Source organism: Orbicella franksi, chromosome 13, assembly GCF_964199315.1.
Source record: "Orbicella franksi chromosome 13, jaOrbFran1.1, whole genome shotgun sequence".
Classification (NCBI taxonomy): Eukaryota; Metazoa; Cnidaria; class Anthozoa; order Scleractinia; family Merulinidae; genus Orbicella; species Orbicella franksi.
In genome coordinates, this window is record NC_138157.1 from 9992445 (window position 1) to 10064533 (window position 72089).

General features: G+C 39.4%; 3 protein-coding genes and 1 non-coding gene across 4 annotated transcripts; 2 read left to right on the forward strand and 2 right to left on the reverse strand.

The window, feature by feature from the left end:
• Positions 1-17846: 17846 nt before the first annotated feature.
• On the forward strand, positions 17847-31985 carry LOC145464841 (uncharacterized). The gene is made up of 15 exons (XM_081448644.1): positions 17847-17882; positions 24516-24664; positions 24910-25161; positions 25413-25577; positions 25967-26080; positions 26331-26456; positions 26653-26749; positions 27198-27416; positions 27824-28200; positions 28741-28908; positions 29276-29386; positions 29652-29771; positions 30101-30191; positions 30293-30667; positions 31252-31985. The coding sequence occupies exons 1-15, from the start codon at positions 17858-17860 to the stop codon at positions 31983-31985; spliced, it is 3123 nt and encodes a 1040-aa protein (XP_081304770.1). The 5' UTR covers positions 17847-17857.
• Positions 24077-24149, reverse strand: Trnaa-ggc (transfer RNA alanine (anticodon GGC)). Its single transcript has one exon. It is a non-coding gene; the product is annotated as a tRNA-Ala (tRNA).
• A 9191-nt stretch (positions 31986-41176) lies between the features above and the next one.
• On the reverse strand, positions 41177-49848 carry LOC145465014 (anoctamin-4-like). The gene is made up of 6 exons (XM_081448828.1): positions 49614-49848; positions 49293-49352; positions 46546-48053; positions 45590-45687; positions 43596-44016; positions 41177-41360 (listed from the first exon to the last, which is right to left on the reverse strand). The coding sequence occupies exons 1-6, from the start codon at positions 49695-49697 to the stop codon at positions 41177-41179; spliced, it is 2355 nt and encodes a 784-aa protein (XP_081304954.1). The 5' UTR covers positions 49698-49848.
• A 10725-nt stretch (positions 49849-60573) lies between these two features.
• LOC145464843 (uncharacterized) lies at positions 60574-70709 on the forward strand. Its single transcript, XM_081448646.1, has 15 exons — positions 60574-60634; positions 62808-62956; positions 63596-63847; positions 63976-64140; positions 64528-64641; positions 64883-65008; positions 65193-65289; positions 65737-65955; positions 66377-66753; positions 67155-67322; positions 67499-67609; positions 67864-67983; positions 68398-68488; positions 68594-68968; positions 69724-70709. Exons 1-15 carry the CDS (start codon positions 60610-60612, stop codon positions 70449-70451), a joined length of 3117 nt encoding a protein of 1038 aa, XP_081304772.1. The 5' UTR covers positions 60574-60609; the 3' UTR covers positions 70452-70709.
• The last annotated feature ends 1380 nt before the right edge of the window (positions 70710-72089 follow it).

Consider the following 72089-nt stretch of genomic DNA (forward strand, 5'->3'; position numbering starts at 1 on the left):
TCATAAACTCAACCAAATTTTGATCAAATACAGTGAGAAAAAGAAATCTGAGCCGATTATTATCAGACATGTTTTCAGTAAGAGTGGTGGTGGTAGTAGTGGTGATGACGATGGGGATACTTCAGTGTGCAGATCACAGGATCATAAATCATAAAAGAATCAAGACTTAACCGAGATTATATGCATAAAATCATAAAAAAAGATCATAACATCGTCACAAATTTTTAGTTATCTTTCGTGGAAGCTTATAGAAATAATCTGTAATGGCTGGATTCTTGTTTTAGTTTGTGAATACAAAATTACCCTCTCAAACAGACAGTAAGCGAAGACAAAAAGCCACCCATTTCTTCATCGACGATAGTCCAGTTCACAAACCTACTTTTTCTTAGAATCGTCGAGCGTGTAAACAAAATAATCCGTTGGATTGAAAGAGCTAGGTTGACGGGTAAATAGCAAGTAAATTTTTTGCCCTCGCTCTGCGGTCGCTCTCGAGTTTCGTTCTTGTTCTTGTTTGCTCAATTAAAATGACAGTTTTGGCAGTTTCATAAACAACGCAATAGTGATAAGCAGGACAAATTAAAAGGGAAGCTTATTCAGTTTCAGTGAATCCTCCTCACGACAAGCTCGTTATTACGATAAGTTTCTTGGCTCAAACAAAAAGTTCAATCATTTTTATTTTCAAGTTATGAATCCCTTGAGTCCTACAAAGCCAGTCATACAACTAAAGTTTGGTGGCCTCGGCTGGGGGTCAGTTGAACAGGAACTATTCTGAACAGTTATTAAATAATTATTGGATGAAGTTTTTGTGATATCCAGAATAATCAAGGTCGAGGTAGGGGTTATCAGCCGAAGCCGAAGGCTGAGGCTGATAACCCTTACCGAGACCTTGATTATTCTGGATATCACAGAAACCGAATCTAATAATTGTTTGATTTCGAAAATTCAATGTATGCTTTCGGCCAATCAGAAAAGAGATAGTGAGTTCAATGTATAATAATAAAGCTAATCGCCTTTACCTGCATGTAAGCATTGTTTTACCTATGGCAGGCCGCTGACGCATGGTTTGGGGGACGTTATCCGCAAAACATAGCAATCAAAATAGTCCACAGTAGTCTTGCACAACACTTTTGTGGCAGGGAGATCTGAATTAAAAACCTTAAAACACAGCTAGTCCATCAGCACCTTTCCAAACACCTCAAAAATTGTCAAAAATACTCCGCTACTAGCGCCGTATTTCAACTGTTTTCTCCGTGGTGACGGCTTCTCTCTAAATTGCTGCTTGATAATTTGCTCTTGTAACGCGACGTCACAGAGATGACTGGCATGGCTGCAAAGCCTCTGGCTAGACTTTCCCGCCTTTGGCGCAGTGGACTTCAAAGCGCAGCGCATCCATACTCTGGCACTCCTTCTCCTACAGCTGTCACATGAGTGCTTCCTCCAGTATCTCTCTGGATACTGTTCACTCCTTCCCAATTCTCGCCATAGCACGGAAATACCTTTCACTGTATTGTAGAATTAGAAGCTGAACTGCTTACCAGAGAGTATCACAGCCTGTGATTGTGTGTACGCCAATTAGGACTTTCATGAAGTAGAGCTTGTCAATGCCTTAGTCAACTTAATTCTCCAAGCTGTTAATAACAGATATATACATCAAAAAACACGAATCCGAACGGCTCGGAGTTTATCGAATTCTTCAATACGGAAAATGTATTGTCAGAAGAAACTGCAAAAATTTGCGAAGGCATTATGTCTATCGATGAATGTAAACGAGCGCTTATGAAGATGGAAAGCAATAAAACACCAGGTACAGATGGCCTCACTTCAGAGTTCTATCGCTTTTTTTGGAACGCTGTTGGTAAATTCATGGTGGAAAGTTTTAATTATGCATTTCAACACGGATCACTTTCTATCTCTCAACGACAAGGTATTATTTCTTTAATCCCAAAAAAGAACAAGAACGCGGAATATCTAACAAATTGGAGACCAGTTTCACTACTTAATGTTGACTACATAATTGCGACCAAAACTATCGCTCTTCGCTTGGAAAAGATCTTGCCAAGCGTAATACATCCTTGTCAGTCCGGCTACGTAAAGGGTAGATTCATTGGAGAAAGTATCAGACTAATAGCAGACACAGTGGACTTCACTAAAATTAAAAATATACCAGGTTTAGCTGTTTTCTTAGATTTCGAGAAAGCTTTTGATTCAATTGAATGGGACTTTATCCAAAAATGTCTTGAATCTTTCAACTTTGGACCAAATCTCCGGCAATGGATCAGCGTGTTCTATAAAGACATCTCTAGTTGTGTCATTAACAATGGCGTTGCCTCTAAACACTTCCACTGAGAACGCGGTGTCCGTCAGGGTTGTCCCCTTTTAGGCATACTCTTTGTTATCGCTATGGAGCTTCTTGCCCAAAGTATAAAACGGTCAAAAGACATCAAGGGCATACATATCCAGGGAAATGAAGAGGTCAAGCTCACACAGTATGCTGACGACACAACTGCCCTTCTTGCTGATGTCCAGTCAGTTTCTAATTTATTTGACTTACTCTCACTGTTTGAAAAGTGCTCTGGCCTAAAAATAAATCAGGCAAAATCAGAAATGCTATGGCTTGGCTCCATGCGCCATAGGAAAGACGCAATTTGCAACCTCCAAATCAGCGATGATCCCGTTTACGCGCTCGGTGTGCATTTTACCTATAATATTGAATTGTCTCATAAGAAAAATTTCTTTGAAAAATTAGGATCCCTAAAGAAAACCTTAAGTGTTTGGTCCCGAAGAGACTGATCTGTATACGGCAGAATAAATATTGTTAAAACGTTAGCCCTCTCCAAACTTGTATTCATCTCCAGTGTTATGGAGACTCCAAAAAACTTTGCAACAGAGGTCAATAAAATAGTGTTTGATTTTATCTGGAAGCAAAAACCCGCCAAAATAAAAAAGACAACCCTCATCAAGAAGAAATCGGATGGCGGTCTTGGCATGAAAGATTTTGTACTTTTCGATAAGGCTTTGAAACTAACTTGGATAAAACGGCTGTGCTCAGACTCAGATGCACCGTGGAAGTATATTCCAAAATCGTTTCTCTCTACTGTCGGCGGTACTGAGATCTTTCAATGTAATTATGACTACAACTTTCTTGATCTTAATGGCCATCTTCCTGAATTTTACAAACAAATTATTCATCATTGGCAAGAAATCGTGTCTACGACACCTCACAGCAAGACCGAGATACTGTCTCAGACAATCTGGAACAATAAATTCATTACGATTGACAAAAAAATGGTATATCTACCTCATTGGCACCGAGCAGGTATAAAGCAAATTTCAGACCTTTTTGACGAGCGTGAAAATTGCTTCCTGCCTTTCCTTTCCTTGCGCAATAAATACATGCTAAATTGCAACTTTTTACAATATTATAGTCTTTTATCTGCGATCCCTCAAAGTTGGAAGAAGCTCCTTCACGTTAATTCTGGCGACTCTACTACACCCCCGCCGCCAATCTGTACTATAACGTGCAAGATGTTATACGACAAACTGTTAACCTTAGAAAATCTTCCTCCTCCCACTTCAGAAAAAAAACTCTTATCGTATGGCATCGCAAAAGAGAATCTAAATAAAATTTATCTTCTGCCTTTCACAGCCACAAAAGAAGTTAAATTGGCAATGTTTCAGCACAAAATTATGCACAACATTTTAGACACGAACAGTATATTATACAAAATGAACAGGGTTGCCCCCCCCCCCCCCATCCTGCCCTTTCTGTCCCTCTGATAGTCAAAACATACGTTATTTGTTTATTAGCTGCCCGCAAGCGTCTTCCTTTTGGTATAAGTTCCAAAGTTGGTATTCTACCGTAAGTAACGCGAGTTTACTTCTCTCCGAGCCAGAGGTATTATTTGGAATTACTCGTCCTTGTACTCACCGTTTGACCCTCAACCACCTCATAATACTAGGCAAATACTTTCTTTATATCAACGCTCTAAATAATACTATGTTCGTTTTCAGCGACTTCATCTCATTAGTGCAGGATAAAATCGAGATAGAAAAATATATTGCTGCCACGTTGAATGGCGAAAGGGAATTTCAACAGAAGTGGAAATTCCCTCTCACCATTTAAGGCGTTTCCCTTAGTAATTAGTTGCAAGGTCTTTGTTTCTCTTTTTTTTTGTTTGTTTTGTTGTTGTTGTTGTTGTTTTTTTCTATAATTAAGTAATTACATGGTATTGTAACTCCTTAAGTAACGTGATGTGTAAGTCATAATAAGCAGTTAATGTGTATTGTAAGTAAGTAACGTAATGCCAAGTATTGTAAATAGCTGTTTTTTTTAATGTATTGTAAGTGACGTTTGTAAGACAGTAAAAACATTAGAAATAATAATAATAATAATGATGGTGATAATAACAATAATGTAGTGTATTGTAAGTAGGTTAGTTATTGTTGTGAGTAGAGTAAGGCAATGTAAGTAATTATGTGTTTAGCAATAAAAAAAAAGAAAAAAAAAAGCTGTTAATAACTAAAGAAATTTATCATTCTGGTCTTTTCGCCTCTTCCATTCCTCATGTAGCACATTCCAAGGTTTTGGCTTTGAGCAAGCAGTAGGACAAGGATATTAGTGTCGGAGTGGATGAGGCACCTGCCTCCCACATACCGAGCATGGAGAACCATACTCATATCAGCCCCTTCATGTTTACAACCCATCTCAGTAAATGGTTTCGCATGTGGCTGTGTCTTAGTCTCTAGCACTGATCTTCGGTTGTCACGTACATGATCCGGTCACTGAGCCTGCCTCAGAATGCTTCTTTCTTTCACTGCGATACGAGGGAATTGGTAATGTCAGGCTTGTTTGCAGCCGAGAAGCTTGTTCCCTGACTTCGGAGTATAGGCAGGAAGAATGTTCTTGTACTGTTCAACGTCAAACACTCTTTAAAATCTTTCGAAATTCTTGATTGATACCTCTCGATACGTGCCGAACAGTTCATCCACCTGCTTGTTGCCATTACTAACTCAAACACTCTCTTAGCGGCTACATGAGACATACCTCCAGAGGGCGGGATATTCAACTTCTGCAAGACCACCATTCCAGGTACACTGAAAATACTGGTTGCGTTCTTTGGGTATTTATCGGTGACTGTGACACTCTAGCTGTTGGGAGAGTTTTGCCTCTTTTGGGAGGCTTTGCGCAGTTGTTTTTCGCGGGAGTCCACAAGGATCTGCAGGAGACCGACAAGTGCCATCAGAGCAAATATATCACGATCCATACGAGGAGGAAGTACTACATCCTAGTTGCGAACCTTATGCACAGCCTACAGATCCTTAAAATACTTCAGCTTGGCTTTCTTCAATGGATCTAAGTAACCTGAAGTGGGATTAGATGAGCAACGGTCGTTACGAGGTCATTCGCTGCCTTCTTTACCTTGCTCTTGGCCTGCAATAAGTCATCACCTACTTCTGCTGTCACTTTGATAACCCGGCGTGGACAAGCTCGTGAATGCTGCATCTTGTTTCCACGGCTAGGTCACGGACAACATCCTTGAGCTGATCCACCAGCTTTTCCTACAGCTTTGATGTCTTCTTTGATGCGTGCTGGAACCAACTCCTTATGGATGTAGGTCTGTAATGAAGTAATAGCCCAACACTCGTGAAGAAGCTTCCTGGGCTAACCTAGAACCCTAACAACCGCATACAATGCATTCATCCATCATTGATCAGATCATGGTTCAGAGGAAACACTTTTGCACTTTCGTTTGTGAGACCGCATGTTTGGGAACTGGATCTAGATGTAGGAAACAGGCAAATGTTTTTGAGGGCTTTGTTTCAACAAATTTGCAGGTTATACGAAAATTTTATCTACTTGCACTCTTTTTATGACATAATTTTGAGAACCATACCCCACAATATTTTTGCAATGATTATAAGCACAAAATGATCATATTGTGACCAATAATCAGGCTTTGTGACGTCACTTATGATTACATGTATTGATAATTCAAGCACTAGAACAAATGGACATCATGTTGTAGTTCGATACGTTTAAAATTTACTTTTGAAACACGATTCGCTCACATTAAAGGAATACAAACCACTTTTAAGTGTTCCCCAAAAATCCAACATGGCGGCAAATGAAGGGTATGTAGGGCAAAATTTAAAATTTGATTTACAAAGTGAAAGCTACCGTTCTTTCCTTGCTGTCATACATTTTTATGATGCTTAATAGTCAAAAACTAAGATAAGACATGTTTCGGCTGTTCCCCTCAAGTGAGCCATGAACCCAAATTTTCGGCTCTCAGCTGATGGGCTAAGCATGCCGGCTCCGATCCTGTTTTTTCATTTTCAAGTGTGAGAAAACGTTCACATAAATAAAATTTTCAGGTTTAATTCTCCTTCAGCCGTTCAGCCGGGTAAAGAATTCCATTCTATTGAGTGCAATATTAGCTACAGCATGAAAGAAGCAAAAACTAAAGGATTATTTAGTGTGTTAGCCATCCCGTCTACTTCCTAGCTACGTAAGGAGTCCTCTGAGCCAGGAAATACTGTCGTCGAGCAGGTAGGAAAAAACCCACTATATTTAATGTTAGCAGCTGCGCTGTGCGGATGTTTCAGCTATTTGTTTGGATCAGAGTAGGTATGCATAGACATAAATCTCTTTCAGTTCGCAATGAAGGTTACGAATCTTGTGAAAAACTCTCAAGTTACTTGTTTTACCTTCAAATCCACTTGAAGCGTTCGGTTAAAAAGAAGATCTTACTTCCACCATGTCATATATCAAAGAGGGGCAGTTATTTTATTGAAGAGAACTTTCAGCTTTTTTGATGTTATTTTTGAGCGTAGGATATTAAAGAAATCGGAGGAGTTCTTTCGCCTTAAATTTAAGTAGTTAAGTGTCAGAGCGCGCACTTCGTTGTTTTCGTGAGTTGTTGTTGAGATTATTCTGAATATAGGTTGATTTTAATCGGCTTTGCAATAACCATAGCGCATGCCGGTGAAGTGTCATGTCAAAGTTATAGAAATGTATATTGTATGTATGGGTCAGGTGCTTGTGCTTTTTACTTCGTAATAGGCAGTTATAAGCCACAAATACGTGGAAGAACCCTTGTCATAATTACCACTCATTTGATGAAATAAATTTTTTCAAAATTTTTTAGCAGGTTCAAATCCACTCAGTTTGAGTCAGCTCTTTAGTTCCTGACTTTGCACATCAGTAATACGTATGATTCTTACTCAATTTGAGGAATTTTTTACATGCAATACCCGGTATGTTCATTGTGAGTTTAACCTGACCTGTAAAAATCCCGGTTGAAAACAATGCTTTTTCTAAGGAACGTGATCTTTCTGATTACCTATGATACGCACTTCACGATTTGTTATAAAATAAGACGCTGGTAGACTCAAAGAACAGTTCACCTGTAAACTCTACAAGATGCGCTTGGGAATGTCTTCCACCTTCGCCTTCAATTTTGCTGTTTTTGGCAATTCTCGGAAATAATACTTTAACAGTGAAAGGTAAGTCTACCATCAATTATCTTTGTTCTTAGAACTGAAAGTATTTTAATTAAACTTCGAAGGAGGACCCAATGCTTCTTTTATTCAAACTAATTTCCTTTTTCCTTGTACCTTTTTGCAACGAATATTATCGCGAAGCAGCTTTGAAATCTTTATCAAAAGAGACTACACGTTTTATTCTTCGGGAATACTTTGCTAAAAATCTACCGTAATAAATCTCTACACTCATCCGTATAAGAATTACTTAATTCTTGTTTTTTTTTTATTAACTGTATTAATTATTTATCTATTAATTGTAGTTATTTTATGTATCTTATTAGTACACGACCCCACAAGCTTGTTAGCTTTGACGTCTTTTATCGTGTATAAATAAAGGTTGTATGTATAAAGGTTGTATGTGTGTAGGTTTTTTTAGTTTGCGCTATCTTCAGCACAATTCAAAGTAATGAATTGTTCATTTAAGACACCGTCGCGTCCTTCAAAGATATGTATAAACCAAAATCTTAGTTTTTCGTTACATGTTCAAAGTAAATTCCACCAGTTGATCGAGCAGCATTTATTCGTGCCGTTCCTGGCACTAAAAGACACATTTTGTTTCTTACCACAACGGTATAAATATACGACTTTTCATTACCGATTTGAAACATTATTTCAGCAGTGTTAACAGCGCCACGCCCCCCTTTTACCGAGGAGAACTGTTTTCTTATTCTACCAGTTGTGAATTGGAATAAAAAATGCAACGCTTGTCGTTTTTCTACTGGTTTAGTTTTCGAATATTTGGAAAATACAGTTGTGTGGTTTATTTTTGTCAAGATACCCGCAGAGGTTAGACTTCTAATTCCTAGTACTTAAAAAATTGCATCAGTCTCGTTTGAAAAGATAAATCTGTGAAGACAATGTTATAAGTCGATCCACTCTATTTTTAAACTTGCTCGTCTCTATTGTGTCAAATTAATTTTCTCTACACGACTTCTGAAAGTTGTAGACATTTTCAGAGGTCACAAGCAGTGCATCTTACTTTGTTTGACTGCATATCCCACTAGAGAACGGCCGGATTTGCCAAGATTAATCAAACTGGTTAATTAAAGATTAATGAAACGGGTTTGATCTTTTATGGGCAAACTAACCAGTAGTTTTCTCTCAGACGCTCGCATCATGTTTTATGCAGCCGGGGACATTAGGATGGTGGGGGCTGGGGTCGGAGTTCATTGCAGAAAACTGTACGATCTGATCTTTCTTAGTGTTTTGGAGGTAAAAGGACACTTTTAAGCATTTTAAATCAAACTTCATATCCAGAAATCGATTCTAAGTGCCATGATGAAAACTTTTCGAACGTTCTAAAACTCACAGGCCTGCTGTCATGTGAATACAAAAATAGAAAACAATGTAGCATGCCCAAGCTTGCTGTAAATCTTAAAGGAAGTTATTTGGATTAGTGGAAACAAGAGACGGTCATCATAGATCATAGTCTCTTGGTGGAAATGTTTAATGTGTTTTCACCACTCTCGATGAATGATATCCTTTATAAATAAGATGTCAAATCAATAAATAAGATGTCATGATCACTAAATCCTCTTCAACTCTTGGAAAGAAGGTTTAACTGTGCTTTGTTTACCTTTGGTCTTGTTCCAGCTTATCCTTTTGATTTGTAAATTGGACTTAATAAAATAGTTTTTAATCTGTACTGTTATTATCCCCTTTAGTGGGTCGCGTAAAATGCAAACGGCTAACTGGTGAGTAAAATCTTCCTGATTTTAGGTCGACGAGACTAAAAGTACGCATGTCTGTCAAACTTTTTAAATTGTTGTCACGCTAAAGATCTGAAGTATCTCAGTTTGTGACAATGAATTGTTTGGGTCACTGCAAATGGCACTGAGATATTTTATTGTAGTGTAATTCGTCTAGAAAGCTCCAGCTAAGCTGACAGCGGGATATAAGTATCTTGTGAATCTTGTTCGTTACGGCCAAAGGGCTTTGCATAATATGTATGATTCTTACTCAAGTCGTGTCACAATTTGACAAATTGTTTTAATACCTGGCAACTTCAGTTTGATTTTAACCTGACCTGTAAAAATTCCAGTTGAAACAATGCACTTATTCTCTATAAAGAAACGCAATATTTCTGATTACGTGTGACACCAGCTTAAAGATTTGTGGGAAATAAGAATCTGGTAAACACAAAGGATGCGCTTGGGAATGTGTCTTCAGCCTTCGTCTTCAATTTTGCTGTTTTTGGCAATTCTCGGAAATATCACTTAAGCAGTAAAAGTTAAGTCTACCAACAATTATCATCTTTGTTCTTTGAAAAAGTATTTGAATTAAACTTCCAAGAAGGACTCGATGTTTCCTTTCTTCAAGCTAATTGAGGTCATTCACCAGTATTGCATTGTGCATCCCTGCTGCGCATAATTTCACGCGTGATTAGCGCGCGCGCATTAAAAAATGGCGGCTTTTTCTTCACGGCTGGACCTCGCCATAGAGGTAAATCGTCATTTTCTCGCAAACGAGTATGGTGACCTATCATTTTTTTCTGTTGTTTTGACTTGAGTAGTAAATTTCTCTGTGTAAAATAAATATGGACCAATTCTCAGTGTAGAACAAAAAACAATCGTCGGAAACGTGAATTTAGCAAGCAATCGTGACTACAATCATGGTGCTATTATAAGGACTTGTTGGGTTTAAACAAGGTGCTGCTGCTCCTAAACGAACATGGGGACCCCTCATTTTTATTTCAAAACTTAAGTTCCTACAATATAAACTATCAATAGGCAACTTTTCACAAAAATCTCAGGGCATGTTCTATTTCAGTGGATAACCTTAATTTCCTGGTTTCTTGCTCCTTGTTGCATTGAATATCAGGTCTCGAAGAAGCTTCGAAATCTTTCATCAAAGACACTGCACGTTTTATATTTTGTGCATACTTAGCTAAAAATCTACCGTAATAAATCTTTACACCAATCCCGAGGTTGTTTTAGTTAGCGTTATCTTCATTTCAATTCAACTGAGTAATGTCGTTGGCCATTAAAGACGCCTTTGAGTCCTTCAAAGACATGTATGAACCAAAAGCTTTCGTCAAATGTTGAAAGTAAATGCCATCAGTGAATCGTGTAGCATTTATTCGTGCCGTTCCGGGCACTAAAAGGCATATTTTGTTTCTAAACGACAACGGTATAAATATACGACTTTTTATCATCGACTTGAAACATTATTTGCAGCAGTCTGAACGGCGTTACGCCCCCCCCTTTTACCGAGGAAAACTGTTTTGTTGTTCTACCAGTCGTGAATTGGAATAAAATATTGAACGCATGTTGGTTTTCTACTGGTTTAGTTTTCGAATATTTGGAAAATAGAGTTGTGTGGTTTATTTTCTGTCGGGAAACCAGAACTTATAAGCATACAATTCCTTCTACTGACAAAAACACACTAGGCTCGTGTGAAAGGACAAATCTGTAATCATCGTTAGAAGTCGATCCAAAATGCTTTCAAACTTGCCCGTCTCTATTGCGCCAAATTCATTTTCTCGACACGACTTCTGAAAATTGTCGACATTTTCAAAGGTCACAAACAGTGCATCGTACTTTGTTTGACTGCATATCCCACCAGAGAACGGCCGAATTTGTTTTAGATTAATCATACTGGTTTGTTTTAAGCTGTTTTAGTTTTCGGTGAACAATTTAACTACAGTCGAACCTCATGTAAGCGACCACCCAAAACGTCAAGCCACTGTAGTCGCTTACGGGAGATGGTCGCTTACTAGAACTTCGACCATATTGGGTCAAAAGTTTGCCTCATGCATTAGCATATGGTACTGCAGAGACTTACTCCGTGCTCATCTAAACCTATGTAATAAACTTAAATAGCAACAAAAATATCCAAGCTTTCCAAAGTATTCATTGAGATTATCATGGTTCGCTTCAGTTTGATAAACTACCTAATAAGGCGAACGGAGCAAGTCTCGTGATAGTTCAATACAGAAACAACAAGACATCGATACCTCCGCAATTAAAAACTTAAAAAGCTTGACTGGATATGATTTTTACTGAATAGGAAATGTGTTGACCGCGTCGAATACTGCACTTCGATTTTTAGGGCGTACATCCGTTTAACTGTTGACTCAGGGCTCTTAAGAGAACAGTGAGTCAGGAAATCAGTTCTAATTGTTTGTAATTATTTAAGACATTTAAGGTCGCTTCTTTTAAGATTGATAGAGTAAAGTGTATGAGCAATTTTTTCTTTAAATGCTTATAAATGTTTTATTCATGCAAAAAGTCAATTTCGAGGGTAAAAAATCCGGTACTTCCAATTGAGAAATTTCCGTCTCTTGTACCACCTAGGGATACGATAATGTTACAACACCCCCAGGAAAACGATAATGTTACAACACCTTATTAACCAAATTCCGCTCTATTATCTGTCAAGTGGTCGCTTTAATGGCGCGAGGTTAAAAACAAAAGTCGCAGCCGGAGATTCGACTGTCACACAGTAGTTAGTTCTTTCTACGTTGGTTAAGGTTAGATAAGTGGTCACATTATGTTTTATGCAGGATGGAGATTGGGGCTAGAGTTACTTGCAGAGAACTGTACGATCTGACCTTTCTTAGCGTTTTGGAGGTAAAAGGATCCCTTTTAAACATTTTGAATCGAAATCGATTCGAAGGTCCATGAACGTGCAAGGACTCACCGGACTGTCATCATGATCACGTGAGTACAAAAATAGAAAACAATGTAACATGCCCAAGCTTGCTATAAATCTTAGAGGATGTTTTTTGGATTAGTGGAAACAAGAGACGATCATCATAGATCATAGTCTCTGTGAAAATGTTTAATGTGTTTTCACCACTCTCGATGAATGATATCCTTTATAAATGAAATGTCAAATCAATAAATAAGATGTCATGACCAGTAAATCCTCTTCAACTCTTGAAAAGAAGGTTTAACTGTGCTTTGCTTTTGTCTGATCTCATTCCAATTTAAATTCAGCTTTCTTTTAGTTCGTAAACTGGACTTCATAAAATAGTTTTTACTATATGTACTGTTATTTCCCCATTTAGTGGGTCGCGTAAAATGCAAACGACTAACTGGTGAGTAAAATCACCCTGATCTTAGGTCGACGAGACTAAAAGTACGCATGTCTGTCGTCACGTCAACTGTTGTCACGCTAAATATCTAAAGCATCTCAGTTTGTGACAATTTTATTGTTTGTGTCGCTGCAGATGGCAGTGAGATATTTTTTTTGTAGTTTCATTGGTCAACAGAAAGCTGCTCTTGCTGACAGCGCGATACAAGAAACTCGTCTGGCTCACTTTCAAAGTTATTTTATCTCGGGCGACCGTAGGAATTTGAAAACGGAGGTTTATTTATACGTTTAGGCCTACAGTCCACACTAATCTGTCACGACAACGATGCTTTTCGAAAACGCTCTTCAAAACGGAGGAATTTAAAAACGCCGGCTTTTTGTTTTCGTGTTGACGAAAAACGTTTTGAAAACGGAGCATTTCGAAAACGATGGTGTCACAATAACCACGTGATTTCCCTGACCGAGTTTTCCTCAAAATGACCCGTAATTGTTGCGTTTTCGAATTTCTCCGGTGTACTGTGAACGGAAAACATTGAAGTGTTTTCAGATCTCCGTTTTCAAATTCCTCTGGCGTAGTGTGGACGGGGCTATAGGGAACTAGTTGCAAATTCCGAATATTATGCGTGAAAGTCAATTTGTGTTCAAGTCTTAGGTGTACCATTGATATTTGGGTCTCTTGTTCTGAGGTAGTTATGTATTTGCAAGTTAGTCCACAGAGTTGAGATCATTTGCCGCAGATTTCTTTTGTCGCAAAATGACTGATTTCGGGATTACGTGGAATATTTGTAAAGATCAACTCCGATATAAATATACTAAAACGAGATTGATCTGAATTTTCAGTCTCAAAACCTTAATGTGGGCCTTCGTTAGTATCTTAGTCAGTAGACTAAGGTCCATCGTTTTGTCTCTTCAGGGATTTCTCTGCTTCAAACTGGCAAGCTTAACATGTCGCAGACTTTACAAGATTGGAGCTGTAGCAGTGGATGTTCACCTCCTCTAAATTGTCGACTGGCTATTTCTACCAACGTTGCATTTCCTCAAGCATTTAGTGGATCGGCAAAGGTAAGCGTGTAGATTGATTGCTTGCCTACATAAAATAGCCTGGAATTAAATATCCAATTAAATCGACTGAAAAGCCCCAGGATCGACTCTCCACCTCTTCATGTCTAAGGCTACTGTTATTATCTGTTTACAGCTCTGAGATGTCCTTAAGATGTTTTTTGGGGCTTCGAACAGTATTCTCTTCTCCCGTAATCACTCTAAATTTTCAGCGCGGCACGAGAGTAATACATCCGGTGACGTCACTAGGCTGTTTTGGCCGCACCAAGATGGCCGCCAATTTTGGGCTTTACCAGCCAACTTCGAACGGCTGAAAAAGCAGTTTTCGCTTACAGTATGCGAAAAAAAAGTCTGCAGTGTTTCCAAGGAAGGTTGAAACTTTATTACTATGCAAAAATCTCACATACGAAAATTTCGTTTCAGTAGCACTTTAAAAATGAAAATGCCGTAACCTGTAAAACAGTGCTACAATCGGCGACATAATTAGTTGACACATTGTCTCTCAATAGTACTTTTAGTGCACCAAATGACATGACTCTTTTTACCGCACAGTAAACTGTGGAAAAGACTCCGCTCACCCATTCAATGTTGTTTGTTTGTAGCTCAAGTTCACAGCAGTTACCATAGAACATTGTTTGACGGTGCGGGGGGTTGAAAGGACAAGCTAGGAGGACAAAAAGGGATCACAGTGACGAAATAGGGGGTTAAAAGTGTCAATGTGTCAACAATTTTGTTGCCGATTGTCTAAAGCACAATAGTTGAAATGGCTTAAAAACAGAGCTTCATCAAGAGTCTTTTATCATACCATTTAATCTACATTATGGGTACTTTCGATTTATTCCAGTGGATAATAGGCAGTAATTAGGACACTATAATGACAGGTGATCATGTAATTTTGTGGTGACGTGTAAAGATGTTCAGAAGGTAAAAAGAAATCGTACAATATGGTTTTTCCAAGGGAAAATCCCAGAAGAAACTCGAGTATAAATACAAAAGGATTCTTTCTTGTGGCAAAAATCGAGGTATCTCCAGTAAAAGCGATGTCTTTGCACGAAAACGGCGATAAATTATCTGACCAAGCGACGAAGAGATAACGATAGTCAAGCGACGGCTGGCTCAAGTTTTATCCCTTACTAAAATAATTCCTCTAAAAACTATGTTTGCAAATATATTTGACCCAATTAGATCGTTTCAGTTTTCTGTGTACTCCACAGAATAAGGCCCTAAAGGTTTGTTTTTTTTTTCTAACAAGAATAGCAAAAGCGCAACAAATGGGTCTCAGACAATCGGCGACATTATTAGTTGACACATTGTCTTTCAATAGTACTTTTAGTGCACCAAATAACACGACTCTTTTTACCGCACAGTAAACTGTGGAAAAGACCCTGCTTCCCCATTCATTGTTGCTTGTTTGTAGCTCAAGTTCACAGCACTTGCCACACAACATTGTTTGGGGGTGGGGGGGGGGGGGGGTTGAAAGGACAAGCTAGGAGGGCAAAAAGGGATCACAGTGACGAAATAGGGGGTTAAAAGTGTGAATGGGTCAACAATTTTGTCGCCGATTGTAGAAAAAAACTTGTCGAAAACATTAACAGAAAGGTAACAGACGAGAAGAGAGACAAAGAAGATTTGAAGCTGATATTTATTGATGGTGTGTCCATAACATTTTTCGTTGGGTGTTGATTGTTTGTTCGAAGGCTTAGTGACCTCGCATGATCTTTGTAATTTGGAAACATGGACTTTTCTCGCATGTAACCCCGACATTGTCAGGACATCTACTGTTTGCAATAATCAAGAGATCCATGGCAAATGTTCATACATTGAAAAAAATACTTAGCTTTGTTTTCATAATCTCGCGGAGTTCGGCCACGAGTGGGACGGTGTAACTTTCAGTTTACCCTCTCAGTCTCCAAGCCTGACAATTTAAAAAGTAATCTTTCACCCTCTTCACTTCAGTGTTTTTGTGATCCTCGCCTCCTCTAGATGAATCGTTTAGCAATTAACACTTAATGACTGGTCCCGAGGGAAAAAGTGAATTTTTTTTTCCCGAGAATCTCAATGTGTCCCGAGACGAAGTTGAGGGAAACATTGAGATTCGAGGGAAACAAAATTCACTGTTCCCCAAGGGACCAGTCATTAAGTGATTTGTTATATAGCAAATCAAATGGGTCAAACCGGCGGAAAACAAATAATCACTTTGTTGACGAATGAGATGCAACAGCGGTCAACATTTCGCGGGTAACAGTGAGATGTTTCCAGTTTGACGTCATAGTTTTCGCAATGTTGCCCACTTATGGCATTTGGCGAAAAACAGTTTCATTGTTAGATGTCATGTGACCATGAACTAGCCAATGAATGGGCGCGCTGTAGCGGGAAAAACGCCAGCGACATAAAAAAATATATCTGATATAGAATGTATGCATCATCATATTCTGATTCATCTAGAAAGTTTGGAGAGCACGAACTGAGAAGCGTAGGTCCGAGTTACTCTAGGTTCAACCGAGAGCAACCTTAGCTTCTTGAGTGTTCTCCGAATTTCCAAAGTGCGTCATAACCACAGCTTAAAGCAAGACTCTATTGTTTTGTAACATGGCCAATGAAAATGGATTTCAATTCCCGTGTGAGGCGATGTTTATTTTACTCAAGCTATGCGATTATGATGCACGTTTTGCTAGCTATATATATGTTATAGATACAGTGAATTAATAACACGCCATTGATTGGTATTATTTGATCGCTGTTTGAAATAAAATGGAAAATTGAAATGGCCTTGATTTGTGTCCCAAAATAAAGCCGGTTGTGGTTCAGTTGGCTTGTTAACTTAAGTGCTAGAGCAAGCCATCCTCGGCTGTTGGAGTTTTAATTGCTAAGTCTGTGATAACCCGCGTAGAAGGAGATACAATTGTTATTTAATGTGCTCGCTTCTCCGCATACCTTCTATGCAAGCGATATAGAGGTCTTCGGGATAAGGGTGACGCCGTCGAACATATAGAGTGACAGACATTTCCTGAAACGTGCTTAAGCGTGCTGTATATAATCCGTTTGCTTTGATTAGTGCCGCGTAAATATGTTAATAAGGTCTTGACTTGGCCCCTTTTCAGCGCACCATGAATAAGCGCCCGCTCATTGAAAGAAAGACTGATGTGAGATTCCCGCCTGCCATCAGTCATTGTACCGATGCGATTCATTTTGAAAGTACTAGGAAAGTATTTTTGCTGTAATTTTGAACTGCAAGGTGAGTACTTTATTCATTCTGTGATAAGGGTTGTTGTTAAAATTATTCCCCCAGGTAACTATAACCTGACCTGTAAATCTGCTTTGAAATAAGCCTTTCAGCTCCACCAAAAGCACATGCTAGAAATATATTTTGTTCAAGTCTTATCTGTGCAATGTCTAGAAACCTATAAGGTTTACTTTCTATAAATGTAGTACTGGGTAGGTGCTTGTACTTTTCACTGCTTACTTGCATTTACAGGCCGCAAGTTCCCTGATGTACCATTGTCTGTGATGATCATTTCCCATTTCGTGATAACGTTATATTTATTTAGCGTAAAGCTCCTTAAGTAAACTTTAGCTGCTCCAGTTATTAATGCCGGTAAGATGTCTTCTGCTATAGATTTGTTTCAAAACAATCTGATCGCACCCTAATATCTGTTACCTGTCTCTCTTGTGACTAAGCTTCGCATAAGGCCTCCTCCCACCCTACCTTTTACATTATTGCACAGAACAGAACATTTTGCTAATCTTTTGAAGAAATGCATTGAAGCTAGTCACGAAGCCAGCCACAAATAAACTTTTAACCACCACCAATCACATCACTTTGATAGTCAACTGGAGTACAATAAACCTGTGTTTGTAATGCGTCCGTCTTATTTTAATGTGCACCACAGGTACCCCACTTGGATGTTCGTTCTGTACCTACTAATGTTTGCACGATAAGTGCGTTTCTTATTCAAGTCGTGTCAAAATTTCAGGAATGTTTTAATACCTGGCATCTCCGGTGTGATTTTAACCTGACCTGTACAAATCCAGTTTCAGACAATGTATTCAAGAGGCACATTCCTTCTGCTTACGTATGATGCCAGTTTGAAGAGTCGTGATAAAATAACACTCTGACACACCCGGAGAACAGTTCCCCTCCAGACTCGACAAGATGCGCTTGGCAATGTGTCTTCCATCTTCGCCTTCAGTTTTGCTGGTTTTGGTATTCCTGGTGATGAATGTTACTATTACAGTTCAAGGTAAGATTACGATTCTCATTTAACTTACAGGATAGCAGTTTACATGCATTGCAAAACAGTCCAAACTCATTGTTTTAGGTTATGTGATTGTTTTTTTACAATCATAAGGAAGCTTAGAGATTTTCTTGAAAGTTTCTTATTGGTCATGTATATTCCTGGAAATCAAGCATTTCCATAAAAAGCCAAGAAACTTGATTTCGTTCTTCAAGAATTAATCCCATAGTTCGGTTATAATTGCTATTGTTATTCGAGGAAATAGACCTGACAAAGATGTTCCTTGATCTGGATCGACTCTTCTTGTGTAAAGTGCAACGTGCAATTTTAATCAATGTTAACTCGTAGTACTTTATATTCGTGCAGTTTCAGAAAGACATTTTCTTTGTCGAAAACAGCAGCAGTGTTATAAAACTAAGCTTTATCATCGACTTTATCATATTAGCAGCAGACTCAAGTCGACTCGTCCCCCAAAATAATGTTTTCTTTTCTGATGGCTGTGAATACATCTAGAGCACATTCCAAAACAAACTTATTTGCGGCGTATTGTTTTAGAGCTTTGGCACAGTTTCTTCGCGGACAAAGTACACTAGTCTATGGTAAAAGGAGATATTTACTATAGAAAGACATCGTTAAAAGGTGACACTCGCTGTTAACCTACTTTCTAGCGATAAAACTTTTGATCATGTACAACTGTCTCTAGCTAACTGAAGCTCTTTTCAGCTTGATACGTTTGACTCATTACAATATCGCACAAGAGAGGAGCTGGACCTGCAAAGATGAATTAAACTGTTTTTTTTTTGCTTTCTCCATAGATACGTAATCTATCGTCTTAGTTTTGCTTGGAGTGTTATTAAATCCAAAACGTTAGTTTGTTCTCGGATGGAAAGTGCTCACAACCTGTTCCTTGGGAGACGTAATGGTCTGGCTGGGGGGTGGGCGAGAGCCAATTACAGAAAGCTGTACGAATTATCCGTTGTTGAAGTGTTTTGGAGGTAAAAGTATCACATTTGAGCATTTTAAGGACATTTGCGCGAAAATTTTCCAACATTGATTTTATCTGAGACTTTTACCACTGTAAGATGATGAGTAAGTTATGTCCGAAATGTAAAAAAAATGGGGAGGGGGGGATCACCGGCTTCGTTTTGGAGAGAACATGCCCGGAAGAACACCCTAGATCTGAAAAAATCGGGCTTCGTTAGCGAATAAGGCCATAGTGACTGTAAGCCCAAATATATTGCAGTTAGATCTTTGAAGTGAAATGTTCTCTGCCAAATATTGTGTAAGTAGACCTATGAAGTGAATTTAGTCAACTGGTGAGGTTCCTTAAAGAAAACGTTCGCATTTAGCGACCATAGTTTTACGCTCCTTGCAGCCGCAAGATGTCAGGATTCGATGTCTCGTGGAGAGAAATGTTGAAATTTATTTTAACTTCCCACATTGATTTTTTGTTCATTTTTGGACAATGTGGAGATAATTGTAAATAACATCTGTCTCAGTAACATCTGAGCTGGCTAAATTCATCAAATCCTGCAATCTGATTGGTTCCTGGAGCGGGCGGAATTTTCTCATCCGGACCGCCACAGCGGGCGGAATCTGTCAAGTTCAGTGATCTATTTTCGTGAACGAATTAGTGGTAATCGTCATCTTTCGCCCTTTTTACACTTCCATAGACGATTAGTCAACGCAAGTTTATCTCTATTCACCTTTAAATGGCAAGGAAAGTCCCTGTAAGTAAATTCAATTGAGTTGTGAGAGTTTGTTTGACTGTTTGTAGCTCGGCGCTGTAATGGCACGTAATCCTGTGTCTCTCTCTGTACAATTTTAAGTAAAAAATTAGTCAAGTTTACCTCTCCGATTGTTGCCGTATTTGAGAGAATTTCTGTGGAATACACTTCACGAATTTCCTCGCTATCTGCCACTCAATTGACGGTAGAAAAGTCTGATTTGGAGTGATTCGCAACGCGGACAGAAATTGTTTTTGTAGTACAACTTCAAACTTTGCACGAAATTTCACACCAGAAAAACGCTTTTAGTGAGCTTAAATGGTGAACTTAATGCAACTAACATAAAGTATAGTTCGGTATAAATCTATTCTTTGATACATCTTTTTGTGTCTGGTATCTGAGTTACTCGCTCGTTCGCTCGTTAGATTTTTTACGAATGGTTTGTAGAGTCTGTAGACGGCGCGTAAGCCAATTCAATGACAAAGCTGCGTAAACAAACCTACTTGTAAGCCAATTTACCGCAAGAAAAAAAGATAAACATGTTATTGTCCGGCTTAGTGTCGGTCCGTACAGTGAAAGACTGTGACCTCCGGTTTGAAAATGCTGCCCTCGGCCTGCGGCCTTGGGCAGCATTTTTAAGACATCGGTCACAGTTTTTCCCTATACGGACTTCCCAGCCGGCCAATAACATATATTTCTGGAAAGTAAAGAAGAGGTCACCGAGCGTCCGAGATCGTTAAATCCAAGCAAAGCTACAGCAATGGCCATCTGCCCTATTATTGCTCATTTTAGTACTTAGCAGAAACATGAAGCGGGAACGTCCTTAAGTCGAGTTCGCAGTCAGGAAAAGGTGTCGATGTGCCACTTGGCCGGTTTATCGTGATAACTGTTCGAACGTGCAAGAACTCATCTCATGTTGTAAAAAAGAAACCCCACATACCCCCTACATGCCCAAGCTTACCGTAAAATTTTGACGCATTTTTTTGTCATGGAGAAGTGGATACTGTTCAATGTTTAATGCATTTGGCAGGTTCCGATGAATGTCAGTTTTTATAAAAAGCCTATCACGTAAATTCTGCGTAGCGCTAAATCCTCTTTAACAGTCGAAAAGAAGGCTTAACTGTAACTTGTTTTCCTTTGGTTTCAGTGCAATGTCAATACCACTTTTTGTTCTAAAAGCCGCTATTAACAATGAGATATACAGAATTGCAAACATATATGGCCCAAACAAAGACGCCGATGTTGTTAAATTTTATCGTAATCAGTTATCAAAATTACTAACAAACGACGAATTTGGTAATGAAGGAAACATTAATATTGTAGGTGGAAATTTTAATTGTCCTCTTGACATCACACTCGACAAAAAAGACGGTCTTCCGATTCCTCGAAAATATGCAATCAACTCTATAGATGAATATCAAAATGAATTCAGTCTACACGACATTTGGCGCCTAAAAAATCTGACATTGCAAAGCTTTACCTGGGGGCGTTGTCCACCTTTCATATTTTGCCGACTAGATTACTGGCTAATATCTGATAAATTACCGTGACTTGGTTGATATCATACCTTCGATCAAAACAGACCATTCCGCTATACTTCTAGAACTTGAAGAAATCGAACCAAGTGGAAGAGGAGCCGGCTTCTGGAAACTAAACACTTCTTTATTGGCAAATGAAAATCATAAACATATGATAACAAACAATTTACCGACCTGGCTGGAAGCAGATAAAGATATAAATGATCCCGGACTCTTGTGGGATTGGATCAAGTTCAATATAAGGTCAAACTCCATCATATTCTCGAAACAAATAGTTTCTATTCGACGGAAACAAGAGGAAGAATTAAATAAACGTTATCAGGAGGCACTCCTAATGTTTCAAACAAATCCGTGTAATATTACGCGTCTGGCACTAGAAAAATGAAAGCAGGATTTTGAAGCACTGTACGAGGACAAAGTAGAAGGGATTATATTACGCGCAAGAGCTCGATGGCACGAACACGGTGAAAAAAATAGCAAATACTTCTTAAATCTTGAGGAACGTAACCATGTCAAAAAGCACGTAAGAAAGCTGCACAATAGCGGTGTAATTCCTTCTGACCCCTTTTTGATTATGGATTCACAACGCAAATTTTATATGAACTTATATCGTAGTAGCAATGTTAATCTAGACAATGCAGAGTCATCGATTTTCTTCGATAGTCCAAATTTCCCTTGAGGAGTGAAATGATGTGAAGTATATATGAAATAATTCATATTTGAACTACGATTGTAGATGAAAGTGAAGAATAATCATCGCAGTAAATTGATCATCGCGGAGGTCACGGGTTCGAATCTCGTTGAAGCCCTGATTTTTTCAGGCTTCTTCTTTCCAATTGCTTAAATTGGAAAATTTACTGCGATGATTATTCTTCACTTTCATCTACAACCGCAGTTCAAATATACTTCACATCAGCGCAAACATTGTTCTTTTAAGCGACTTAAATTTTGATTTGAGTAACAGAGTCCTTTAACCTTGCAAAACATAATGGTTTAAAAGATTCCAACTTTCTGACCTGGACTGGTGTTCGTTGCGCTGTAACAAGTCATCTAAGAATTCGAAACCGCGAAGTTAATAAAGATCATGTCAGATCACTGCAATTTAAAATCGGTGACAAAACCTTTGATCCAGCACTTAGCAAATCTAGGGATTTCTACGGTCTGCTTATATCTTGTAAGGCGACAGAGTCCGGAAGCTCCACAAAGTTGAAATCTAAATTTCCTATTGATGATGTGGAAACAAAAAAGGCCTTCTCATTAATAAGGTCCTGTATCTGTGAAACATATGTGCAATGCTTTGAGTTTAAAATACTGAATGACATTTTATTCACAAATTCCCGCCTAGCTAAGTTAAGTTTAATACAAAGCGATCTTTGCACGTTTTGCAATACTGGTATGGAAACAATCGATCATTTATTCTTTTACTGTGTTTACTCACGTGCATTTTGGGAAGAATTTGAATCTTACTGGTTCGCTATAGCCAAAGAACAAAGGACACTCGAGTTAAAGACCAATTTAGTTGGTGTCACAGATACTAAACGTTCTCTGTTTAACTACTTAATCGTTTTAGGTAAGCTACATTTATGAAACTGCCGTAGGAATAATAGTCGTCCTTTTTTCTCTTGCTATAAGGAATTATATTAATTAAAAGAAACTATGAACGTCACATTGCTGCTAAGTACAATAAAAGCAAGATGCTAGAGGCTAAGTGGAAACCCGTTCTGCAATGTAATTCGTTAGGTACATAGGTGTGTAATCGAAAAAAGAAAAAACAAAAAACAAAAACAAACTGTAAAAGTAGTGTAAGAATTGTCCTCTAAGGAAGTATTGTATAGTAAGTGGTATAAGTAACTTATCGTTAGCGGTATTGTATGTAGTGTCTGTCTTGTTTTGTTAGTAGTCTCCTTTGTGTTGCATTAAAAAAAATAAATAAATAAAAAAACAAGAAATTCATGGGATGAAAGTTAATAAAAGGAAAAAATTAAAAACAAAAAACAACAACAAAAAAATACCACTTTTTTTCTAATCCGTAGATTGGTCGTCACAGATTAAGTCAGACTTTCGGACTTTATATTTTCTCGTCAATGGGTCGATTGCAAACAGCAAAACAACCCTGATCGGATGTCGCTGTCGAGTTAGTACGTATTTAGTGAAGCTACGCATGTTTGTCGAACTTTCCATCTAAGTTCGTTACAAAACTTTCTAATTCATTTGTATCACTGAAATGTCACTTGAATGTTTTATTGACATTTTAGACGCCAAACAGGAAGCTGTAGCTCAAAATGGCCGTTTAAGTCCCGGCTGTACCTTGTGAATCTACCTGGGACATAAACTGATTTTGAAATTAACTTTTATGTCAGCCTGTCGGTATCCCTGACAGATTGTTTTCGTTTGTTCTTGTTGTTGTTCTCGTTCTTGTTTAGAGGAGCCGTTTATTTAAACACTTGATAGTTTCACTATAAACAAGAGATCACACGCTGCAGAGTTTTCTTCACAATATCAAGGGCGGATCCAGAAAATTCAGATACAGGTGACTGAAGGAACTGCGGAAGAGCGTAAGCCACTTCCCCCCTTCCAAATCGAAAAAAAAAGTTCCGCTATAAGACGGTTGGCCACTTTTTTTTCTCGAAAATACAAGAAAAAAAGGTGACCATGGCCGCCTCAATCCCCTCCTCCCTGCTAAGTCAACCCTTGAATAAAACCATATTTAGCTTTCAAACTGACTTTGCATTTGTTTTGTATTTATAGCGTCTCACTTGCATTTATTAATTGTTGTCCTGCCCTTATGTCATTTTTTAACACTTAATGTGCGTGATGTGAAGTTTATATGAAATAATTCATATATGAACTGCGGTTGTAGATGAAAGTGAAGAATGATCATCGCAGTTAATTTTCCAATTTAAGCAATTGGAAAGAAGAAGCCTGAAAAAAATCAGAGCTTCAACGGGATTCGAACCCGTGACCTCCGCGATGCCGGTGCGATGCTCTACCAACTGAGCTACGAAGCCACACATTGGGAGCGAGGTCAATTAATCGAGTTCATATCTTCCCGTGAGGAGTGAAATGATGTGAAGTTTATATGAAATAATTCATAAATGAACTGCGGTTGTAGATGAAAGTGAAGAATGATCATCGCAGTTAATTTTCCAATTTAAGCAATTGGAAAGAAGAAGCCTGAAAAAAATTAGGGCTTCAACGGCATCGCACCGGTATCGCGGAGGTCACGGGTTCGAATCCCGTTGAAGCCCTGATTTTTTTCAGGCTTCTTCTTTCCAATTGCTTAAATTGGAAAATTAACTGCGATGATCATTCTTCACTTTCACTTAATGTGCGTGTTTATCAGCTAACACAATTCTACCGTTTTGTCTGCTAAGGGATTTCTCTGCTGCAAACTGGCAAGCTCAACACGTCGCAAACTTTTCAAGATTGGAGCTGTAGTAGTGGATGTTCACCTCCCCTAAATTGTCGACTGGCCATTTGTACCAACGTTGCATTTCCTCAAATGTTCAGTGGATCGGCAAAGGCAAGTATGCCTTTCAGAATGGCTTAAAATCATTCAATGTTTAAACGCTGTTTTATTAGCAACTTTAAAGTATTAAAGTTGTTTGCATGTGCAGGTTTGTTTGCTGAAAAAGTTGAAGCATATTAAAACTTCAACCAGAAGGCTTGCAGTTGTCAGACAAGCAATTTCAGGTCTAAGTTAGCATGGATTATTTTATTAATAAAAAAAATTATGTTACTAATATATTAAAATTATATCCCCCTTAGGTTCATATGCACGTGTCATTGAGTCACGGTGAAGAATTTTCACGAATTCACTCGCCTTCTACTGTGTGGGTTCAGTCCGTTAGTACACGTGGATTTGAGGTCTGTTCACGTGAAACAGGGACTGGATCAAATAAAACTGGAATTATCAACTGGCTGGCCTATCAAAATCATCCAAAAATGATACATGGCAGTGTGACTTTTCAAGGAATTTGGACAACAGAAAGCAAATGTGATAAAGTTACATTCTCACAGGTTAGATACTCAACAAACAGAGAGAAACCGCCCAGGTATCAATGCATTTCCTTGTTAAGATGAGAGTTGATCCCAATTTATTTCTCTGTTTTGACAAGCAAATTTAAAAACAAATTTAGTTACCGAACCCCAAAAAGTATTTTGCAAAAATTTAACCTGACGTCATGGTTTATAAGACGTGGAACTGAAATTTTCATGATTTTAGCGAACTATCAAGCATCAATTGTAACATAAGTTTGTGTAATTTACAGAGCTTTGGTGGAAGACCTTCTGTGTTTGTCTCAGCTAAGTACGCTCGTAGTACAAAGGCTGATGACGCAATGTACGTTTGGTTGGAAAACGTGAATTCTGGAAGTTTTGAAGTTTGCATCCGGGAATTCTTGCCGTTTGACGGAAAACATCAAGACACAATTGTGGTACGCGGAATATTTTTAATGTATTTTTGAGACTTAAAGAGTCCATTAGTGCTAAGATGTGATTACGAATAAACATTAGAGTATTTTTACTACAACCATTGTCTTCCAGGGCACTTGGGTATCGCAATATGTTTTAGACCACTCCACTTTAAAGAGCTCTTCTTTACTTGCTGCTAAAATACTGCACAATATATTTTGAAGATAATTATTTTTAAAAATAAATACTTTAGTTACAATTTAAATTTTCATTTCACAATTTGTTTGTTTTCCTTAATTCTCTCCGCTTATATACTTTTATGTCGTCAATACCGGTTAGCCTTGCTGCTTTTTCAGAATTTATAATGTCTTTGTTAAAATCATCTTGAACTATTTTATTGTTTTCTTTACAGGATTGGTTTGCTTTCCTCGGCAACGGTTCTGAGTTTAATTTTACGTTGGTAGGAGAAGCGTTTTTCCCCAACACAGGCAACCCATCAAGTGACGATAACTATGGCTACTGTAAAGTGAGTATTTTTTTTGGCAGGTGTCAGTCATCTAATAGACGTTTTTCATCTCAGCTGATAAGTCTAGCATTTTCATCTAATGCAAATTTGAAGGGTGATCCAACAAACACATTAACGAATTCAACAAAATTTCAAATACGAGAGTGGTTCTCTCAAGACAATCTGCTGATATTTCTTGCGTGTTAAATCTTGCTGCAAAGGAAAATTGCAATTTGACTGGTTTAAACGCCTTTTCTGTTTCTCTCCACAGCAAGTGCAGTTCAACACAACCTTTTACGCGTCACCAGTTGTACTTGTGTCTGTTCATCATGATTATAATCGTAAAGTGAAAAACCACATTCCACCAGAATACAACATAATAACGGCCTGGGTGGAGGTAGGACATAACTCTGTATTGAATTGCATGTCTATCAATGGCAGTTTGTTCCCGTTATTCTCTCGGAAACTAGCGGGTAAAATCTGTAAACACATTATCCTAAAAAGTCTTTATGTTGTTAACAATGTATGAAAATCATTTATTATAAAAGGTTACATGACGTTTAATAACTTTTGATATTTCACTTTTCCTTTAGGAAGTTGGTCTGACAGTCATGAGGATTTGTGTCAAAGACTTGAGTGGATCAGGAAGTAAACACGACCCTCTGTCTGTCAGCTATGTTGTCATTGGAGGTTTGTATTATGTACTATTTATAATCTTACTCTGGATAAAACTAAATCCCATCTTTACACACTCGGTCGTCCTAAAGGAGAAAGGTTCAGTCATTTACAAATTGAATTCACAATGAATACTTTCAGTCTATGTGTACAAAAAGAACGTTTAGAAGAGCTGAAAGTTTTTTGAGCGGCTGCACCTATACCCTTCACTACTAGAATTTTGAACGACTATCAAAATAATAAATTGGGTCATTTAGGAACAAATCTTTCAAATTTGATCACTTGCTGATATCATTAATTGTCAGTGTACTCCCCGTTTATGAAATGAAATTGTACTGCAGCTGGGGTTGACGCAAAGGCAAAACGGTTAGTGTTTGACAAGTCAGAAAAAAGCGGTTAGTGTTCCACGTGACATCGTCCTACTATACACACACCAACCTCAAAACATTATTTTGTTTTGCAGACCTGAATCCATGCCTTGACGTGCATTGTCCACCATTTGGAGTGTGTAAGACTTTCAGCGCTCATGAAGCTCGCTGTGTGTGTTACGAAGAGTGCCCTTCCTATCATGACCCAGTGTGCACTGCAAATGGAACAACATACGACAACAAATGCTGGCATGAGTTTTACTACTGTAGAGGACTGGAGAATAATCTTGTGTATCACCCAGGAAACTGTGAGGGTAAGGAAGGGTTTTTGTGTTACATTGAACAATGTATGTGTCTGTTCTAAATTGGTATCGCAAAAGGCGGATGGCTTATCGGGGTTAGCGCACGCGGCTCCGGTTTCTGTAGTTTGGATTCAATAGTCTAAAAGGGAAACCCAAACTGAACGGGACTCTTAAATTTTACAAGTTATATGTATAACCCAAGAAGACACAATGTAACATTTATTCACAGGCATATTCTTTGCATGTTCGCTGATTTACATAAATGGCAGTCTTTCCAAATTAAAATCTTAAGATATCAAGTGAAAGATTCTAGTTGTCTTTGAGCTTGTTTGCATTATTTCTATGGGTTAATGACTTAAAATAAGATCTGACAGTTAAGGCAAATGATTAGAAAAACAAAATTTTCGATTTATTAACAGGTTTCCCAATTGTGCATGGTCGAGTAGAACTTCTTCGTGTTCCAAAGTGGTCCGATTCAAGCTGTCAGACGGTCGCTTTTCCGCCATACCGCTTTTATCCAGATAAACAGGTCCATGTGCAGATAACCGTCAATCACATGAATCTGAACGAGTCTAAAACTGTGCACGACGCCATTACTTCCTGGACTGAAAACATCAATACAAAGAATTTTACAGTTTGCGCAATGCAATCTGGGAGAAAGAGTAAGAACTCTAATCTATTCGCGACTGTTGATTGGATGGCGTATCAGGGAGCACCGCCCGAAGGAATGACGGGAGAAATCAAGATGGAGAAATGGTGGTCTGGAACAAATTGTGAAGACGTAACTTTTCCCAAGGTAGGATTAGCTGCCTGCTTTCTCTCTCTTTCCATGAGAGATTTTAATTGATGACTGGTGGAATTCTTGTGCAATTATAAGTCAAACGAGTTAGCAACTTTAATTTTCATCAAAGGTTTCATCTTCTAGGGAAGTTAAGTTGTCGTGACTTTTCAAACAAATGTATGCCATACTACACAGGAGATTTTTCAGACTTTGTGAGTCCAATGAGAAATCTCACTTAAACTAAAAACCAGCCATTATTCGCTTTTTCGTGCGTCGTATCTAGAATTTCCTGGTAAATCATTTTTTGTCATAAGTTGTGGGAAAGAAAGATATTAGCATTTCTCCTTGGTCCACACTCAAACTATGACAATCACGCCTTCAAATGTGAAAAGCTTTTCAGTAAAAGTCCTCGCCATGGTCTTGGTTCAACTTGACATGTACATCTCATGGTGACTGGGTCGATTGTTTGAAGTGCATTTTCTGCTAGGAATACTGTTGAAAAGTGATGTGACGTTCTTTAATTTGATTTCACATTTCCTCCTCGCACTTTTTCAGAACAAGTTTAAAGATGAGCCTGTAGTACTCATAACAGCAGAACATCTAAGGACTGGTAAGGAGTATGATGCCGCTCTGATCTGGACAGAGGATGTAACCAAGGACTCATTTAAAGTCTGCCTCCGAGAACTGCAAAACTTTGATGGAAAACATGAAGATATTAGTGTGGTATGTAGTTCGTAACAAAATAACACGGCAAATGTTTCACTCAATATTAGCCGTTTGCCCACCTTTAACCACTTGGAAAATGCTAGCACGCTATCCTTAAAAAACAACAACCCGGACCCAGGTGCCTCTCCCTCGTCCAAAAATTCTTCCGAACGGTTTCAATGAATCTCTTCAACGCAACGTGTCTCAACTCTTTTGTAATCCAGGTGACGAGATTGGATGAGGAACCGGTTTTTAGAAATAATTTATTCCTTTTTTTGGTATTGGACACAGCTTTTCTTAAGGCTTTCGTAGAAACATTTTGCCCCGGTACGTCTAGAGGATTTTGTTTCAATTCCTATACTAATTCACTGAAGTTATATTACAGAACTGGTTGGCGCTTTCTAAACTTCACAAACCGCTCTTCACTGAACATGGCTCTGTCAAGTTTCCAAACACAAACCTACCAACAGATGAAAACAACAACGCTTACTGCAAGGTAAGTTTACAACTGCGTGGAAAATCAAGAACCAATAGGAAAAAAAGAGAAAGCTGAATTTTGTTTCTAGATGTAATTTTAGATGAAAATAAATTAAACACTTATGTAGTCCTTTACGTTTCCATATGAGTACTAACAATATGACTTGCCGCTGATATGGCGCGAATTTGCGGTGTAAACTGCCCATACAGATAACAATAAAATGCAGATAACGTGTAGAAACAGTACGTATAGTAAAAGATCCAATTATTTCTTCATTTTATAGTTTGTGCATTTTGCACGAAGTTATTACATTACACCATCAGTCCTGATATCAGCCAATCACAGCACAACAGCAAGTGGAAACTTGGCGCCAGTTCATAACGGTATCACAACATGGATTGAGGTAAAACACAATGCATTTCTACTTACAACCAATTACGAAATATACGTTTTTTGTAAGATTCTTCCTCTTACGGAGAAATTCATTGTAATATATGTGCTGCTTGGTATTTCAATCGGTGTCTATCACATATTAGTTACCGAGTAATAAGTTTTTTGTTTATTCCTCATTGCCAGTTTATAAAATGTTGTGACACGAACAAGAGATCATTACTTTCGTTAAAATTACTACAAGTACTGCGCGTGCAGTCGAACGTTGCCATCATCGTCGTCATCGTCATCATTATTAGCAGTGTTAATAACTAGAGCAATATGTTTGTTTCATACTCGCAGAACATGAATACGTCTGGATTCAGAACTTGTGTCAAGGAACTGTATGAGACAAGATATGATCCAGTGTCAGTTAGTTATGCAGTCGTAACAGGTAAGAAAGTATTATTTTATTACCATGCCCAGTTGAACAAGAAATAATCCCTCCCAATTTATTAAACATAAAGCGCTGACAAATATTTGTTCTTTTCTCAGATATCTGTGATCCTGGTTGGAGCTACTTTAATGGCTACTGCTACTTTACAAGTGTCAGTTGTACAAACTGGACCGCAGCGGTGCAAAAATGTCGACAAGAAGACTCGGTCCTTGTTGATGTCAACAGCAATGAAGAAAATGTCTATTTACAGCATCGACATAATGGCGCCAAATCTTGGCTGGGCTTGAATGATAGAACTATAGAAGGCAACTGTATTTGGGCGGATCGAGGAGAAGGAAACTTTTCAGCTTGGGCCAAAAATCAACCAAATAATTTCAAGGGGGAAGATTGCGTGCATGCACTTGGTGTGGAATACAGCTATGAATGGAATGACGTGCAGTGTAGCGACTGTCATCCCTATACTTGTAAGAAAGGTAAAATATGAATCATTGCGTGTTTTAAAATATTTTAAAATTATTTTAAAAATGTATTTAACAACAACAGCAAATAAATAAACGACAACAGCAGCAACAACAGAGTTTGAACATCACATTTAAAATTTACACATAGGTAGAAAAAAAAAATGAAAATAGGTAAAACAAACAGTGAACACGCAGAAAGAATTCTAAATTACATTTTTAGTGACCTAGTGTGTTCTACTGGAAATCTTTGGACTGATTGGCTCTCATATTACTGTCCATTTGCGGATAGTTTTGAGAGAAAGAAATGGCGCGTATTTGTGCGGAACATACATCAAAGTTTTTAGACTATATGTAGTATTTTACTGCGTCTACTAAAACAGTTAGACTTCTTACTCACCCTTGTTTTTTATGAACGAGAGCTTCCGCGCCTTGTTCTCGTAGAATACAACACACGAACCACTGCATCTTAATACATCACAAAGCTTCGACAAGGAGACATTGTCTTGATGCAAAACCAGATTTCAAGAAATAATAACAAAAGAAGAGTGTGGTGGCCAGCACTGAAAGTTATTATGGTTATGTTGTCTGTTCAACAGATCTGAATGAATGCGATAGAAAGACAAATGACTGTAATCAGCATGCCAGTTGTACAAATGAACGTGGATCATATTCATGCAAGTGCAACCGTGATTATCAAGGAAATGGCTTCAAATGCAGTCCTAAGAATAATGGTTCCTGTTCTGTGATCAGGAAATACTTCAGCAGTGCAAGTGGAAATTACGCTATTGATCCAGATGGACCGGGAGGCCTGGCATCATTTACCGTTTACTGCGACATGAGTGACAAGAATGGAGTTGGCGTGACAGTCATCAGTCACGACAGTGAAAGCAGAATTCACGTGCATGGTTATAATTTTCCTGGCAGTTACTCACGTGACATTCATTACACAGGAGCAAGTATCTCGCAGCTGGCGAGTCTCACGAGGGTCTCATCGCAATGTGAGCAGTTTATCAAGTACGAGTGTTATGAGTCAGTGATCATGAGGTACGGAGGATATGCTTGGTGGGTGTCACGTGATTCTAATAGGATGACGTACTGGGGTGGAGCATCACCTGGCAGTGGTAAGTGCGCATGCGGGATGACCAACTCATGTGCAGACCCCAGTTATGGTTGTAATTGTGATAAGAATGACCATGCGTGGCGTGAAGACAGCGGTCTCCTTACTAACAAGACACATCTGCCAGTTACACAGCTCAGGTTTGGGGATTCACTCAGAACTGACCAAGGTTACCACACGCTGGGAAAACTAAAATGTTATGGCATAGCATAAGCTCTATCATCTTGATGGAGCTTCGGCCAAGCTCCGTATTTGTAATAATCGCGAGGTTAGGCTGTAGGAATGTACGGATTACAAACTGAACTTGGAAAGTCTGTACCACTTAGCGACATAAAATGACAGCTTCGTGAATAAGTGAAGTGTAACTCCAGTACGCACCAATGTTCAGAGCTGTTGTGTTTTCAGTTTAATTTAATTGTGCACCCACTAAATTTCTTTATTGGTTATAGGAACGGTTTTAGGGATTACGAATGATCTCCCTTTTGACTCGAAGAATGTTGGCTTGTACTCCTGTCGCTCGGATCAACAACGTACCCTCCTCGCGACAAATAACCGTGCCCTAACTAGCTTTTATTATTCTTAACAACATAAAATAGTTCACTGCAGCCTTACACAACACCACGTGGACATTATATAAGAACTGCAGATGTGTTTTGAGTAATTCCGTGTCAAAAAACAAACCCAAAACATATCGTTCCATATTGTACTTCAGTTAGCACGTCACTAAATTGTGTGAAATGAGTTCTAAAGTTAGGTCAGTTTTTGATTATTGCGCGGTATCACATGTTAGTTCTTCTTCGTGGTACTTTTGTGTTCTTGTAGAGAATGAAACCCGTTTCGTGAACCAAAATCTTGCTTACCGGCGTTAGTCAGTGTCGTAGAGGAAATTGTGGATACATGGACGACAGGCCTGAAAGACAAAACATAAAATTTTCGCGTTCGCGTGTTTCATTTGGATACAAATAGCGGTATTCTATAGTTGGCACTATAATCATGGTATCAAGAAAGTGCCCAAACATTGGTAAACACGTTATTATCATTTTCGTGACACAATAGATTACCATAGCAACAGTATGACTTGCTACAAATACTCTTAATTTTAGTTTTAACTGGTAATAACTAAACAGTTAACGAGCTAGGTGACCCTCATTTTTTTATCATCGAATTTCGATTATTAGCTGCATTTTTTTTGCAAAGTTTTTAAAACAAAAACTGCAGATGGGGTTCAGAACTAACTTACCGACCAAGGCACCAAGGACGAAGGGAGTCAACGTTTAACAGTTACATTATGAGCTCAAGATTTCTTTGTGGTGATAGCTGATGAGGCCGAAGGCCGAATCGACTATCAGCTCAGAGAAATCGAGAGCGAATGTGTCACTGATGTTCTTATCGCATTTTGACGTCTTATGTGATTTTAGTTACTCCATGAACAGACGCCCGTAAACATGCAATCTATCTGTTTTATGTAATAAAGAAACGAAAACAAATGTTAATGATGTCATCTATACGCCTGTCGTCCAACTGATCATGAGGACGAACCAATAAAATGCAAGAATAATTTGACCTCATAAAATTCTTGTTATGCGGCCATTTCAATTTCAAGAGAAAGAGAAACAAACAGCGGTTACAAACATAACAAACAGGTTTCGCAATGGTATATTAAATTTGACATTTCATATGCTACAACATACATCTTCAGAAGTGACGGTTACAAATATGACAAGATTTAAAAAGACTAAAACTAAACAGAGGTATTGGTAACTAGCCAGACAACAATGAACAAAAGAAACTACATCCGGTGTGAATTAATAAAGAAGGAGTTTTTCACTACCGACGTTTCAGGCTTCTTCTTTCCGATTGCTTAAATTGGAAAATTTACTGAGATGATCATTCTTCACTTTCATCTACAACTGCAGTTCAAGTATGAATTATTTCATATATACTTCACATCATTTCACTCCTCACGGGAAGATATGAACTCAGTTGATTGACCTGGCTTCATAGCTCAGTTGGTAGAGCATCGCACCGGTATTCGCGGAGGTCACGGGTTCGAATCCCGTTGAAGCCCTGATTTTTTTTCAGGCTCCTTCTTTCCAATTGCTTAAATTGGAAAATTTACTGCGATGATCATTCTTCACTTTTTAGTAAGCTTACAGTTTTTAAGGTGATTCCTTAGTATTGCATTGCGCATCCCTACTGCGCACGATTTTCGCGTCATTAGCGCGCGCACATGAGCGCGTGCGCGTACAAAACGTAAGAGATTTCCCTCAAACTAAGCTCAATAGCGAAATAAATGCTCCTTTTCTCTTAAACGAACACGGTGACCCCCACTTTTTATTTCATAATTTCAATGAGAACAATATCCTCAATAACGGAGAAAAAATTAGCAGAAATCTATGGCTACTTTTTTGGCAAATGAAATAAATACTACAGAGGGAGACCTAAAGGGCCCAACAGCGCATGTCCAAATTATGTTTCCTTTAAAGGATAAAAAAAATGCAGGGTATTTGAAGACATTTTTTCTGGGACGTAGATGAATAAACAGTCAAAGAAAGTCAAACTCTGTGTGATATAACACGCTGCATTGAAAAATAACCGAGCTTATTTGTTGCGCATGGAGATTACCAAAAGTCACCTAAATAAGCGTATTTGTCAGCATTGTGGCGTGAAAACAAGCACGGTGACCCCTTCTTTTTACTACGTTTTTAAAATCTCCTTGTCCTGTAAAACAGCATACCAAGTTTCATCGGAAATCTATGGCGGGTTTTTTTTTTACTAGGGAATCACCTTAACAAAGTAATCTGTTTTGCATTCAACATCAGTCGCCTGATGACAATCTGATTAGTTATGTCGAGGTAGATTTTAGTTTGGGTTCGAGCAGTGTTTGTTGTTATAACTACCTCCTACTACGAAAGTAGCCTTCTTGCTTCACAATTTCCACCAATAATGGTAAGTACGATTAATTTAAATAATGTTTGTAATTCTTGTAATCCTAAACCTAACGCTAATGGCTTACTTTCCTAACCCTACCACCCATTGTTCTTACCCCAAAACGTAGGACCACTGAATCAGTTTAAAAATTGCTGTAGCCTTCCAGAAATGGATAAAATATCTTTATAATTTCTCGCGTTGTTTTGTGCGGGTTAGCTGTTGTTAAGGATGGCGGTTTGCGTGATCTACGAAAACTCTTAGAAGTGAAGTACTTTTGGCTTTGACGAAACGACATATTGTCTACCTTGACATTTATCTTGTTAGTTTTACGAAATAGTTTCTTAAAACTGTAAGACTTTTTTAATTCTGCAATTAATAATAATAATAATAATAATAAAGTTTTTTGGGTGCATTTAAAAAAAAACTCAATGCACTTACATTACTATAAAAAATAAATTAGTTAAATCCTATAAAATATTTCAATTAACAGTAAGTAAATAAAATAAATGAAATAATTGATTAAAATACAGTTTCTCATAAAATGAAATAAATCAGAAGTAGGATTTCCGAAACAAAAATGTTTTGAGGGCAGATTTAAAAGACGAAAGAGATGTTGTATATTTAACAAAATCCGGTAGACTGTTCCATAATATAGGTGCGGAGAAAGAAAAGGCACGTTCACCGTATGTCACAGAGTTCACATTAGGGACAGTGAAAAGAAGTTTAGAGGATGAACATAAGCTCCGTTGCGGGTGGTATTGTTGTAGGAGGGACGACAAGTAGGCTGGACAAAGTCCATGGATAATCTTAAAAGTGATGAGCAAAAGTTTGAATATAATCCGTGATTCAACAGGTAGCCAGTGTTATTCTCGAAGGGCAGGTTTGATGTGGTCATATTGCTTGGTTCCAGTGATAAGGCGTGCGGCAGTGTTTTGAACTCTTTGAAGTTTATTCAGTTCCTGTTTAGGGAGACCATAAAGGATACTATTACAGTAGTCCAGACGGGATATTACAAGCGCATTAACTAATTAGTTGCTTTCCCTAAAATTTGGATTGGAGTATTTATGTTGTTAATCCTTTCACGAATTTATGTCAAACAAGGCGTTGTCTTTTGTTCACAGTTTGTTTATGCTGTAATCGAACGTTTGTGGGATCATTACTTCGTTGTACGTTCATTTATATTTCTTGTTATTTCTCTCTAGTAAAGGCTACCAACAATTGCTGTGATATAATTGTATTGATTGATGTTTTGCAAAACTGTTGACGATTGAATGTAGGGAACGTTAGAGTGGACAATTCGTTGGCAACCTGAACGATGTGAACGCCAGTTGTGAAAACCCATTAGTTGGATCAGAAATTTAAGTGTAAAGTGCTAAAGACCTTAAATTTAACAATGATTGTACAAATAAGAACTTAAAAGAAAGGTCTAGCATATGAAATTACTTCGATGTAAAGAGAAGTGGAAAGATCACGAAAAGAAGAAATCATTGCAGAGAAATTAACAGAAGAAAACTGTCTTTGGGGTTATTAATTAGAGTGTTCAGCCACGCTAATTTAACTGAAAACAATGCATTCTTCAAGAAACTTAGTAGTCTGATAATGGACGTATGATACCTGTTAAAACGGGTGTAATAAAATAAGCTCCTGATAGACTCGAAGAACAGTGCACCTCCAGACTCGCAAAGATGCGCATGGGAATGTGTCTTCCACCTTCACCTTCAGTTTTTGCTGCTTTTGGCAATTCTCGGAAATATCACTTCAGCAGTTAGAGGTAAGTCTAAAAATAATTATCCTTTTTCTTAGAAAAAAAAAATCATTTGAAATAAATAATCGTTGAGTATTGTCCCTCAGTAGGATTATTTTAGTAGGATTCCTCTATCGGAAGAAGGACTTTTTTTTTTCGTTTCTTCAAAATCATTTCATTGTTCTTTTGCAACCTAGAAGAAGCCTCGAAATCTTTCATTAAAGAAACGGCAGGTTTTATTTTAGGATGTACTTCGTTAACACTCTACCGCTATACACTGCTTCATTTAACACAATCTTCAGCCAAAATCGGGATTCTTCGATTCGATTACAGACGGAGCGTTGTACATCTGTTCAAACCCAACGTAAAATGTCATTTTGCGGAGCAGATTTTATTATTGCCGTTCCAGACACTCAAAGACGTAAGCTTAATTTATTTGTTAACACTACGATAGAAATGTACGAGGTTTTGTCCAACAGTCCTTTTACGGGAAAATTTTCTTTTCTACCAGTTGTAAATTGGACTAAAAAAAAATGGAACGTTTGTTTATTTTACGGTTTATTTTTTTAATGACTGTTTGGACATCAAAGTTGTCTGGTTCTTTTTCTGTCAAAGAATACTGACAAACCGAACGAGCGCTAGTCTCGAGTAAAATGACAAATAAATCTGTAAAGATAACGTTACGAGTCGATCTAATCTATTTAAAAAATAGTTGCCTCTACAACCTCAAAATTACTATAGTCTGCACCACCCATGAAGGTGTTTTGAATAACGCATTTTGCTATTTTACAAACAGTTACAAACAATATTTTGGGTGCAGGATATATCAACATTCACCGATCATCCCTTGTCTTGGTAAAAAAGTAAAGTTATTGTCTTACGAGCTGAGCTGGTATACAAGCTATCAATTGTCTCTGAACAAATTTTGAATGCAACATTTAGTTTTGGTCATGAGCCATAAATCAAATAACCCTTGTCATCCACATAAGCGTTGGTCTGACGAAACACTAGCGCAGGTGCTTTTAATTAATTGTTATTGTTATCATAGTCTCGTCCATGACCAGATGTCCTCTTCTGCCTTAGTAAACAAACATTTGTCAAACGCATCCCACGAAAAAGCAAACTTTATTCAAACACGCCCGTTATTTGCACTCAGTGTTGGTCATGGGATCAAGCAGCATTTACTGAAAAAACACACAATTATACTTGGGTATATGACAAGGCACCATAACGGCATACAAATCCACACAAAAAACCGGTTGAGCCAGAATAGCGAATGAAATGTCAGCATTTTCCACCCTGATTTCCTTATTTTACTGATTGTGACTTAACTGCGAGCAGTCCCTTGCTTTCTTGGAGAGAGTAAAGCGACCAAAATTAAACACTAACAAAAATAAAAAAGGGACAACTCCGTAATCTGAATGTGACAGCTGGTGCCTTAAGTTTGCAGTACTAGCATTTTATGTTTGCCGAGCAAAATTGAATTTTCTATCGTAAATGAAACACAGAGAAAAAGCTACCTGCTTAGCTAACAAAGATCTGGAGAGGAGTCGTAAGCTTAGTTGCCAATCACGCCATACTTGTAAATGGGACAACATGCGCCACGGTTCGCTACCCTGAGAGGATGCCAAGGTGGAAATGTTAAACATACTAACTTGTTACAAAATCAAACCAACTTTCGTAATTAAACTCTCAACCGTTTTAAGTCTCAATGAATTCCTCTCTATGCTAACACTTACCAGTACTCCTTACAAGAATTAGTTTAAAACTGAAGTGATTACATCTAGTTACCTATTCCTACGCTCTGTAGTGCAGTGGCAAAAGGGTATCGAAGTTAAGAAAGCTAAAACTGCCAGGCCTAAGCACAAGAGATCTTGCGGTAAAACTTTATAATTCCAAGTTACGACTAATTTCAATCCTGCTTTCGATTAATCGGAGAACGAGTGTTAACACTGTTTTTCTCCTTGGAACACACACTGATCTGAATATATATACTGGTAATATTTGATGAGTGATATCATAAAATTCTGCAATGTTTAAACTTGGTGAGGGTTAGGCATGAACACTCGTCGATGAGGTCTCCAGAAATGATCAGAGAATAAGTGCCATAAAGAGAAAAATAAAAATACACACACAAAAAAAACACCGATATTCAGAATTCCCCCAAGCCCTTATTGCGGTTTCTGGTTCTAAATACAACGGTCTTTGGACACTATTGAAACTGGTCGTGTCTAAGATAGGTTCTCCCTGCATTCATGACGAAAGCGGAAGTAGGCTAGACCCATTTATATTGCTCTACTGTGCCCAAAGACAGACTTAATCTGATCCTCCTCTTTCTTTGCCTTCTCGGCAATATTCTTAGAAACATCTGGGAAGAGCTTCTCGACGAAGTCTGTGATTAAGAAGACTGTAAACTGGGAAACGAACACAAAAGCAAGCCGAGCAGTAGTCACCTCCCAGTGTTGCTTTGAGTAGTTGTATGGCCAAACGTTTTCATGGTAGCCAGGATACCTGAAATATGTAGGAGATCATAACTATTCGATCACGATACGGCGAAATGACTTCGGGTATGTTTTACTACGATATCGCTGGCACCTGTCCCTCCATCTTGGGATTACTCCTTCTCGCCCTTCAAGACCCGATTAGCCTCCACACTGCCACACTTCCACACTTCCACACTTCCACACTTCCACACTTCCACACTGCCACACTGCCACACTGCCACACTACCACACTTCCACACTTCCACACTGCCACACTGCCACACTGCCACACTGCCACACTGCCACACTGCCACACTGCCACACTGCCACACTGCCACACTGCCACACTGCCACACTGCCACACTGCCACACTGCCACACTGCCACACTGCCACACTGCCACACTGCCACACTGCCACACTGCCACACTGCCACACTGCCACACTGCCACACTTCCATACTTTCACACTTCCACACTTCCACACTTCCACACTTCCACACTGCCACACTGCCACACTGCCACACTGCCACACTGCCACACTGCCACACTGCCACACTGCCACACTGCCACACTGCCACACTGCCACACTGCCACACTGCCACACTGCCACACTGCCACACTGCCACACTGCCACACTGCCACACTGCCACACTGCCACACTGCCACACTGCCACACTTCCATACTTTCACACTGCCACACTTCCACACTTCCACACTTCCACACTTCCACACTTCCACACTTCCACACTGCCACACTGCCACACTGCCACACTGCCACACTGCCACACTGCCACACTGCCACACTGCCACACTTCCATACTTTCACACTGCCACACTTCCACACTTCCACACTTCCACACTTCCACACTTCCACACTGCCACACTGCCACACTGCCACACTGCCACACTGCCACACTGCCACACTGCCACACTGCCACACTGCCACACTGCCACACTGCCACACTGCCACACTGCCACACTGCCACACTGCCACACTGCCACACTGCCACACTGCCACACTGCCACACTGCCACACTGCCACACTGCCACACTGCCACACTGCCACACTGCCACACTGCCACACTGCCACACTGCCACACTGCCACACTGCCACACTGCCACACTGCCACACTGCCACACTGCCACACTGCCACACTGCCACACTGCCACACTGCCACACTGCCACACTGCCACACTGCCACACTGCCACACTGCCACACTGCCACACTGCCACACTGCCACACTGCCACACTGCCACACTGCCACACTGCCACACTGCCACACTGCCACACTGCCACACTGCCACACTGCCACACTGCCACACTGCCACACTGCCACGCTGCCACGCTGCCACGCTGCCACGCTGCCACGCTGCCACACTGCCACGCTGCCACACTGCCACACTTCCACACTGCCACACTGCCACACTGCCACACTGCCACACTGCCACACTGCCACACTGCCACACTGCCACACTGCCACACTGCCACACTGCCACACTGCCACACTGCCACACTGCCACGCTGCCACGCTGCCACACTGCCACACTTCCACGCTTCCACACTTCCACACTTCCACACTTCCATACTTCCACGCTGCCACACTGCCACAATTCCACCATTCCAGTCTTCCACAATTACAGACCTCCACACTTCCAACCTGCCACACTTCCACAATTACAGTCTTTCACACTTCCACCCTTCCACACCCCTACACTTTCAAACTTCCACACTTGCACACTTGCACACTTGCACACTTCCACGCTTCCACGCTTCCACACTTCCACACTTCCAAACTTCCACACTTCCACACTTCCACACTTCCACACTTCCACACTTCCACACTTCCACACTTCCACACTTCCACACTTCCACACTTCCACACTTCCACACTTCCACACTTCCACACTTCCACACTTCCACACTTCCACACTTCCACGCTTCCGCACTTCCACGCTTCCTCACTTCCACACTTATACGCTTCCACGCTTCCACACTTCCTCCCTTTCACACTTCCATACTTCCACCCTTCCACACTTCCATACTTTCACACTTCCACACTTCCACACTTCCACACTTCCACACTTCCACACTTCCACACTTCCACACTTCCACACTTCCACACTTCCACACTTCCACACTTCCACACTTCCACACTTCCACACTTCCACACTTCCACACTTCCACACTTCCACGCTTCCACACTTCCACGCTTCCACGCTTCCACACTTCCACACTTCCTCCCTTTCACACTTCCATACTTCCACCCTTCCACACTTCCACTTTTCCATACTTCCTAACCTCCAGTCTTCCACACTTCCGTGATTTCAGTCTTCCACACTTCCACAGTTTCAAACTTCCAGACTTGCAGACTTGCAGACTTCCAAACTTCCACAATTCCAAACTTCCGTACTTCTTCCACACCGTCTCACTTCCACACATAAGAAAAAATTTACGTGAGTCGTGGAGGTATATTTAATTGTGCGTGCAATATGACTAAACTGGCTGTTTTTGTCATTCCACTCTGATGACGCGTTCTGTGCACTTCTACCCGAAGTAAAAGCCAAGAACGGCTTTTAGTAGAGTACAAATTGACGCCCGAGGCATTTTTCTGAAATCGGACTTTAACTGTTTTAATTTCCCTGCAGAACTGTAACATTCTATTCAATCAGTAAAATTCTGGTCAATTCTAATCTCTTTTTGAAACTTCTGGGAAATGTTAAAATCCAAGATGGTGAATCCGAGTGGCATGCATTTCCACAGCCATGGATACTCTCGAAGTTAAGACCAAGCTGAAAAATAACTGACCTTTTAAAGTGCACCTAACCCCAAAATTTTTTTTCGTTAAAACGAATCTAGCCTTTATTTGAAGCATTTGGGCGAAGAAAATTTTGAATTTGGTTGAATCCTCGATTTTCTATGCCCTTTCAAAGTCGCGCTTGAAGTGTTTCACGACCGCGTTTTAGGGAGTCTGGGGCGGCGGTACCTCATGACGTCTACCCAGGAACCAAACACAATGGCGCCTCAGTCAACTCTCTGTATTTGCTCGAGAAAATGGAACACAAAACTAATCGTTCCGATGTATTTTGGGACTAAAACGTCCAAGTTTTGTCTCAGAATCATTTCTTTTTCGTCACTGGAGTCAGAGTTAAGTTTCGATTCGGAAGACTCCAAAATAAACTTCGATCGAGCACGTTCGACACCTGTGAGAGAGCAATTTACAATATTTCAAGCGACGAAGGGGAAGACGTCTTTGCGGACGAGCTGCTTGTATATTAGGAATGGAAAGCTAGATACGAAGTGGAGGAGCAGGCAAAACGAAAAGCAGGAAAGAAAACTCAAGGACTGCTTTGGATGGTAATTTCGTCAACTAAACATAAGATTCCCACTCGTGTTTATAGCCCGTTTACATTTGTCCTTAGCGAGAATGTATTTTGTCAAGGTGTGATTGTTCTGTTAAATCCAGCTTGTGTTTTTCTTTCAGTTGAATGCTTCATGTTTATAAGAGCGACGTACGTGTCGCAGTTTTAGAGACTTGATGACCTCCAAAACATTGGCTTCGATCGATTGAAAATCGTATTGTTTGGACCTGTATTTTTGAAGCTGCGGGAAGCAAGGCGGAAGGAAACATATCATACAATTACCGATTTCACATTGTCACACGTTTTAAGTCGTAACTCCAAATAACCAATGTAAATTGTTCTCAAAGTTTGCAGCGAAATTCGTCGGATAAGCGAAAAGGATGTGTTTCCTAATCGGTCCGCAGATAATGTTACGCGGTCATATTTTCGACGCTATTGCACGAATCTTTGTCGCACTGCTGATTTCCAAACCTTCGAAAAACTCTGTGAGTCTAACAATTTTGTTATCATGTAATTCTAAAGGATTAATCTTCGACTTTCATCTAAATCGAAAGAGAAATAAGTGTTGGTTAGCGGCGTACAGTTGCGATCTATTTACATATCAGTATAACGCTTCTTGATCATGATCGGATCACACAACTTTGCCGTTTATGTTATAAATACTGCGGGATTGGAAGATATAGGCTGTCGGTAGTATTTCTACAAATTGCTGGTTAGCTTTAAGCAGAAAATTTATGAAAATAGCGTTCGAAAGTCTGCGGAACAAATTCCAGTGAGAGTTCTTCAATGGTTCTCACAGATTCAGCAGTTCGCTTGTTTCGGTTCGACAAAATCAACCATCGTTTACGTCTTTATTGCACCATTAGCCGATCATCGTCAGTAAATTGTACAGTATATCTTTCTTTAAATCTGGACTACTGGTGCAACAGCCGATAGCACCTCTGGAAGGCGTTTCTGCGCACTTTTCGAATGTGTATTGCACCATCCTGAAGGAAATGAGAGGACGTGAGATATCCAACCTTCCTGGGTAGACGTCACAAGAGCCGCTGGACCCATTCTCCTCAAACTCGGTCGTGAAACAAAATGGCGGTGTTTTGGAGCTATTTTCGAGATTTCGTCGTGGCACAGAAAATCGAGGATTTAACGGAATCCAAAAATTTTTTCGCAGAACTATTTCAAATAACAAGTAGATTCGTTTTAGCGCAAAAAAATTTTTGGCGTTAGGGAATTAAGCTTAGTTTAAGTCCCAGAATAAAGCGTACGGAGAACCCGAAAACTGCCTTAAAAAGATATGAAATTCATACCTGCAAAAAGAATGGTTGTATGGTAAATTGGCATGAGGATCTACTGGTTCTGATCCTGCTTCAAAGCGGGAAATATCCGCAGTATGAATGGTGGATAAGCTGTTGTTTATGTATCCAGTAAGAGTTCCTACACCAAGCGAATCTCGGTCTGGCGCGTACCTCAATCTGTACAAAAGCTTGGGGATGAACTCAGAGGTGAACGCCAACACAAAGGCGTTGACCAGTACTGAAATTTTAGTGAGCCATTTTAGGATACGATACCAGACTCCAATGGTCTTGGAGTGAGCAACGTCGGGTCTCCTGAAATGGGACACAAAGTTGATGGCATCCACGCGAATTCGGATGACAGAGGTGAAAAGGGCGAACAGAGGACCCAGTGGAAAGGCAGCCACGAACATTGTTGCAAATCCGTATTGCAGAACTGTTGAACGAAAAGTGAATGAAGGCGAGGAACAATGTTAGAAAAGGAACAATGTAGGTAAAGAGCCCAAGCAGGTGTTTGTACTCAGAACAAGTCCTCTGTGGCTATTTACCATGCTCTGAGTTTATAGTGCCTATGTATGTATAATGACGTGTAATGCTTTTGAGAGAGTTATAATGACTTCACTTGGAGAAAAAACTAGGCAAACGAGGAAACGTCTGGGTTAGGCGCAAGTGTTTACTGATATTGGACTAAAGTTTGTTTTATAGCCTAACGGTAGAGGCTTAGTAGGAGCTGCTACAGGTGTGGGTGTTCACCCTGTGTGGCAGGCATAGAAAGGCGAAGGGGAGGGAGAGCAAAAGGGAGAAGGAATGGGGGAGAGGAAAGAGGGAACGCCTGCCATAAGAACCCAGGTTTTTGCATTATGCTCACTGATTTACTCGTAATCCGATCATGTCTACCGTCAATTAACTGTCACGCGTTCACCAATCAGAACGTGGAGCTCGCGCCTTGCGGACTTTAAGAACGGAAGAACGGCAACAAGCCCAATTCAACTTTTACTGGACATATGAAAACAATTTCACGCTTCCTTAAAACCTCGAAATTCGAAGATCAAAGAAAAAATACTTTTGCCGAAAATAAGCAGCGTTTCAGAGGTAAAAATGAGGAACGTGATTTAAGTGCATATTTAGCGTCTTAGAAGAAGTGTCAACCGTCTCGTACGTAAACAAAACTAGTTTTTTTTTTTCACTTTCATAGGGACTACGAAAATAATTGGAACTTCTACAAGCAGATTGAACGGCCTAGTTTGTAATACGATTTGGAACGCTAAACACAAATCCGAGCCGGCAAAGCAAGCGACGATTGTTTTGCTACAAGCACGGAGTTCAAAATTAATTACTTGAGGTTGTATACATGATTCTGTATTCGCATCTGCGAATTTCATTGTTAGATAAATCTAACAAGTCAGTAGCAGGGTAAAACATTGATTCCATCTCCTGCAGCTGGTCTTTCATTATACTTTTCAATGGCAATTATGACGAGAATCGCTGCATTATGTTCTTTTATAATTAGCTTCACAAGTACAAACATTTGATAAATTTAATTCTTGGAACTCTTCCCATATTTAATGGGCAAAACCGCGAAGACATCGCCATCGGTTCAGAAAGCTCTTACGGCTGATTCTTGTTCTTGTTTCAGACAATGTTTCTCATCCCGAGGAGATTTAAATCTCTCAAAGCACGTTTGCGTCCACTGCCATCTTGGTTATTTTTGTTGAAATCGTGAAACTTACATATATAAGTTACTCATTGTCTCTCAGGCAATCGGAAATTTGCTTCCGTCACGGAACGCAGAAATGAAGTAAAGGGTCTTCTTACAGCAGGCATTCCTCTCTGATCTCCCCAATCCCTCTCCCTTTTTTCCTTCCTCCCCTTCCCCTTTCTACGCCTGCCACGTAGGCTATGGGTGTTGAGAGTCTTCATCCAATTCAATTTATCCGAAGTGTAGGCGGGAAAATTCTTCCAGCTTAGATATAAGTGAAATTGAAATTAATGTTTTTGTTTTATCCTACCAGCCTGCAAATATTCCCAAAACATGAAATGGTCGTCAGCTGGGCTTAGATTAAAATCACAGACTTCACGTTTCTTGTTGCGAGTCTTCATCCAGTACCTAAGGTAGAAGAAATAGCATTAAGGATTACTTCCAAGTCAAGAAAAACTGAATAGTTCTTCATCTAGCTATCTTGGCTTGTTTAGGGTCATGACAAGGAACTGCTTTTAAAGTCGATGGTGATGTGAAGTATATATGAAATAATTCATATTTGACTTGCGGCTGTAGATGAAAGTGAAGAATGATCATCGCAGTAAATTTTCCAATTTAAGCAACTGGAAAGAGGAAGCCTGAAAAAAATCAGGGCTTCAACGGGATTCGAACCCGTGACCTCCGCGATACCGGTGCGATGCTCTACCAACTGAATTATGAAGCCATAGATTGGGAGCGAGGTCAATTAATTGAGTTCATATCTTCCCGTGAGGAGTGAAATGATGTGAAGTATATATGAAATAATTTATATTTGAACTGCGGTTGTAGATGAAAGTGAAGAATGATCATCGCAGTAAATTTTCCAATTTAAGCAACTGGAAAGAGGAAGCCTGAAAAATTTTTCAGGCTTCCTCTTTCCAGTTGCTTAAATTGGAAAATTTACTGCGATGATCATTCTTCACTTTCAAAGTCGATGGCATTAAGTCACTTATTTATAATTGAATTTTATTGCTAAGAACCGAAAGAGAGTAAATGCACTAGCGATGCGGCTCTTGCAAAGAGGAAACGTACGCAAAAGGTAACAGACTATGATGTCTGGTATTTTCAAAGAGACCTTAGCAACCTCCTCTTCTAGTTCGCTTTCGGCTCGCCCGTCGTTGCAGCAATTATTATATTTTGGCGAACTTATTATAGCAGCCCATTATATTCACTTTTGCCGTTGCGTCTAATTTTATAAAGTGCAATAACTGTGATACAATCACTTACGGGATGGCCACTTCCATGATGATCCCGATGGCCTGCTGCCCAACCATAAGAATAAACAGCTGAATGCAAAGCTCCAGAAAGCATCCCTGCTCGCTGCATCCGTCCAACCTGTAGCTTCCACCTATCCGTTTGTATCTGCTGGGGGTTCCAATCATGTGTCCGGACTTGAAAAAGGCTATGTAGAACACGGATGAATAGGTGTTTACAAACTGGAACAGGTACATTTTCCATGTGAAGCTGTCTTTGCATTTACTACGAGTTGGCGGATTCTCCCAATCTGTCAGCCAAACCGCCAGTTTCTTGTAAAACAACTTCATCACGTTTATGGCGAGAAGATTGAGCAAAGCTGCCGTGAATGAGGTGATAATCCTCGCTTGCGCGTGGGCCGTACCATCAGAACTTCCACTCAGAGAGGCAAACACCGCCGCCCGGTAGACAACGACGCCCACGACAGCAGCGATCACCAGAGATACCATAAAAATTACGATGATCAACACGCCGGCTAAGCAGCCACATTTTCGAATCTTAGACTGCACGGTCGGTTCCATCCTTCCGGTGACTTTGTTCTCCTTCAGGTTTTCTTTTGGGAATTCCGGCCGCAAAGGCTCCTCTTCTTTAAGGGCATTAGTGTGCCAGGTTTGGGAAAGTGCCCGCTGACGACGCTTCCAGAACTTGAGAAACAACGTCGCCCAGATCGAGGCAATGACGGCCAGAAAAACCGTACCGCTGTTGTCAAAGAAGTGCGTGGCGTAAGCATAACGACACGTGGAGGAAGCTAGGTCCCAGTAGCTACACTTCTTGTCGCACAGTGGGCACATGTACCACAACCCCTTGTTTGTTGGGTCGCAAACATCTTTCACAGGAATGTGGCTGCCAGCGGAAAGGATTCCATACAGGAATACGAGCACACCAAGAATGGCTAACGGCGCCAACATGCCGGTGTAAAATCCAACCCACGCGAAATAAAAGGCAATCTCGCTACCAAAATAATTCTTGATGGCTGCATATTGCTGGAGTTTAAAAATTCGTCCAAATCTGGCCCAGTTTAGCTTTAGTCGTTGTCTGTCATTCTTGGGCTGAGTAGAATCATCAGAATCGTCGTGAAGTGGATACCCGGCCTTGTAAGCGCCATTGTATATCAATTTTTTCAGCCCAACTTCTCCGTCCTTTTTTTCTCCGAAAGGAGTATTGGAGCAAATATGCTGGACAATGTAGATGCGATCCACTTTATCAAAGAACCTCTCTTCGTCCTGATAATTGATGAACTTGTAACAGTAATCTTGCCTGAAGTTTGCAAAGAAGTAGTCTTCCCTTTCTTCAAAGATGGGATCATGGACCCTAAGTGAATTTAATTTTTTGAGAAATGACATTACTCTTGACTCGCAGCCAGATGTGTTTTCATTCTTTTTGAAAGGGAGTTTGATACGCATTTCTTCGGCGTATTTCTTCAGCGCCTTAAATGAAGCACGAATAAGAACGAAATGCCGTGTGATGTTAGGTGGTGTAACCTGGAAAGAAAATTGAAAACTGCAAGTTATATGAAAAGCAATGTTAAACATATATCTCACAGAGATTTCGAGATCTGTGTACAGTACATATAGTATACGTCTTTGCGGGTCCGTGTAGTCTTTTAAAAATAAAGCAAATTAAACCTTTTTTGCCTTATTCTTGAATGCTACATCAAAAGTATTCAAACATGGTGCCCAGATGGAAGAAATAACTGGCGGCAGTTCAGCTATTAGAGAAAGGCAGTTTCATGAATGTAGAATTGAAGAGAGTTTTGTTTGTGCTTATATCTACAAGCGGTCTATGAAGAATACCGTTCTCTTATTGGCTACGTTACTCGCTCTCTAATCTGTAGATATTGAGTAGCTGTTGTCAACAAAATGGCGGCCGGTTTTTTGTTTTTTGAGCGACTAGTAGATTTAATTTATACTAAAACAATTAGATTATTCCTTCTCGATTTCTAAGCTTGATAGCTAATTCGGGCTCCACCGTCATGCATCAGCTGTCAAGCGACAGAAATCTCGAGCTCATAATCTAATTGTTGAATACAGCTACGACTATGATAAAGATACAAAAATTCGAAAGCTTAATTCGAAGGCTTAATAGCTTTCATTAGAAAGATCCCAACTTAGGATTTAATCCAGAAGCTCAAATTGCAGAAGCTCTTCAAAACGGCTCAGTACATTCATTTGATCACACTTTAGCATTTCGTCCAAAGTAGCAAAACCTTCAGCCGCCTTCAAAAGCCGAACTTTCTGAAGTATCACTGCCTGTTAGCTTTAATTTCCGATCTGAAGGATTTCGCCGATCAACTCAAAAGTTAGAACCACTCAGCAAAGCACAACCAGCACTACCACAACAACTAAGAAGTGCTCAGTACTGTGGTCATTTGAATCGCCCGCCACAGACTAGTATCTCATCAAAACAACATGAAAATACGTCAGGGAAAGTGCTGCCTCTTTCTGCTGCCATAAAACCTACGCTCTTTCTTTGCGCGAGAATATATTTTACGATATATCAGTTTGTTTTTCGGGTTAAATCCGTATATGCACTCAATAGAAGACAAATCAGTCCAATCTGATACTGCTTTTCTGCTCAATCAGTAAACTGAGGGCTGGCAGACCGAGGAAATTTCTAATCGCAGTGCTTTAAATGATTTGCCATAGCATCGAATCCCTAGCCCTGCTGTTTGCGAGTAGCATAATATTTTTTCCAGGTATGCATTTGGAAGAGTGACGTACCTCAGACTTTTCTTTGCAGCATGACTTTAAAAGCTGTCTTCCTGCTTGTATCGACACATTCTAGGGCAAGATGGCAAAATATATTAATAGAATCAACGCGCTTGCCAAAGTTTTTGGGAATAAAAACATGTTTAAAATTCAATGTTCACTTAAAATGCGTATAAGCTGTACCAAGCCGGAGAAAGCCACGTCCTTAAATAACTACCAAATTGGGTAAAGAATGAAAACGACATAAATCCCCAGATTCATTTAGGACTGAAAACTCTCAAGAATCTGTTTTCTTATGGCACAGAAATTATCCATAGTTTTCTTTTAACTTACCAACTGGGCTGTGTCTTCGATACCTTCCAGCCGCCTGAGTTTTAATCCTTCCTTTTCTAGATTTTCTTCAAATTTTTTGCGCATGCCTTCAAGACGATCTGATGGCTTCTCGCACACGCCATCTCCTTCCTCCTTCCCATCTTCTTCCACCTTGCTTTGCTCATAAACGAGGACATAGTCTGTCCAATTTCGATCCTCCCTTTTATGTAGTGGTTTGGCTTCGACGTCTACAGTTGTCGCCATCTTGAGACCTTCCGTTCACTAAAACGTTTGACGGCCACACTGGTAGAAAACAGGAAGATATAAGTCAAAGATTAAACAATATGACAGGAAACCAAAAATATTTGGATTTTAGATGAGAACCGACTTGTCCTGCCCTAAGGTGATGTGTCACCCAAGCGTACTGATGCCACTTGAACCTGTTTTTAAGGGTGTATCTAGAAATGTATGCTTAACGTTATGGAGCCGTAAAGGTTTAATCACACCCTGGAGAATGAGGCTTTAAGAGAATAAGTGTTTTCTTTTCTTTTCTTTTTTTTTTTTTTCGTGGACTGTGTATTGACACGGCTGCTATAACTAGAAATTCCTGGTTCTTGAGCTTGAAGTACGATGATTCGGCAGTTTGAAATACTTGTCAGTGAACCGTGGATCCGCCAAAGTGTTAAAACAAAGGAGCACGTTAAGTAAGTTAAAGATGTATATGACATTCAGTATTGAACGCAATACTTGATGAAAACAAGAAGTTTTACTAGTGAATTGGGTTTTAATAATGCAAATAATTTTTTAGTGGACAATGAAATCGGCCAAGGGTGTACTTGAAGAAAACAATATACACAAATATTTATCCCAGGTCTGTTTTTGAGCAAAGAGGTAAGACGTGCAATTTCATTCGAAATTTAGACTTTTTTTTCATGGATTGGGTATTTAGTGATGACTACAGTCCTGGCCATGGCCGGTGAATTTTGTTGAAGCACGGAGATTAAGCGCATGCAAATATTTGTCACTTGGTCCGTGGGAATTCGAATATTTAAGTATCTACGACGTTTCATTTCAGTTTAACCAAACAAGTTAGAAATGGTACGGTAAGTTCAGGCTATAAGTTTGTGTGGCTGTACGCATACTTATCTTTTTTGTTTTTTAATAAAACTTCCAAGCCTTGAACCAATACAGTGTGTGTACTATATGATGACTACATACTACAATGAGTGGATGGCTGCGGATTCTTTAATTTGCCTTCATTGTTAATGACATAGTGACAAGTGAGCCCAGCTGCTGCTGGGGTTCGTCTGAAATTTGTTGCGTGGATCCATTGTCGGCCTCACGGCCCCTCGAACCATTTTTTAACTCTCTTGTAAGAGAAACTTCAGACCTATCCCTAAAGTAATTTAATTTTCAGGATAAAACTGATGAGAGGTCAAACCTATCTCGTCGCTCTCTGCAGCAAGGGAAGTGCACCCCACGTCACCCCTCTGCCAACCGTGGAATTGTATTTGTGGAATTAATTTCAGTACCAATGAAATGATTACTAGAAATACAGCATAAGCTTCATAGGAACCTAACTCCAATTTACAAGAAGGATTTACAACCAACCGCCCCCCTCCCCCCCCCCCCTCCTCCAAATCATTGTAGAAGCACGTGCATGCATCACCGATATCACTTCCGGTTTCGGCGGATTGAGAACAAAACGTCATCACAGTTTGATTCCGTTGGACTGTCGGGCCAATTTTCAGTAAGCTTTTCTGAGGCAACTTCACTGACGCTGCTTTCAAGCGTCGTCAAGGGTCTGGTTTGAAGCGTACACTAAATGGAAAGACTAGGCTTAAAAAACAAAGATCCAGTCGGATGCGAAATCATGCCAGGGAGCCGTAGAACATTAACTAGATAACTTGACAGGAACTACGAATTAATGTGGATTTTCAGTACCTGGGCTGCACCTGGGCTTGTTTTGACCAAGTTGACGGACCAATAGAGAAGTGAATTTCTCCATGAATTATACATTTGGAATGTTGTACTGCGTTGGGATTGTCTCCATTCTACTGTTTCAGTTTGAGAGCTCGAGAGTACCATACAGGAGTCAGGAAAAGTTTGACAAATATTCCTCTACTTTGTTTCTACTCTTTGATATTAAAAAAAATTGCAAGTAGAACTTTTAAAGTGACTTATGAAAAGACCACCGGCCGTCTTTATATGAGACGATACTATCACTAGTAAAATCAGTTGCGCCTGGAAATATACAGTACATACAGCAACTAGTATTGCTACAAAGTATACTCGCCTTTGTAGAAACTTTAGCAAGATAGTAAATAGTTCACTTCTCGTAATCTGATTGGCTAATTAACTGATAATACCCTTTTCTCTTCACTGGATTTTAAATTGCACCCAAATTGTCAAAAACGTTTTTGGCTGAGAAAATCAGCAAAAAACGATTCGTACATTCTTTGTGCAGTGCAAGCAAGCGTGCATCAGGGTTACCTCATAATGACCACCGCCAGTTTGGCTGAATAAAACTTAACCCTTTGAATACCAACTACGCATATATGCGTAATTAATGGTCGTGCTCTTTGTACCACTTGTGACGTCATCAATTTAAATGTCATCAGATATTCTTGATAAGCAGATAGTAGCACTAGGCTAGGCCTTTCCGCACAATGGTCAGGTTTAGATATCGACGACATTCCGATGTCGCAAATCGAAAAACAAGGTTATCAGTTTTGGTGCAAAAACGGTGGTAAAATGGTCCACTACGCCTATGATTGATCAAGGTCCAATTCTAGGCTTCGCCCGTAATTAACATCCAACTTTTCACGGCAGCCAGAAAGAACATACAATGCAAAAGGTAGCCAGTGTAAAAGGGCCGAGAAAAACAGAAAGGAAAGGGGCAACGAACAAATTTTGGCTTATGCGCATGCCCGGAATTGAAATTTTGCTCAATTTTGTACCTAATCCTCGAATAATCTCTCCTTTTAGTAAAAAAAAGCTTTCTTAGCAAAACGTAGGCTTATTTAGCGTCATGGCAGTTAAAAAACCTGACTAAACGGTTAAAAACGGTATTTTTTGGCGAAAGTTTGGTATTCAAAGGGTTAAGTTAGTAATTTCCTGTGTTTAAATACTCCTTTGAAAGGACCACGCCGTTAACACACCGGACCAAGTTTTGGTGTCCCGTTGAATCTCATATTAATAGGATTCTACTATCTCCTCTTTACCCATCGCTCAGTGATGGCTTATCCTCTTTTCATGTCGATGAGTAAATGTTCTCTTACCTAAATCCGTTGCCCATTCTCAGGAACAGTACAACGCACTCTCCATTGTCGGTTTGCTGACCAACACACAAGCTGTCTTCCTCATCGTCGAATTTCTCCACTGCAACAGTTCAGTTAGAAAGCAGTTAGAGATACAGTATCTACTGATCAGCACAGTTAAGAAAGGTAGTCACAAAAAATGAAAAAAAGTCATGAAATCAGTTTAGAGAAACTTTGAAGCCTAGTGTTAATACCAGGGAAATGTGTCTTTAAGTGACCCCTAATAGTCAAATTTTCAACTGACCTGTTTTATAAATTTCCGTACTCCCGAATCTGACACCAGCTGGGTTAAGAGTTCCATCTCTGTATTAAAACGAGAAGAGACAAAAATTATCAAACACTCATTTGGTTTGATAACTAGCTGGTCACAAGACGACACATGGAATTAATGGCGGGTTCTGTTTCGGAATTTTCGTCGCATTACCGTGGATGAATCTCTGCGGGCTCTCGATAATTTTAAAGGTAATGTTTGTATTTCAGTTAGATTTCAGAATTGGCTTGTTGTCAAAATCCTCCGTAGGAAAAAGATGGCGACTGGTACATTTGCCCATAGTTCTTAGCGCACGAAAACCTTAACAACGTTCATAAAAAGGTACAGAAACGTTATAAAATCTTCACACCTAGGCTACTTAATGTCATTGGACGAATACTGACGAATACTGTAAAACAAATTGGCTTTCTTTGTGCCTTATAGGCTGTGGTAGGCTCGCAGGGCATTGTGGTGAAATGTACAGCCGCCATCGTTTTTCCTACGGTGGATTGTTCATCAGTCTTAGTGAAGTGTAATTAGTGACTTAGCCTTGTCTTATTCATTTCTCTATTCGTTTTTCTGTGTTCGCAGTAATTATCACAACCATGCTACTAAGAAATCTCAATGAAGTACCTTCGAGACAGGGTGTTGTTCAACTGCAAGACACCCTAAAATTATCAAAAGTACCATACGACAATTTACAGATGGATAAACTTCAGCCTCTTGCTAAATTTTAAAACACATTTTACGCGTGGAAGCGTCATTGTCTGGGTCTCAAGCGGGTGATTGTAAAGTGCTCCGGTGGAAGCTTTATTACATTCACGTCACCTGCTTCCCAAAATAAAAATATTCCACCAGTGGAAGAGCTGACTGAGGAGAAGTCTCCGTGAGTCCATACACCTGTGACAATGTATGACAGAATGAGATTCAGCTACCCTTCGGATGCACAGTAATCTTGTTCAAGTGCAGTACTGACTCATGATTTGTCTTTATTCTCGTCACATAGGTTTTCCACTAGCTGTTATGAAGCTAAAACTAAAACAAAATCAATCAGTACTCTAGTAGACCAATCAAATCTTTTCATAAATACGCCTTCCTTATCGCCCCTATTTTAACCACAAAACTCCCTTTTAGTGACGATGCCAAAGGTACAACAAGCGAATGTTCTAATGACTTGCCAGTTTAGTGTGTTTGCTGTTGGTTTTAAGTTTTCTCGACGGGCGTGCTTTAGGCAACCTAAGCAAAAATAGTCAGTTTTTTCAGTTGCTAACGTTTAGGTACACAATCAAACCCAGTCGTGCTTTTGCCCACACAGCCAGTCCTGTGCTTACCGCCAATGATCGGTATAGGCGTAACTATGGGCACCTTCACACAGTGCCCGAAAGCATGCATTGTACAAACGCATTCAAATCGTAGTAAAAACAAAAACGTTCACAATTCTCACGTCTAATGAAACTATTATCATTCCAAAATTACAGTGGAATCCTGATTTTTCGAGTCTCCGAGGGAAACGGAAATTCGGATATTTCGAGAAATCTGGGATAAAATTACAGTGTTTGACTGAGGAGAGGGAAACGACTTTTGTTTCGAGTTATCAGGAGGTTCCAAAAAATGAGGGTTCGACAAATCGGGATTCCACTGTAGTTATTTTGAAACCTCGTATACTCTATGACCTCGATCGACAGCCTAGTAAAATCAGAAACTTATAAAAGAATTAGTAAATTCTTCCTCGTGCGAGAAGTTCAAGAAAATTTTTAAACGGTTCTTATTGTGGAGCCATTCAAAACGGCTCTTTTCAGAGCCACCACAAAACTAAAAGTCTAGGCTTCGTTTGCTTTGATTCTGTCATTGTTTTGTTGATGAAAGTAATATCCATCTCCATTTTTTTCGAAACAGATTTTCTGGATCCTTAGATCAATTGACCTAACTCCGTCTTGACAAGGCAAATGGCAGAAAAAGTAGTCTACAAGCCTGGCTTTGACTACTTTTAGAATGTTTTCTCCCCAGTAGCTTTCGCCCGAATCATCACCGTTTTACCCGAAAAATTTCAAAAAAAATCTGTAGCTGGGAGAGAGGGGGGCTGCAGCTTCCCCCGCCCCCCGTTATATCCTGGTTTCCCTTGCTAGAAACTTAAGAAGAAAAGGCGTTCTTGCTGCGTAACATAGTAAACACTTGTAGGCAAATAAAAGCAACGGTATCTTCTTGAGGAGTCTACTTCACAGTAACGTTTTACATTAGTGTTATTCTTGTTACAGTTTATCCCAACAAGTACGTGCACCAACTCTCCAGCTCAGAGAAATACTCACGCAGGTTGCGGCAAATGGCAAGTTTATAATATACTTCCTCTCTATGACAAGCTCAGACGAGTTAAGTTATTATCAGTTCATATCGTTTAACGTCAAGAGTCACGTTACACTTTCAAAAGTGAAACTTGGACCGTGCAGCTTCTAATCTTCTTTACTCTGAATAAACCCACACTGAAGTGATTTGTAAGCAACTCAGATCGAGAGTGGAAAAACGTCTTGAGGAAGAGTTTGGTATCGGAAGTGCGTGGCGCCGTTGTATAAACAATGAAACAACAAGATCAAGGAGAAAAGCAGATGAACAGACGACAAACACTGGACCACTTGTGTTCCGGGTCAAGCTTGCTGTTGTTTGTTATAGATTGTATGGCGCTAATTTACGTGGAACTCAGAATACTAGAACATCATCGACTGATATCACACTCAGTAACATTCTTTACTAGGGCCCAAAGATCTGGAATTCCCTTCCTGTTACAATCACCTCATTGTCAAGTTTTCCCAATTTTAAGAAAAAACTGCTAGAGTTTTTAATAAAATAATTACTGAACTGGCAAAGCCGCACACTGTTGCACTATTTATGTAATCGTATTGTTACGTACGAGGTGGCCTCAACTAAAAGCCTGATGGTTTCTAGAGGTCACCTCGCCTCACATTAAAATATTTATAATTACTGTACATTAAGTAAAAAAGGGGAAAATAAACAGAATGAATGAATGAATGAATGAATGAATGAATGAATGAATGAATTAGTGAATGGATGAACATTCTGTGATAACGGAGACAGAAATCCTTCGAAAAGTTCATTAAAACTAGGGAAGATGGAGGAAGATGGCTGCAGGCGGTTATTGGCAACCGACCCATGGTAGATGATATTTGTAGTTGTATAACTTCCTGTGTAATGTTACAGTTATTGTTGTACGCTTTCTCTTTGTGCAGGGTTGTATGAAATTATTATTCTTTAGCGAATTTCTCCCCAACAGAAGCGCAAAGGAAAGACCGCTTGAGGCAGTCTTTTATTATTAAAATAGCATCCCAGCGAGCGTTGAATCCTAAAGAATGGTACAATCTTAATATTCTTTTTCAGGTGAACAAGAAACCATCTCAAGATTAAGACCCTCTTCATCCGGCGATTCACAGCAGAAATCAACCTTAATTAATCTTGTGTTGATCAAACAAGAACTTGGTCTTCTGCAAGACCAAGTCTGTGCTAAAGATCACACGCTCAGCCGTTCAGGACCAAAAGGGAACACAGGACGACAAGGATGAGAGGGAACCCGAGGGAGACCCGGATTAAAAAGACCTCCTGGCAAACATGGACCAGTAGGAAGTCAAGACCGATGGGTATAAAAGGGGATATTAGAATGCTGGCAGATCCCGGTCCCGTGAGACCGAGAGGCCCGTCGGGTATGAATGATGTCCATCTCCTGGCAGTGGTAAGTGCGCATTCGGGATGACCAACTCATGTGCGGAACCCAGTTATGGTTGTAACTGTGATGCGCTTGGCCTTGTATGGCGTGAAGACAGCAGTCTCGTCACTGACAAGACACATCTGCCAGTTAAACATCACAGGTTTGGGGATACAGGCAGTACGTAGCAGTGAGGAAAGTTACCATACGCTGAAAAAACAGAAGTGCTATGGTATAGCGTAAACACCGATATCTTGGAGAATAGCAGTCCAAGTATTAATAACAATTTTATAAGAAAAGTCGAGGCAACTTGGTATATATAATGATAATGATTATGGTGACGATATCTGTGTAGTAGACATGCTGCAAAATTGTTTCATTTTCATAAAGGCTACAGTAACTTGTTCAGGAGGGCTATAGGAGAAGTCACTGCAGGATGGTTATTTTTAGGTTTTTACAACAATACCATGACCCTCTGAATTTGTAAAGACACAAAAATTATGTAAAGATAATAACCCTTTCTTTCTCGATCGAAGATACTAGTCTCTCCAAAGACCTTTGATTTCCTCTTCGGATCTTAAAGAGCAGGAGCAAAATAAAAACCGTAGGGGATTGAACGAACGTGAGCGGTTACCTATTGTTATTTTTAGAATTATGCTAAACCTAACACTGATTACTTTTAAATTCCACTGCGTATAAACCTATAATCCTAGGTCCAATTAAACGGATATTATCCGGATAGCCAGGTTCATTGCTAAATAATAACTATTTACAGCAAGATATGTGACCTTTCCCACGCAATTAACAACTTAAGAATAAACCGATCGGACAGATCCTTTTCTCCCACTGGCTTTTGTGAGCTGTTTGAAAGAGATTCTCAAGGTGTTAAATGCAAAGCCTTATTTTTTCTTAAGTAGATTCTCTAAATCCGTGCAATAAATTTGCCCGCCTTGGTACATCTACTTTGAGTCTTTGAATATTTAAGAATCAAAGGGAAGCTGATATGGGATCACAAAAAAAGATGACTAAAAAGTTTATTAATTGTAATCAAAATAAAGATTTTTATTCATGCTCTCCATTTTATTGATACATGTCGTATGTCCATGATATTTCTGTGTTTGCTCAAAGGCTGAACGATCTCGCATGGTCTTGGTAATTTGAACAATGGACTATTGTTGCAATGATGCAATAATGATGAGATCCATGGCAAATGTTCATACATAGTAAAAATTCTTGGCCTTGTTTTTACAATCTCGTGGTTCCGTCAAGAGAGGATGTAGCCCTCAGTGCACCCTCTCAGTCTCCAAGCTCAACAGTTTCTGATACTCTCTGATGCTTCGAGCAATCTTCAGCCCACCTCCACTCCATTTTACACCTCCTTCACTTTCTGCACTTTCTACCTTTTAGATAGCCTTTTTTGTGATCCTCGACTCTAGATGTATCATTTAAAATTATGATACATGCATCTTCGAATTCCGACGCACGCACGACGTTTGGAGAGCACGACCTGAGAAGCGTGCGAGTTACTCTATAGGTACAACCGAAAGTAACTCTAGCTTCTTGAGTGCTCTCGAAGCTTCCCAGGTGCATCCATAGCTACAGCTTTTAAGCTTATGCTTTAAAAAGCATGACTCAATTGTTTTGTAACATGGCCACTTAAAAATGGATTTCTCGTGCGAAGCGATGTTTACCGTACTCAAGCTATGCAATTATGATGCACGATTTGCTAGCTATTGAAACGTGCTTAAGCGTGCTGTATCTAATCCGTTTGCTTTGATTAGTGCCGCGTAAATATGTTAATAAGGTCTTGACTTGGCCCCTTTTCAGCGCACCATGAATAAGCGCCCGATTATTGAAAGAAAGACTGAGGTGAGATTCCCGCCTTCCATCAGTCATTGTACCGATGCGATTCATTTTCAAAGTACTAGGAAAGAATTTTTGCTTTAATTTTCAACTGCAAGGTGAGTCCTTTATTCATTCCGTGATAAGAGTTGTTGTTGGAATTATTCCCTCAGGTAACTATAACCTGACCTGTAAATCCCCTTTGAAATAAGCCTTTCAGCTCCACCAAAAGCACATGCTAGAAATATATTTTGTTCAAGTCTTATCTGTACAATGTCTAGAAACTCATAAGGTTTCCTTATTCTAAATGTAGTACTGGGTAGGTGCTTGTACTTTTCACTGCGTACTCGCATTTACAGGCCGCAAGTTCCCTGATGTACCATTGTCTGTAATGATCATTTCCCATTTCGCGATAATGTGATATTTCTTTAGCGTCAATCCCTTAAGTAAGCTTTTAACTGTCGTAAATACTCTTTTTCTTTGGCCATCGTAGCTTGATAAGAAATAACACGTAAGCTGCGGTGATAAACATGGCAATAAAACCCATTTTAAAAAGCAAAGTTCATTTACCTGACGTTTCGTATGTTTCAACATACATCTTCAGAAATGACCGTTAGGAATAGAAGTAACTACTAAATTTCAATTTAAAATAAGTAACTAATTAACAATTACAATGACAGAAACTTATCGCATCAAGTCTTTATTTCCCTACAAAGATAGGATCACCCGTTCCCAACTGTCAAAAGTTGTGTATAAGGCTAGTTGTTGGGACTGCCAGGATTTGTACATTGGAAAAAACAAAACGTAGATTGCATGACAGAAAAACTGAACATTTTAAATCGATCACGAGTAGCTGTCATGCTTCTGCTGTTGCAGACCACGCCACGTCAACTGGTCACAACTTCAAATGGGACTACTTTGATATGTTAGCAAAAGGTCGGACAGATACACATTGCAAGATAAAAGAGACTCTGCTGATAAGGGAATTAAAACCCACCCTAAATGATAATGTAAGCAGCGAAAAGCTTTATCTTTATTAGTTTGCATTCCTTATATGCAAATTTTTCTCAGCTTCTGTCATTGTAATTGTTAATTAGTTACTTATTTTAAATTGAAATTTAGTTATTACTTCTATTCCTAACGGTTACTTCTGAAGATGTATGTTGAAACATACGAAACGTCAAGTAAATGAACTTTGTTTTTTAACATGCGTTTTATTGCCATGTTTATCACCGCAGTTTGCGTGTTACTTCTTATCAAGCTTTTAACTGCTACAGTCATTAAGATGTTTTGTGCCAGTTATTTGTTTCAAAACAATCTCATCCCACCCTGTTATCTCAGTGTTGCTTATCTCTTTTGTGACTACGTGTCGCCCCACCCTGCCCTTTACATTATTGCACACTATGACAGAATATTTTTGTAATCTTTTGAGGAAATTCTTTGAAGCTAGTCACGAAGCCAGCCACGAATAAACTTTTAACCACCGCCAATCACATCACATTGATAGTTAACTGAAGCACCGTCAACGTGTGCTTATAAAGCTTCCGCGTTGTTTTAATATGTACCACAGGTACCCCACTTTGATGTTCTTTCTGTACCTACTAATGTTTGCACGATATGTACGTTTCCTACTCTAGTCGTGTCAAAATTTCAGGAATGTTTTAATACCTGGCACCTTCAGTCTGATTTTAACCTGACCTGTACAAATCCAGTTGCAAAAAATGTATTCAAGAGACACATTCCTTCTGCTTACGTATGATGCCAGTTTGAAGAGTCCTGATAAAATAACACTCTGACACACACGGAGAACAGTTCCCCTCCAGACTCGACAAGATGCGCTTGGCAATGTGTCCTCCATCTTCGCCTTCAGTTTTGCTGGTTTTGGTATTCCTGGTTATGAATGTTACTTTTACAGTTCAAGGTAAGATTACGATTCTCATATAACTTATAGGATAGCAGTTTACATACAATGCAAAACAGCTCAAAGCGCATTGTTTTAGGTTATGTCATTGTTCTTTTACAATCATTAGGAAGTTTAGAGACTTTCTTAAAAGTTTCTTATTGGTCATGTATATTCCTAGAAATCAAGCATTTCCATAAAAAGCCAAGAAACTTGTTTCTTCAAGAATTAATCCCATAGTTCGGTTATAATTGCTATTTTTATCCGAGGAAATAGACTCGATAAAGATGTTCCTCGATCCGGATCGATTAGCTCTTCTTGTGTAAAATGCTACGCATATTTTTATTCAATGTTAATTCGTAGTACTTTATATTCGTGCCGTTTCAGAAAGACATTTTCTTTGTCGAAAACAGCAGCAGTGTTATAAAACTAAGCTTTATCATCGACGTTATCATATTGGCAGTGGACTTAAGCCGACTCGCCCCCCGAATAATGTTTCCTTTTTTAGTGACTGTGAATACATCTAGAGCACTTTCCAAAACTAACTTATTTGCGACGTTTTTCTGTTAGAGATGTAGCCAGCTTTGGCATTTTTTTTCACGGACAAACTACAGTAGTCTCAGGTAAAAGGAGATATTTACTATAGAAGGACATCGTTGAAAGGTGACACTCGCTGTTAACCTACTTTCTAGCGATAAAACTTTTGATCATGTACAATTGTCTCTAGCTAGCTAGCTGAAGCTCTTCAGTTTCAACTTGATATGTTTGACTCATTATATTATCGCACCAGAGAGGAGCAGGACTTGCAAAGATGAATTAAACTGTTTTGTTTGCTTTCTCCATAGATACAATCTATGGTCTTAGTTTTTCGTGAGTGTTATTAAATTCAAAACGTTAGTTCGTTCTCAAATGAAAAGGTTCGGAAAGTGGTCACAACCTGTTCCTTGGGAGACGTAATGGTGTGGCTGGGGGGATGGGCGAGAGTTAATTGCACAAAACTGTCCGTATTATCCGTTGTTGAAGTGTTCTGGAGGTAAAAGTATCACTTTTGAGTATTTTAAGTCGAGCTTCGCAGTCAGGAAAAGGTGTCGAAGTGCCACTTGGCCGGTTTTCCTGAAAACTTTTCGAACGTGCAGGAACTCATCTTGTAAATACAAAAAAAAAAAAAACCTACATGCGCAAGCTTACCGTAAATTTTTGACGCATTTTTTTGTCACGGAGAAGTGGATACTGTTCAATGTTTAATGCATTTGGCAGGTTCCGAGGAATGTCAGCTTTTATAAAAAAAAGCCTATCACGTTAGTTCTGCGGAGCACTAAATCCTCTTCAACAACCGAAAAGAAGGCTTAACTGTGATTTGTTTTCCTTTGGTTTCATTGCAATGTTAAAACCACCTTTCTTCTAACTAAAAATTGAAGTCACAGATTAAGTTAGACTTTCTGACTTCATTTTCTCATCAGTGGGTCGCTTACAGCGCAAACAGTAAAATAACCCTGATCTGATGTCACTGTCGAGTTAATACGTATTCAATGAAGCCACGCATGTCTATTCAACTTTCCATGTTAGTTCGTTCCAGAACTTTTAAACTTACTCGTATCACTGAAAATGACACTTAAATGTTTTACTGGCATTTCAGACGCCACTGAGGAAGCTGTAGCTCGCTAATGGCCTTTTAAGTACAGGCTGTACCTTGTGAATTTGGCTGGGACCAAAATTGTTTTTTGAATTTTATTTTTATCTTGGCCTGTTGAAATCCCGCAATTTCTCGTCGCAGTTTGTTTTCGTTTGTTTTTGTTATTGTTCTCTTTCTTGTTTAGAGGAGTCTTTTATTTATATGCTTGGTGCGAATCCAGAAAATTCAGATAGAGGACGCTGACGAAATTGCAGCAGAGCGAAAACCACTCCCCTACCGCAAACCGAATAAAAAATTCCGCATTTAAGACGGTTAATCAATTTTTTTCGGAAATACAAGTAATAAGGGGACCGCGGGCGCCTCGCCCACCCCCCCCCCCCCCGCCCCTCTTAAGTCCACTCCTGAATATAAGTGGATTTGGCTTTCATACTGACCTAGCAGTTGTTTTATATTTATAGCATCTCACTTGCATTTATCCATTATTGTCCTGTCCATGTGTTTTGTTTACAGTTAATATGCGTGTTTAACAGCTAACACAATTCTACCGTTTTATCCGCTAAGGGTTTTCTCTGCTGCAAACTGGCAAGCTCAACATGTCGCAGACTTTTCAAGATTGGAGCTGTAGCAGTGGATGTTCACCCCCTCTAAATTGTCCACTGGCTATTTGTACCAACGTTGCATTTCCTCAAGCGTTTAATGGATCTGGCAAGGTAAGTGTGCTAGTAGTCCTGAATGGCTGAAAATAACACCACCTCATATGAGACAAACTGGGACAAATGAAATTTATAACATTCATAAGTTTGTCCAATAAAATTGCTTCTTTCTTTCTTTTTTTTTGAGATATGATTTTGTGAACGGTAAGTTGAAGGACCTCTGCATCAACTATGTTTCCAAGCAGTGGTGCATGGGTAGTTAAGTGGTCTATAGATATATATGCATGGCAGCGCCACGTAAGCTCAAGAGGCTGAGTACAGCTTCTGCAACTGTTCCAAATCGTGTGATAATCGTCTGAATCTACCAAGGCTTCATTTTGACCTGTAGATCATTCGAGAGAGTTAAAGCCATTATTAACACATCACAGACATTGCGCATCACGGCACACAGTCGACGTAAACAAGAGCTTTCATTAACTATAAGCAGCATATTAACTTAGAGATAAAAATTATTCATTTTGTCCGATTAAAGCCTTTGTAACTGGGAAAATAAAGCTATTAACTTCATGTCAATTTATGTCCCTTGCTACATGCTGAAGTATATTTACTGAGGAGTGATTTTTTTTGTTGTGAAACGGCTTCATTTAGCTAAAGAAATTTGCTTTGCTCATATTTTATACATTTTTACCCCATTAGGTATACGTGCACGTGTCAATAAGCCACGGTGAAGAGTTTTCACGCGTCCACCCGCCTTCTGCTGTGTGGGTTCAGTCAAGTAGTACACGTGGATTTGAGGTCTGTTCACGTGAAGCAGGGACTGGATCAAATAAAACTGGAATTATCAACTGGCTGGCCTATCAAAATCATCCAAAAATGATGCATGGCAGTGTGACTTTTCAAGGACCGTGGACTACAGAAAGCAAATGTGACAAAGTTACATTCCCACAGGTTAGACACTTAACAACAGCGTCAGGAAGGAAAGAACCGTACATGATTATGTGTGCGTGTACCCAATGACTAGCCAAAGAACATTCTTTTTATTTATCAATTGTGACATAAGTTTGTGTAATTTACAGAGTTTTGTTGGAAGACCTTCTGTGTTTGTCTCAGCTAAGTACGCTCGCAGTACTAAGCCTGATGACGCAATGTATGTTTGGTTGGAGAACGTGAATTCTGGAAATTTTGAAGTTTGCATCCGGGAATTCTTGCCGTTTGACGGAAAACATCAAGACACAATTGTGGTAAGTGAAATTTTGTTAAGGTATTTTTGAGACTTTAAGAGTCCGTTAGTGCGAAGATGTGATTACGAATAAACATTAGAGTATTTACTACAACCATTGTCTTCCAGAGTAGTTAGGTATCGCAACATATTGTAGACCACTCCCCTTCAAAGTGCTCTTCTTTATCTGCTGCTAGATTATTACACAATATGCTTTGGAGATAATTATTTTTAAAACTGAATACTTAAGTTACAATTTGAATTTTCATTCTACAATTTGTTTGTTTTCCTTATATTTTCTCGTTTTATATACTTTTGTTTCGTCAATGCGGGTGATGTTTGCCGCTTTTTTAGAATTTATAATGTCTTTGTTAAAATCATCTTAAAATATTTTCTTTTTTCTTCACAGGATTGGTTTGCTTTCCTCGGCAATGGTTCTGAGTTTAATTTTACGCTGGTAGGAGAAGCGTTTTTCCCCAACACGGGAAACCCATCAAGTGACGATAACTATGGCTTCTGTCAAGTAAGTTCTGTCATTTGATTGGCGGGTGTCAGTCGTCTCATAGACGTTTTTCATCTTAGCTGATAAGTCTGACATTAACAGCTATTGCAAATTTGAAGGCTGATCCAACAAACACATTATCGCATTCAACAAAATTTCGATTACGAAGACTACTCTCTGATATTCCTTTGGTGTTAAATCTTACTGCAGAGGAAAATTGCAATTTGACTCTTTTAAACGCCTTTTCTGTTTCTCTTCACAGCAAGTACAGTTCAACACTACCTTTTATGCGTCACCAGTTGTACTTGTGTCTGTACATCACGATTACGATCGTAAAGTAAAGAACCACATTCCACCAGAATACAACATAATAACAGCCTGGGTCGAGGTAGGACATAACTCTGTCTGGCATGCCTATCAATCAATGGCAGTTTGTTCTCGTTATTCTCTCGGAAACTAACGGGTAAAAACAGTAAACACAGTATCCTAAAAAGTCTTTATCCTATCAACAATGTAAGAAAATCGTTTATTATAAAAGGTCACTTGACGTTTAATATTTCACTCTCCTTTAGGAAGTCGGTCTGACAGCCATGAGGATTTGCGTCAAAGACCTGAGTGGATCAGGAAGTAAACAAGACCCTCTCTCTGTCAGTTATGTTGTTATTGGAGGTTTGTATTATGTACTATTTATCATCTTCCTCTGGATAAAACTAAATCCCATCATTACACACTCGGTCATCCTGAAGGAGAAAGGTTCAGTCATTTACAAATTAAATTCACACTGAATTCTTTCAGTTTATGTGTCCAAAAAATAATGTTTAGAAGAGTTGACAGCTTTTTGAGCGATTGACTACCTACCCTTTAGTACTAAGAATTTTGAACGACTACTAAAATAACAAATTGGGTCATTTAGGAGCAAATCTTCAGTTTAAACTTGATCACTTGCTGATATCATTAGTTGTTAGTAGTATACTCCCTGGTTATGAAATCGAAATGTAATACAGTAGTAAAGGCAAAACGGCTTGTGTTTCTCAAATGAGAAAAAAAGGGTTAATGTTCCACGTGGTATCCTCTATCACTCACAAACCAACTCGAAAATATTGTTTTGCTTTGCAGACTTAAACCCGTGCCTTGACGTGCATTGTCCATCATTTGGAGTGTGTAAGACTTTCAGCGCTCATGAAGCTCGCTGTGTGTGTTACGAAGACTGCCCTTCCTATCATGACCCAGTGTGCACAGCGAATGGAACAACACACGACAACAAATGCTGGCATGAGCTGTACTACTGTAGAGGACTGGAGAATAATCTTGTGTATCACCCAGGAAGCTGTGAGGGTAAGCAATGGTTTTTGTGTTAAATTAACAATGTACGTGTCTGTTCTAATCTGGTATCGCAAGAGGTGGATGGCTTATCTGTTCCAGCGCATGTGGTTTCGGTTTCTGTAGTTTGAAACTAATTGGGCAACTTTACCTGAAAGGGACTCATAACATTTATATTTCAAATCGGAGAGAGAAATTTTAAAAGAAATATGCTGCAATGAAGTATTTATTCACTGACATATTCAGTGCTTGCTCGCGCATTTACATATGCTTCTGTTTACATATAAGGCAGTCTTTCTGAATTAAAATCTAAAGATATCAGGTCTCTGATAATATTTCAGTTGTCTTTACATTCTTTGTATAGGTAAGTTACTTAAAATAAGATGTGACAATTAGGAAATGATAGGAATGGCTAACTTTTTAAATTTATTGACAGGTTTCCCAATTGTGCATGGTCGAGTAGAACTTCTTCGTGTTCCAAAGTGGTGCGATTCAAGCTGCCAGACGGTTGCTTTTCCGCCATACCGCTTTTATCCAGATAAACAGGTCCATGTGCAGATAACCGTCAATCATATGAATCTAAACGATTCTGAAACTGTACACGACGCCATTACTTCCTGGACTGAAAACATTAATACAAAGAATTTTACAGTTTGCGCAATACAATCTGGTAGAAAGGGCAAGAACTTTAATCCATTCGCGACTGTTGATTGGATGGCGTATCAGGGAGCACCGCCCGAAGGAATGACGGGAGAAATCAAGATGCAGAAATGGTGGTCTGGAACAAACTGTGCAGATATGACTTTTCCCAAGGTAGGATAAGCTGCCTGCCTTTTCTCTCTTTTCATGAGAAATTTTGATTGATGACTGGTAGAATTCTTGTACAATTATAAGTCAAACAAGTTAACAACTTTTCGACAAAGGCTTCGTCGTCATACTGTACCATACTATACCGGATTTCTCGTTGGATTCACTCTATTTTCCTGGTAGCATTTTTCCTTGGTCCACACTCGAACTACGACAATCACGCCTCAAAATTCTGTATGAAAAGCTTTTCAGTGAAAGTCCTCGCCATGGTCTTGGCTCAACTTGTGATGTACATCTCCTGGTGACTGGGTCGATTGTTTGAAGTGCATTTTCTGCTAGGAATACTGTTGAAAAGTGATGTTACGTTATTTAATTTGATTTCACATTTCCTCCTCGCACTTTTTCAGAACAAGTTTAAGGACGATCCTGTAGTACTCATAACAGCAGAACATCTAAGGACTGGTAAGGATTATGATGCCGCGCTGATCTGGACAGAGGATGCAACCAAGGACTCATTTAAAGTCTGCCTCCGAGAATTGCAAAACTTTGATGGAAAACATGAAGATATTAGTGTGGTATGTACTTCATAACAAAATAACACGACAAATGATTCAGTCAATATTACCTGTTTATCCACCTTCAACCATTTGGAAAATGCTTGGACACAGCTTTACATGAAGCTTTTCTAGACAGGGAGGTCTAGAAAATTTTGTTTTAATTCCTATACTAAATCCCTGTCATTTTACTACAGAACTGGTTGGCGTTTTCTAAACTTCACAAACCGCTCTTCACTGAACATGGCTCTGTCAAGTTTTCAAACACAAACCCACCAACAGATGAAAACAACAACGCTTATTGCGAGGTAAGTTTACAGCTACAATCAAAGTTAATTACCGATATGAGAAAGAGAGAAAGCTAAAATTTTGTCTCTAGATGTAAATCTAGATGAAAATAAATTAAGTATTTACGTTTCCATATGTGTACTAACAATATTACTTTTCGCTAATATGGCGCGCATTTGCGGTGTAAAATGCGCTTACAGATTAAGAATAAAATGTAGAGATAATGTTTAGAAACAGTGTTATAGAAAGGTCCAATAATTTTTTCATGTTATAGTTTGTGCATTTTGCACGAAGTTATAACATTACACCATCAGTCCTGATATCAGCCAATCACAGCACAACAGCAATTGGAAACTTGGCACCAGTTCATAACGGTATCACAACATGGATTGAGGTAAAATATACTTACGTCTACAGTTTTAACTTACAACCGATACAAAACTAAGAGGGTGATACTGTTGCTCTAGGAATATCCATTTTTGCAGGATTCCATCCTTTGTGAAGGAAATTCATTGTCATATATCTGTTGTTTGGTGTTCAAATCGGTGTCTATCACTATTAGTTACCGAGTCAGATAGAAATCAGCTTGAGTGTTTTTTTTTTCTTTTTTGATTTCACATTTCTAGTTTATCAAATATTGTAGCCTGATCAAGTGATTATTACTTTCGGAAAGTTTTACTTCCGTTCAGTAAAATTACTACAAATACTTCGCATACAGTCGAGGTTTGCCATTATTACAGTCACCGTCATCGTCATCATTATTAGTAGTATTAATAACTATAGCATTATGTTTGTTTCATATTTGTAGAACATGAATACGTCTGGATTCAGAACTTGTGTCAAAGAACTGTATGAAACAAGATATGATCCAGTGTCAGTTAGTTATGCCGTCGTAACAGGTGAGAGATATATGTTTTTTTTTTTACAATGCCCGGTTGAATAAGAAATAATCCCTCCCAATTTATTAAACATAAAGCACTGACAAATATTTATTCTTTTCTCAGACATCTGTGATCCTGGTTGGAGCTACTTTAATGGCTACTGTTACTTTACAAGTGTATGTTGTGCAAACTGGACCACAGCGGTGCAAAAATGTCGACAAGAAGACTCGGTCCTTGTTGATGTCAGCAGCAATGAAGAGAATGTGTATTTACAGCATCGACATAACGGCGCCAAATCTTGGCTGGGCTTGAATGATAGAACCATAGAAGGCAATTTTACTTGGGTGGATCGAGGAGAAGGAAACTTTACAACTTGGGCCAAAAATCAGCCAAATAATTTCAGAGGAAAAGATTGTGTACAGGCACTTGGTGTGGAATACGGCTATGAATGGAATGACGTGCAGTGTAGTGATTGTCATCAATACACTTGTAAGAAAGGTAAAATATGAATCATTCCGTATTAAAGCAAATTAGAAGTCGTAAACAGCAGTAAATAGCAGATTTTGAAATAATACCAATCATGCAGATGTTTCTTCACGTTGTTATCTTGTCTGCTTTGGAGGAAGATGGGTTAAAAATAACAGCAAACCTTAGAACGGGACATAAATTGATCATGACTTTACGGAGATTTAGAATGCCCAGGAGCAATTTGAAAATTTATCAAAATTGTACATGTATTTAACAACAACAACAACAACAGCAGCAGTAACAACAGAGTTTGAACATCACATTAAAAATTTACACATAGAAAGAAATAGAGGAAAATAGGTAGAACAAGCAGTGAATACGCAGAAAGAATTCCAAATTACATTTTTAGTGGCTTAATGTGTTCTACTGAAAATCCTTGGCCTGATTGGTGCTCGTTTTACTGTCCTTTTACGGATAGTTTTGAGGAAAAAAAATAGCGCGCATTTGTGCTTAACACACATCAAAGTTTTTAGACTGCACGTAATTTTTTAGTGCGTCTACTAAAACAATTAAACCACTTATTCACCCTTGTTTTCCATGAGCGAGAGCTTCTGCGCCTTGTTCTCGTAGAATACAAGACACGAGCCACTGCATCTTAATACATCATAAAGCTTCGACAAGGAGACATTGTCTTGATGTAAAACCAAATTTTAAGAAATGTTAACAACAGAAAAGTGTGGTGATCAGCACACAAAGTTACTATGGTTATGTTGTCTGTTCAACAGATCTAAATGAATGTGATAGAAATACAAATGACTGTCATCAGCGTGCCAGTTGTACAAATGAACGTGGATCATATTCATGCAAGTGTAACCATGATTATCAAGGAAATGGCTTTAAATGCAGTCCTAAGAATATTTCCTGTTCTGTGATCAGGAAGTACTTCAGCATTGTAAGCGGAAATTACAAAATTGATCCAGATGGCGCGGGAGGCCTGCCACCATTCACCGTTTACTGCGACATGAGTGACAAGAATGGAGTTGGCGTGACAGTTATCAGTCACGACAGTGAAAGGAGAACGCACGTGAAGGGATGTTATCCTCAGGGCTGTTTCTCACGTGACATTCATTACACAGGAGCGAGTCTTCCTCAGCTGGCGAGTCTCACCAGAGTGTCATCACACTGTGAGCAGTTTATCAAGTACGAGTGTTGGGATTCAAGACTGCTCAAGGACGGAATGGCATGGTGGGTGTCACGTGATTCTAGTAAGATGACGTACTGGGGTGGAGCATCACCTGGCAGTGGTAAGTGCGCATGCGGGATGACCAACTCATGTGCAGCTCCAAGTTATGGTTGTAACTGTGATAAGAATGACCATGTATGGCGTGAAGACAGCGGGCTCCTTACTGACAAGACACATCTGCCAGTTAAACAGCTCAGGTTTGGGGATACATCCAGCAATAACCAAGGTTACCACACACTGGGAAAACTGAAATGCTATGGCGTAGCATGAACACTATCATCTCTATGTTGCTTTTCAGTTTCAAAAGTGTTTGCCCAAGCGTAGGTTTTTTCTAATAATCGTAAGGCTAAGTGTTTTTGTGAGAATGTACGGAACAAATCAATTCGTAGCTACGAAGCTAGTGAGGTTAAGATTTTTTTAAGATTTGTCATTCCGTTGCCATGGTTTAAAACAAGTAAGCTTTGTAGCACTTATTGACAGATGTTAAACGTGACAGCTTCATGAACAACTAGTGTAACTAGACTCAAATGAAGGAATAAAACGAGAGACTAATCGTTCAAGCTGTTTTGTTTTCAGTTAAATTTAATTAATTGTACATACATTAAATTTCTTTGTAGGGTTGTAAGCTGTAACGGTTCCGGTGATCACGTGTCCACCCTTTTTGACTAGAAGAACGTTGGCTTGCACTCCAGTGGCTTGAGAGACATATCTTAGCTCTTGCTGTCAAGCAATTCGTGATGTAATCGGACCGGTTGTTAGTTGCAAAAGTAGCCTCTTCTAGGCGTTCAGTTATAATTGGGGCGCAGCGCGGAAAACAGCGAGCAAAAAAAAAAAAATAGGGGAGAAGCGCGGCGAGAAAAAGCGAAAGAACACAAAGTTTTTAATTAATGTAAATATGGTAAACGACCGCAAACGTAAATGCTGCTGTTATACGTAGGATCTATGAAAGATCGGCTGATCAGCAATTCATGAGAAAGCAATTTTACAGCATTTTGGAAGACGAAGGACTATCACATTCTGTTTCCCAAGATGAAGCTCAAATTTCAGGCCTCGCTCCCTCGTGCTTAACTGGACGGTCCCTTACTATCGTAGTGAAGTCTTTTGTACCCTCTGTAAGAGACCCTGCTGGGAAACTCGACCCGGTAATATATTTTTTTTGCCTCCTTAGTGGAATGTAGACCTAAGAAAGTGATGAACTTGGAAACTGTGGCTTCACACCCAAACTCCACTGTGATGAATTTATGGGAAAGCGACTACCTCGTCCCTGGTATCGTTTCGTTTCGTAAGCGAAGAGCGCCGGGAAACAAGGAGGACGGTGCTTGATGGTTAGATTGCGTTCCGTGGAACGGCGTCCGATTTTTTGAGTGCAACAGGCCCACAACACCACGGACCGCGCTTAAACTAAAGAAGAACCCCTGGGGAAAACGACAAGAAATCTTCCTCATATCGAGACGGAACTTTGGCTGAGCATATACAACTTTATAATCCGTCAAATATTTTCGCTCACACGCAATGCAATTGGTCTAAAGGTGCCACGTGACTGAATATTCCCCAGCTAAAATCCAATTTTCAAAGCCGCGTGTGGCGAAAATATTTGAAGGATAATAAACACAATAGCCTCCATTTGACCAGAAAATATGCTCGGATATTATCTGTGCCTCAAAGCTCATAGTTCTCCTCGCGTTACGCTCTCGGAAAACTGTTCGTTTCCGTCGGAAGAGATAATGTCCGAGGACAAATATGCTAGCATATTTCCGCGCCAAATGGAGGCTTTTGTTTATGTATATTGCAATGTGTACGGCCCTATAGTGCCCTCAGGCGGAATCCATGAGCTTTTATTTCCTTACGTTCTAATTCGCTTCGCTCAAACGAACGTAAATCATTTTACCCTTAAATTCCCGTAATACA

Bases quoted from the DNA above. Each gene is read 5' to 3' on its own strand.
- LOC145464841 (XM_081448644.1), top strand. From the start codon at position 17,858: ATGAATGTTACTATTACAGTTCAAG. The intron at 24,665-24,909 runs GCAAGTATGCCT...TATCCCCCTTAG, and splicing joins TGTTCAGTGGATCGGCAAAG to GTTCATATGCACGTGTCATT. The intron at 26,457-26,652 runs GTAGGACATAAC...CTTTTCCTTTAG, and splicing joins TAATAACGGCCTGGGTGGAG to GAAGTTGGTCTGACAGTCAT.
- LOC145465014 (XM_081448828.1), bottom strand. From the start codon at position 49,697: ATGCGCAAAAAATTTGAAGAAAATCTAGAAAAGGAAGGATTAAAACTC. The intron at 49,353-49,613 runs GTAAGTTAAAAG...ATCTTGCCCTAG, and splicing joins TCGAAGACACAGCCCAGTTG to AATGTGTCGATACAAGCAGG. The intron at 44,017-45,589 runs GTAGGATAAAAC...TTCGTTCAACAG, and splicing joins TTGGGAATATTTGCAGGCTG to TTCTGCAATACGGATTTGCA.
- LOC145464843 (XM_081448646.1), top strand. From the start codon at position 60,610: ATGAATGTTACTTTTACAGTTCAAG. The intron at 65,956-66,376 runs GTAAGCAATGGT...ATTTATTGACAG, and splicing joins TCACCCAGGAAGCTGTGAGG to GTTTCCCAATTGTGCATGGT. The intron at 67,610-67,863 runs GTAAGTTTACAG...TTCATGTTATAG, and splicing joins ACAACAACGCTTATTGCGAG to TTTGTGCATTTTGCACGAAG.